Below are 72,089 nucleotides of genomic sequence, written 5' to 3' on the forward strand. Positions count from 1 at the left end.
AATAGTCACTGATTACATGCAAGGATTAGCTTTCAAACAGTATCTTTTTCAAAGTTAATAGGAAATAAAAGTGTCCACTGGTTTCAGAATGAGGATGAGATAATGGTAAGCATGTGCTTATGAAGACAAGCCTGGAAAGAGGACATTACATTTTCAAGGCAATGACAAAAATTCAATTCAAGTCTATAGAGACTGTATTACAGTGTCAAGACGATGGCAAAATTATGCCAATGTAAGTCTATGGAGACCACTTTACTATGTCAAGACAATGGTAAAACAATGTTATATAAAATGATTGAGACCACACTGCAATTCTAAATTATGATGCCAAAATCTTGTCATTTCCTGGAGTAACGACAGAGGATTCTGCATATGCTCCTCACAGAATTGCTGCTGGACCCGTGCACCAGCTCAAAATACTTTCGTAGTTCCAACCCTGGGTCTTTCTTGAGTAGGAACCAACTTTTCTCAGACTTGAGGGTGAAAGCTGTCAGCATATGAGCTGTTGGAGCTAACTGTCCGTGCATTTGCAGATGCAAGACCGATGACAAGCATTCTACCCTTATCTCTGATTTTTTCAAATTTATTTTTAATAGCAGGACACAGCCTGACATTATTGACTTTCAGGTGTATTGCCAGCCTGTCTCATTATCTTTTTTATGTGGGGTTCATTTGAAAGTAGATTGATGCCCCTGTTTTGAGAATGTTTATTATTTTATATTACACCAGTTGTTTATAGCCTTACAGAGCTACAGTTACTGTATATGTAAGCAAACAGTCTCATAAAAGAAGAGAACTAATTCCAAGTACTTGTGCTGAAATTTCTCTCTTCAGTGTGAAAGTGCATGTATTTGATGCTTTTGCAAAATGACAGTTTGAAAGCATGCTTTTTTCACAGGACAAGAAAAGTGTTGATAATGGTAAAGCATATGTTAGTTAACTCTCCTCCCAGTATGTTTCAAGCCATATATAGAGAGAACAAACTTTCAGCAGTTCAGTTCTTGTCTATTCAGTTCTTGGTATCATTGAGAGACCAGTCTTGACATAGCTTAAAAATTTACTCTCTCTATTTAATGTACTCTAATAAGAACAGCAGTGCCAGATCATACCAAGTCCATCCATCCTTATATTCCCTATGAAACCATGTCCAAGAGTAGATGTGTAGTAAGGAGCACAAAAGCAGGATAACCATACAGTGTTTACTAGTGTAAGTACATCCCTAGAACATTTGTCTTTCAGACTTTGCTGCCTATGCGAACTATCCCTTTGCGAATATGAGTAAGGGTTCATTCCACATGAAAATAATTTGCATGATGCTATGATTGCCTGATAGCTGCAATGTCCCATATTTGAAAGAAGGGAAAAAGTGGTTAGATTAATTATAAAATTACCTGAACTGCTTAATTTTTCACTGTCACTAATATTGTCACACTATCTGATAGACGAGTTCTGCTGTAAGTTCTCTTAGACCTACAAAGTGATATATTTACTGATTAAGCCATTTAAATTTGAAATGTAATTTAAAAAGTGTGGGAAATGGTATTTGCAGTTTGAAATCTGACATGTTCTAGTTCTAATCAGAATTTAAGAAATCCAAACTACTCAGGGATAGCTATTAAGAAAAAAACTCAAACAAACAGATCTTTCAAGGTCTTCATCTTTAAAAATACCATTGACTTCTTTATGATTCAAAATGGCAGCTCTAGTAATTTCCCTGAAAAGATAATAAGCCAATAAAACGTAATATTCTAAGTGGTGTTAAAACTCTTTAGTTGTGCAGAGACATTTCTAATCTGAATCTAAGGACCAATTTATGAAGATAATATATGGATATTATTTCTCAATAGAATTTAAAAACCAGAAGACCACAAGCTAGAATGTTTATCTGTTAGTTATCACACAGTGAAATGACTCTTCCTCATGTCAGTGACAGGTGCACTGCTATTTACCTCAGCTTTCCAGGAAAAGTATGTTGAAATTCCTTAAGAGGATAAAAATCTTTGTCAGGTGAAATTTTAATTCTTTCTTGTTCTGCAGAGGTGCTAATATATAATTTCTCTGCATAATTTGGTTCTTAGAATTATGTTTGAAAAAGCTAATCACTGTGATTGAAACAAGAGTTTCTGCACTGCTCCTGTATAAATTTTCCCTCTATGCTTTGTGCCACCTCAGATATCCTTCTCATTGAACACTATCAATAAGAAAGCACTCTACTAACTGTAGGAATTGTCGTGAGCTTTTGTTTCATATGAAAAGTTCCACGATTTCATGGTAATAGCGGATTCAGATTGTCTTTTACAGGTCTATACTTCTATAATGAAATTTTCAGTTGCTTGTGAATATGATACGTTGGATGAGGCAGTCATGGTTGAAGGGATTACATGGGAATTAGGACAAAGGTTGCAAATATAGAGTGACTGGACAGTGGTCAAACTGTTTTGCAAACACTCATAAATTAAGTAATGAAAAACATGGATTGCTCAAAAAAATTATGGAGGAAACGTTGCTCAGAAAAAAGATGAACACAAAGTTTAGGAGGCACAGATTGTATTCTTATTGGCTTATTTTTTGCTATGGGGCATTAACATACCACGTTTGTACCTCAGTTTCTCCAAGTAACGTGGGAATAATTGTACTTATTTTGTTTTGTAAAGTACTTTGAGATCCTTGAATGATGGAATAAATATTACTATTAGTTTTACTATTACACATTATCAAAAACCAAAGCAGCCTTCTAAAGAATTCATTTAGAGGTTTTAAAATATCATGTTACGTAATGTATTATGGGAGATATATAAAAGCTTCCCACTCTATTTTATACATACTAAATTTTGTTTCCAACATTTCATTGTGAATGCCATGAACAGTAGCAAGTATAATATGCTATACTTGGACAACTGCCAAAATCTGATTGTATTTATTAATTCCATTCTACCTATATTCGCTGCTGGACTTCTTTGAATAAACCTTACAAATTGTTGCTATTCAGACATTGTTATGGGCAGGTATTTTCCAATAAAACATAAGAGGAATAAGTCTCAATGAGCTAGAGATTCATTTTATAGCTCAACTGAAATAAAAGGCTTCAACTCAGTGAAAGTCTTACTGTGCCTGAATATTATCTGGAATGGCAGAAAGATGTGCATGAAATTGCAGACAAATAAAACATAGAGATCTCATATATTATACAGCTAACAGGAGAAGGAACTGAATGTTCTTCTTTAAGCATCTAAGAATAGGTAAGAGAAGGAAATATGACTTAGAGTTGTTTTGTCTGCTCTTTATCAAAGAGTATAAACTGTCCAGAAAATTACTAACCTAAAAAGAGAGGTACTGGACCAGAAGTGACATGAGATTTCTCTTCATTATTCCCACATTTGACTACCACCACCATTGCTAATAGTGGCAGTATTATTTCTTGGACAAAGGTGCTGATAATTGAGAAGTTGTTCAGCTTTTCAGCTATGTTCATGACTTGATCTTTCTACATTCCAACCAAGGCATCCAATTTGAAATACTGCAGCTAATACAGTGGGTTTTCACAATAAACCTTATCTTGATTCTTAGGCATCAGCAATGTCTTCAGAAGATATGTAAGGGGTTTTGAATCCTATTTCCTTAGAGTTTATTCACTATAATTTAGTGATAGGATTTAGGCTTTTTCATGACTAGGTAATTTTTTAAAAAATGAATGATGATCAAACTACTAGGCCTTTGGGGGAAAAGTTTTGTGAGAAATCAGATCAGTGTTCCAGTTTGATGAGTCACTGAACTGCTAACTGGTTTCAACATTAGTATTAGCACCACTGTATTTGATGTTGAGAAGAGCAAATATATTCTCCTCCCCCAGCTTTTTCTTGCTGTATTACAAGTCCTGGCTCACTGGGGAGGTCCCAGATGATTGGAAGCTGGTGAATGTCACGCCCATCCACAAAAAGGGCTGGAAAGAGGACCCAGGAAACTCCAGGCCTGTCAGGTTGACCTCAGTGCCCGGCAAGGTTATGGAGCAGATCATCATCAGTGCAATCACACAGCACCTACAGGATGGACAAGGGACCAGACCCAGCCAGCACGGGATTAGGAAGGGCAGGTCCTGTCTGACCAACCTGATCTCCTTTTATGATCAAGTGACCCGCCTGGTGGATGAGGGGAAGGCTGTGGATGTGTCTACCTGGACTTCAGCAAAGCCTTTGACACCGTCTCCCACAGCATACTCCTGAAAAAGCTGGCAGCCCACGGCTTGGGCAGGGGCACTCTGTGCTGGGTTAGGAACTGGCTGAAGGGCCGGGCCCAGAGAGTGGTGGTGAACGGTGCTGCATCCAGTTGGTGACCGGTCACTAGTGGTGTCCCCCAGGGATCAGTGTTGGGCCCAGTTCTGTTTAATATCTTTATTGATGATTTAAATGAGGGTACTGAGTGTACCATTAGCAAATTTGCAGATGACACTAAGTTGGGGGGGAGTGTCGATCAGCTGGAAGGCAGGAGGGCTCTGCAGAGGGACCTGGACAGACTGGAGAGTTGGGCTGATTCCAACGGGATGAGGTTCAACAAGGCCAAGTGCCGGGTCCTGCACTTTGGTCACAACAACCCCCTGCAGCGCTACAGGCTGGGCACAGAGGGGCTGGAGCGCAGCCAGGCACAAAGGGACCTGGGAGTTTGGATTGACAGGAAGCTGAACATGAGCCAGCAGTGTGCCCAGGTGGCCAAGAAGGCCGATGGCATCCTGGCCTGGATCAGGAACAGTGTGGCCAACAGGTCCAGGGAAGTGATTCTTCCCCTGTACTCTGCGTTGGTGAGGCCACACCTGGAGTACTGTGTCCAGTTCTGGGCCCCTCAGTTCAGGAAGGACATTGAGGTGCTGGAGCAGGTCCAGAGAAGAAGAACAAGGCTGGTGAAGACACTCGAACACAAGTCCTATGAGGAGAGGCTGAGGGAGCTGGGGTTGTTCAGCCTGGAGAAGAGGAGGCTCAGAGGAGACCTCATCACTCTCTACAACTACCTGAAAGGAGGTTGTAGCCAGGTGGGGGTTGGTCTTTTCTCTCAGGCAACTATCAGTAAGACAAGAGGGCATGGTCTTAAGCTGTACCAGGGGAGGTTTAGGTTAGATATTAGGAAGAAATCTTTACAGAGAGGGTAATCAGGCATTGGAATGGGCTGCCCAGGGAAGTGGTGGATTCTCCAACCCTGGAGGTTTTTAAGATGAAACTGGATGTGGCACTTAGTGCCATGGTCTAGTAACCACAGTGGTAGTGGGTCAGGGGTTGGACTTGATGATCTTGGAGGTCTTATCCAACCCGGCTCATTCTGTGATTCTATGATTCTATGATACATATTGCTATCCAGTCCTCTAAGTGCATGTACTGCAGCCTTCTAATGACTATTGCTTTAAACAAAAAAACAAGCATGCCATCAAAGTGGATCTAGTCCTTCAACAGTCTCTTTTGACTTATCAGAGAAATCTAGAAGTGATTGAAAACACAGCTCAGAAAATAAGCATAGCAGAGCCTGAAGTTTCGTGAATTCACAAATCATTTTACAGTGAAACATTAGAATATAAAGTACAGAGTGAGTTCTAGATAACAGCTTCCAAGGTCTTTGTGTGCTCTGAGAGCTTCAGATATCTGACATAAATTAATTTAAATACCATGAACCCCATGGATGGCAGTGACAGTGTTGCTTCTTGAAACAATTTTTTCCTCATGATTTACAAATAGCGAATAACACAGATTACATACTATTCCTGTTTATCACTGTATATATTCATGAGTTGACTGCATCTATTAGCAAACTATATAAAGTATGTAAAATATTACAATTATGTTATGAGATGGTTTCAAAAATATAAATGGGAATCTATATTTTCTCTTGCACAGTTCTACAAGGAAATGTGAAAGTAGTTAGGATAAGCAAAGGCATTTTATGAAGACTATGTAACAAAAAGGTAAATGAGGAATTAATATGCATTGAAGTCTTTCATTATTTACTTTAATAATGTGATTAAGCAGCCTACCTTGAATGAAACTTTGTGTATCCATTTATTCTAGAATCCAACCTCAAATTCCATAGCATAAATGAAGATGTTTCAGTAAAACAAAAGGTGACTGGGAAAGATCTTATTTTTGAACCTGAAATGGTAATTTAATTCTGTGTATTTTCTGTTATTTACTCATTTTCATGTATTTATACTTCCTAGATCATGCCAAAGGACAAATAGAACAAATAATAGCAAAAATGATATTTGCACTTCAGCTGAAACATGTACATTACAAAAAATCATACAAAACCTTCTGAATTTTCCAATCTCAAGAAATAACACAAATCAGAGAAATCTTTCAAGCCTACAGAGGTTTCTGTTACCTCTGTGTCAATGGGTTTCATCCTTCTACTTAGTGGTTGATCCTTATAAGACATCAGGATATTGTCACATCTGAGTTGCACAATTTCTCTGCTTAGCTGTGGTTAGATAAAAAAATGTTTTTAACCCCAGAACTAATAATCATCTGTGTTGATGAAATAGCAAAGGTGTAAAGTAGTATATATGCTTGTATCTCTTTTCTCTTGATGGAAAAACTGCAGGAAAGAAATTTTCCAGATAAAATGTATTAGTTAAAACATTTTAACTTTAAATTTAGTGGGACTAAACTGAAACCAGATGACCATATGGGAGAACATTGTAAATCTTACTGTTCTATGGAAATTTTGTTTCTTAGAGCTTAATAGTCAAAACCAAATTTTCAAGACAAATAAAATATTTTTCAAGGTTTTTTTGTTCCCCCTAAATTCCTGCTTACATTCTCAGAGTTCATCAGCTCCTCCCCAGTTTTTGTTCCTCTTCCTCAGTTTAATCAGTGTTTCCAAATCTGGGGTTTTTTTCTTTTGTTTTGCTTTGGGTTTGTTTCTTTGTGATTTGGTTGGTTGGTTGGTTGGTTTTTTGGGTTTTTTTGTTGTTGTTTTAATTCTCAGTGCAGTCCTCCCTCTCTGATTTCCTTGATTCAATTTCAGTGGATCCAGCTTTATCATATTACTCCTCTTTTTACATTCATCCTATTTCTATGCAGTCCAACCCTGTTTTCCTCTGTGACACAATGCTGAGGTCTGTAAAATGTAGGAATTTTCAGCTTACATCTCCAGGAAAGCTGTCTCTTTCACAGGTGACACAAAATGAACTGTAATTTGTGACTGGAGACCAGGGCTTATAATTTGAAAAGAAAACTCTATCTAACAGTATTTTGCTGCATATGAAGTTTTAGATGTTAGATCTTTCATTATCTAAAGGAATTTTATTTGAAATGGAGAGGTTTGTCAAGGGACTAGGTTCTGGCTTGATTCACTGTTTTTGAACTGGCTCAAGCTATTCTAATTATAAGCTACAATCTAGAACTGTTAGTATGTGCCAGATATTTCAACCTTCATGAGCAAGACCCTTTAGGCTTATTTGGAAAAGCTTACAAACAAGGAAATTCAGTGCTGCTCACCCACTGGGCTTGGGAAAAAAAAGCAAGTATGAAAGCTGCCAATATTTCTGTATTTTCATCTGAGTGGGACCAGTGCAATGACACATAAAAACACTCTCTGAGCCCAGAGCAAAAATAACACACTTGAAGTGCTTAATGGGTTTCTTCTAAGAGATTTCTCCAGCAGCTTTAATAGAGTTGGGTGAACTGCTTTGATGAAAAAAAAATTTAGCTCACGAATTTCAGTCTTTGGTTTGTTTGTTTGTTTCCCCAGTGTCTGGATTGTTCACCAATGGATTTGATTTTGTTTCTGATTTGTAATGAGTCACAAACCAGAACATGAATGGTGCATGCTCTGTGTATTTCGGATTAGTTGCTTCTACTCTGAGGCCATCCACTCCTATTGCATTGTGGTGTCCGAGTAAAGCAAAAAACAGTACCCATGCCAGAGCTGGGGAGGAGAACTGTCTTATAAGAGAAAGCTCTAAAGACTGTTTGGTCCTGTTTGGAGTTAGGTCAACGACACAGGAAACATTTTACACTACATATTAGAATACATGAGTAAAGCCTTGGAAAACGTAACATCTTAGTAAGATATCACATTTTAAATGAATGCTCCTTCATAATCAGTTCAAACTTATACAAACAATTGACCTAATGTCAGATCTTTGTCTCACATATTTTACCTTTGTGCAAAGGCTATGAGAACAGTATCCCCCTGACCCCATCAACAAAGAGTATAGTTACATTACCATGAATACTTTGCATCATAATTTACTGCATCTCACTGTAATCCAGAGCCTAATGAAGGCGGTGAAATCACTGCCTCTTCATTAGGGTCAGGTGCTTTGTGTTGGTATTCTAGCTCTAGACTTGAGGAACTATCAGTTAAAGTAGTTTTCACAGAATCACAGAATGGCTGAGGTTGGAAGGAATTCAGAACCAACTTTCATGGAAAAAACTAACAATTTTCTCCTGGAGCAGAAAACATGAAGTGAATTTTAGTTCTAGCTGCTCCTGCAGGGAAAAATAAAGTGGGCCCAGGCTTGACTCCACCGGCAGTTTTATCTATCCTTTTTACTCAATGACAGTCCTTTTCTAGTTTTTATGGAAATAGGGAGGTAAGTCAGTGAAAAACCCTTTGAAAAGTAGGCAAAATGTAATGTTCAGAGGTTAAACTGTTCTTCTTTGCATGAATGTCAACTTCTCCACACTCAAGTGTATATTAGGTAGAAACTGTGGGAGGTTCTTTTATTCTGACAGCCTTATAACTGGGATATATTTTCACCTGTCATGTAAATCAATAAAATATACAGTACTTAATACTTAAATGTTTCACTATTAGAATAATTTTCTGATCCCTCTGGATTAACACATTGTAAAATAGAACACTCATTTTTGTATGAATAAATTAAGTGTTTTTCAACTTGCAGTAATGAGCTAGTTGGTTCACATAACTTCATAAACTGGTTAAATGTTACCAGTCCAACGCAGATGTCCAGTTCAGAGGTTTGCCTTCCTTAATGAGGCAAAGCTTCTCTTTACTCTACTGAGTAAGGAAAACAAATTTGATTAGAGTTTCTAAATTTTTTTCACCTCTTATACATTTTACATCAGCTTTTATTTTTCTTTTTCTTATGAATTCTTATATTTAAATACCTTTCATAGAAAAGATGGTGTTTCTGTGTTTCTGGGTTTTGGTAGTGGGGGGGTGGTTCCAGGGTGGCTTCTGTTAGAAGCTGCTAGAAGCCTCCTGTCCCATGGAGCCAATGCCAGCCGGCTCCAGGACGGACTTCCTGCTGCTGACCAAGGCCGAGCCAATTACGAGTAATAGTAGCGCCTCTGCGTTCTTAAATGAACATATTTAAGAGCAAAAGGTTGTGGCGCAGAAAGAATTACATCCAGGGAAGAGCAGAGTGAGAACATGGGAACAAGAAGATAGACAACAAGGTCAGTGCAGAAGGAAGGGCAGGAGGTGCTTCAGGTGCCAGAGCTGAGGCCCCTGCAGCCCGTGGTGCAGACCATGGTGGAGCAGCTGTGCCCCTGCAGCCCATGGAGGACCATCCGGGTGCAGAGACCCACTTGCAGCCTGGGGAGGAGCCCAGGCTGGAGCATGCGGATGCATGAAGGAGGCTGTGACCCCGTGGGAGGCCCAAGATAGAGCAGGATCCTGCCAGAGACCTGCAGCCTGTGGAGAAGCCCACGCTGGAGCAGGTAGGACTTGTGGCCCCTGTGGGGGACCCACATCAGTACAGCTCATTCATAAAAGACTGTACTCCATGGAGGAGTGACCCACAGGACAGCAGTTTATGAACTGTTGCCCAAGGGATGGACTCATGCCAGAGAGGTCCATCAGGGACTATCTCCCATGAGAGGGACCCTACGGGAGCAGGGGGAGGACTCCTCTCCCTGAGCAGTGGCAGAAACAACAATTGACCGTAACCCCCATTCCCCATCCCCTTGCACCACTGGGGGGAGGAGGGAGAACATGGAAGGAAGAAGGGGTGGGGGGAAGGTGTTTTTAAGACTTTTATTTCTCACTCTTTGGCTCTTATCCTGTTAGTAATAAATTTAAGTACTATTCCCACTTTGAGTTTGTTTTGCCCATGAAGGTAATCAGTAACTGACCTCTCCTGGTTGTTATCTCAGTTTATGAATCCTTAGATGGTTTTTTTTTCTCTTTCCTCTGTCCAGTTGCAGAGGGAGAGTGAGAGACCAGCTTTAGTGGGTACCTGGTATCTGGCCAGGGTCAACCCACTACAGATGGTCACATTAATTGCTTTCCTTCCTGAAAAGTTATGCAGAAATGCTTCCTCTTTACAGGAGATAGTGACAGGTATCTATCACTGGGTAGCAAGAGGAAAGGTTGTGAAACCTACTGGTAAAGATTTGGAAAACTATTTATAAACAATTTATGAAAAGGCTCTTTGAACCTAATCTGAAGCATATACATTAGGAGACTGCAGGGATGTGAGTAGGGAACATTTAACTAGGGGCCCTGAGCTTAGTTAAATACTTGTAGATGAAGAATTCTGTTTCTGCTCACCTCTTAAGCAACTAGAGTTGCCCATGACAACCTAACAGACCATCCCAGTACAAGCAGTTGGATGTAGCAGAGATATGAAAATAGGAGCTTCAGTATACACAAATAAGGTGTAAACAGTTCATGTTAAGAAATCCTAATTTATCCATCTTTATCTAACTAAATTAGGATCAATCAGAACTTGATTGGACAATCTATCCATGCAGTTTATTATAATGTAAATGTAGCAGAAGTTAGGAAACATCTATAAAAGTACTGGACACAACATTTCTGTATCACACCTGTCCACTTGTGTATTGGCTAATTAATCCCAGCTCCTGTAATACACCGCTTAAGAGTGGGTTTAGAATTTGTTAGCTGTATGTTAGAAAAGTTATTTGTAAATGAAAAGCTAAAATCATTTTTATGTAGTGAAGGATTACTGTAAAGATACTCTCCTTATTCTTTTTGAGGGAACTTCATGGTAACTCTATGGGAAATTGGAGTGAGAAATTCATAAATATGGTAAAATTATGTACAGTAAAGATTTTAATTTTTATTTTCATTTATCTTTTGAATTTTAATAATTTAATAGGAGATTTCCCATCTTCTTCCTCATTTCTTCCCCTTTTGGGTCAAGGATGTCTTTCAAGGTATACCTTGTAAATTATGACTTTTGGTATGAATTTTAAATCTCAAGTGTAAACAAATTTTTGGGCAGTGACAGTGATTCAGGACCATGTCTTTTGATTGGTAGCTTACATGCATCCCACAGACATTTTTGATTCAGCGATTTGTAGCCATCTTTCCATTTTTCATGCCACTCATCCTTACACTGAACAAGATCTAGTCAAAAGCAGATTTTTTTTTTCCTTTTTGACCATGCTTTCAGAGAACAGAACACTGGCTAACAATTGTATAGTTTGGATCTGAGTTATATATGTAAGCAATTTTTTTGTCGCTTTCAGCTCTCCTCTACTGGCTACCCAACGTCAAAACAGGAGTTTGGTTTTTGGTTTGCAGTAATCATCTCTGACATGCTGTTGGCAACATTATCCTCCAGGTTATTTCTTTTGTCTTCTAGAATACGTTTTCCCAGTGGGGGAAGAAAAAAAGCATTCTGTCTTTAAACAAGGAATCAAAAAAGCAAAGCTAGAAGATACTTGTTGGAATTTATTGCCCTGACTCTTGCACACCTATTACAAATAGTAAAAAAAATAGTGTTAATAAGATTAAATAGGGTTTTCTAATAGTACTATAAACAGGAAAAATGGGGACACCATTACTCAGTGTTCAAAAGAATAAAATACGTGGTCCTTGTGATGATGTTGTCTGAAGGAATCCAGCTATAGTAGGGAGTGGACTGAATAAACTAAAAAGATCTAATTTTTCTTTTTTCTTTCTTTTTTTTTACACATCAGATAGAGACATGGGGCAGACAGTCCATAAGCACACCTTTCTGTTTCAAACAAACTTGGCAATCAAAATGCATTTCAGTACAGAGAAGGGACAAGTCATCTAGGTACAACTGTCTTTTTACATTTTAGTTCAAATGAATGAAAACAAATGCAAAGTACAGGGGTTTCTTTCATCATAGATCAAATGATTACAGTCCAACTTAGAAATCATATCTTAATGATTCCCAACTCTGTTCAGTCTAATAGACCTGCACCTTTCAAAAAGAGATGTAATTCTGAAGGCAGAATAATAATGAAGCTGGTTTGCAATGGTTTGGAGTAAGTCAGGAGTAAGTATGTTATGTTTCCCTCAGGCAAGGCACTTTACCTGGAGAAGTATTTACACAACATCTGTCACATTTGGTTAAAGTTTGGTCAAACTGAGTTAAAAATCATATATGGTTAAGAGAAACAGACACTGATACAGAGGATAATAAGATCATAATTTTTGCTTAAGGAATCAAGATTAAAACTCAAAAATTGCAAACTGCTTCCATTTACGAGATAGAAGAACATGAGAAGCATGAGATCATGGTAGATAAATTCTCTTTCCACAGAAGCTAAGGGAAATTTTACATTTTTAGTATTTTTATAACCTGGGCCTTATTCTAAATTCCCTCCAAGCAAACTATTCCTGCTAAAACCAGAAGTTTTTCCTGTGTCAAAATTATAGGGTCTGTCTCCAGGAGTCTAACATGCACATGATATTTGTGTTTGACAGAAGGAACTTAAGTTTTGTAATTGACTTGCTGTGTTTTTGTAAACTTTCTGTGAACAGTAGAGCTAACATGATTATTACTACTTGTTTGCACTTTGTGCTTTTCTACTGTAGTTGTATGTTTGTTTATGAAACGTTGATGATACAGTGAAGATTGATGTATTTATAAAAAAAGAAATCACTCAGCAATGTAAAAAAATATTGCTTTACAGAATTCGACTTATATAAATAAATTTATATAGAAATAAATATGCAGCATCCCAAATATTTATGTATTTTAATGTTCTGATGACAACACATGGTTATATTCAAAATCTAATATTTTACTCTACTAAAAGAAACCTTCAAAAAACAACTCAGCTTGAAAGTCTCTTTAATGGTATAACTACAGTTACAGACAGTGTTCTCTTCAGAAGAAAATAAAAAGGAAAAGAAACCTCAGATAGTAAAGTTGATTTGATGCTTATTACCCTGTGAATAACGTATGTGAATGCTAATTGTTCACGGCTCTGTTAAGTAAAAGGTGAGTCCATCCCTACAAAGTATGTCTTTGTGGTGGAAAAGTCATTGTAGGACAGATAGAGGGTATGGAATGATGTAATCTAAAGGGGTAAGTCGTGAGGTATCATTCACAGTCACCACTATTTTTAAAGCCTAAATTTATCGAGGAAAAAACCATTCTGTACCAGGTTTTGAAAAAGGGTCACAGATTTTGAACAAGGAACAGGTGCTATGCAAATTGGCAGAGTACAGGTGGGTGATTTCAAGGCAAGTAAAAATCTGAAGTTCTTGGGATTGTGCAGCCCGGTTCTTAAATACATATATGCATGTCTATCAGAAATGGGCAACGTATCTATCGGCTACTCCCATCTTCCTCTGAACCAACTTACTTGGATTTGCAGGCTGCTTTGGTTTTCTTGAAATACAAAGGTCTTGGAAATTGAGAGGAACGAAATAGGAGTTAGTCTTCTCTTTTCTGCTTTTACATTATTCTGTTTCCTAACTCTGTTAGGAGATTCTGGAGAGGTATTGTTACAGAGGTGTGTGTTAGGAGAGATTTGGTAGGCAAGTTACTGGACTTGTAGACCAGTTTTGGAAGAGCGCTTTGTGCCCAAGGGGAACAAGGCACAGAGATATTTCAATGAGAGGCAAATGAGGCAGCATTGCCAGCAGAGAAGAGGGGATGAAGGGTGATACCATAATAAATTTCTTAGCACAGTTGGGGACATTTCTGTCAGTGACTGGCCCTGTTCTCATTGTTTGTCAAAGTGCAACCATTAACTCTTCTGCTGAACAGCTCCTCTTTGCCTGGCTATGAAGAAATGGGAATAATGAAATGGTCACTGGGCACCTCATTTGCATCCACTGTGCTGCCCTTCTCACAGCAATACACTGGTCAGACACCATTGCTGTCATATCACAGCTATTCTAATTTTCTGCTGAATGAGACGTGGATAAGTGCAAATGTTTCACTCCTTTAAAAATTTGCCAAGCTTCATGCCCTTTTATCTACTTATATCAGAAACCTGATTATAGCCATTTTGTTTCTCTGCAGTTCTTTGTGAAGCCTGCAGGATAGAGAAAGAAGTAAAAGAATTAATCGATACTGTTTGATGAAAATGCCAGCATGTTAGCGCAATTAGCCCTATACTTAATTCTCTAGGAAACTCTGTGGATTTTGTGTATTCCCTTAAATTTTTCACCAGTGAGAAACACTTTTAAATAGCTCATATTAACAATTAAGTCCATGTAATTTTTTTCGATTGCAGATTTCATTATGAAACATCTCAACATTAAATTTATTCCAATAATCATTACAATGATGAAAAAAATTCCTTGCTTCAATAATTGATTTATGCTTCATTTAAATGTACGGAGTAGTTTCAATATAATTTCTTATTAGCTCTAATGACAAATTTTAAAATAGCAGGGCTCTGAAATAAAGATGAAAATTTGCCATACACGTTATTACGTTTAAATGGACTTAACACTTAATATTTAAAAAATCATTTGATGTAAATAGCCATCATGAATCACTGAAAATATGATTAGATGTAATTAAACTTTTTCTATACCCAGATCTAGTTTCTTCAGAATAAATTATTTTATTTCCTCTTTTTATTTTTTTTAGGATCTTTAAGAATTTGAACTGAAAAAGCATGATATATCAGCATTGCTTATTCAGGTTTTTGTTATTTTGGTCAAGAAATTAGATGTTTTGTCATATATGTTTGTGTTATGTATATGCTATTATTTTATGCATAATGTTGGTATTATCTCCTTTGTTGGAAGTTACATCCATGCTATACTATGTATTCCACTGTAGAAGAAAACAAATAGAACATAAAAATGACATTTGGCAAAAACCTGTGACACTTCTAAACCCTATTGAAGTATAATTGCAGAAATACATGACAGAAATAAAAACAAAAACAAAAATAATAAAAAAAAAAAGGCACAAAAAAACCAAACAAAAAATCCCACCACCCTGACTGACCCTATTCTGTACTTCATTTTCCCTTTATATGAGATTTAAAGGCTACTATTGTCCAATACGGGATCCTACAAGCACAACCAGAAGGTAGCTCACTGTCTTTTGGGAAGCTGATGTGGCTACTCTATACAAAACTCCCTTTCAAGTCACAGCCGCTGTAATGCATAGGATGACTGTATGCTGAATTTACACAGTATGTTTAAAATACTAAATCATAAACCATGGCATTTGGGAAGCACTTTAATAGTAGTGTCAACAATTATTCACCTGTTTAAGCTTAGGCATATGCAAAGGTTTATCAGTGATAAAAATGTTGTGGCAATACCCATCCATTGACAGAGCAGGCCAGTTGTCAGGAGGAAGCATCTTTTTAATTACATATGTGCTTGTATTAGCAATGCAATAGCTTTACTTCCAATTCTTTGAGGAAATTGTGTTAATTCCATGCAAATCCTTAAATTGAGAGTGTGACATCGTTCTAAGTCTGACAATTTCTTTTCTGTTTTGACCATATTTTTTATAAAAAGCTTCCAAAAGTAACTCAAGTAACAGGGGAATAATTCAGAGTGATACAGCTGAAATTTTTGAACAAACCATAAACAGGCTCCAGAGATTTTTGAGGAATTTGAATACATAAACTGTTGCAAATTTAATTGCTTTTAGAAAGTAAATCTGATTAATTCTAAGCAGAAATGGTTTCATTAAATGTTTTCTGCTTAAAAAAAAGACATAACAAAAAGATGAAAAAAATAAATGGGAAGTTATACTGGTGTATAACTGGGATGTGAAACCTGCTCTACTCAATATACATGATTTGGGAAAGGTGATGAATAATGTGGTGGCAATTTTCCTGATAATACTGGGTTATTAGTAGTTAATAGTAGTTCTGACTGAAGAATTGCAAAGGAATTCCTAAGACTGAGTGACTGGGTAATAAAATGGCAAAAGAAATTCAGTAGCAGTAAATGTAAAATGATGTCCTAGGGAAAAACAATCCTATCTTCACAAATAGGATTGATTATCCTTTTCTGACCATTGCCACTCAAGAGCATAAATCTCAAGAGTAAAGCAGTTATAACCAAATGATTGCAATTATCTCTGTGCTCAAGAGTTAAACAGTATTAGGAAATATTAGGAAAAAAATGCATAACAAAGCAATGAAAATCCATTTTTACATCTGAATCATGTAGGCAGCTGTCATCCCTTCCATCTTATAGCAGTGTATAAAGTGCAGCTGAAAAAGAGTAAATGAAGAGCTGGAAGAGTGACTAAGGTGGTAGAACGGCTTCCCCACGGGGGACGTCTTTGTAGACTGGGACTCTTGAGCATGGAAGAAAGAAAATCTATAGACCAATGTAAGTGAACAAAAGTTCAGCCTATAGAGCATGGAGCATTCATAGAGCAGCATGGAAGGGTAGAATAGGAGTGACTATACTCTCTCACTCCTAGAACAAGCAATAGGGGCACAAAGTGAATCTAGCGGGCGTCATGTTCAGAATGAGCGCAGAAGAAGCATTGCCGCATGCGTATTGCAGCTCTGCTCTGTAGCAGTAGACCGCATGGATGCTAGAATTTTATCTGGGGTCAGGACAAAACTGGGTATGTAAGACTGGCTTAAAAAGTCTCTGACGTAGAAATAGTTGATAGCTTGGACAGTTTTCTAGGGACATGTCCTTGTTTCTTACGTATTTTCTTTTGCTATTTCTTTGACATCTTTTAGGCCACTTTTTTAGAAGCGGAATATTAGCTGGATAGATGGACCTGTGGGTTTACACTATGTGTCTATTCTTAGCTACCATTGCTTATTTGTAAACTGTATTAGAAATGCTTTTATATGACCTGGAATTTTCCTTTTTTACAGTTTGTGAAGAATGTCTTTCCATTTTATAAGAGGTAAGTACTAACTTCTACACTTATTTTAGATTTTTCTTTGAAAATATATTAACAGTATTTTTCCTTGATCAAAAGTGAAAACAGGGTTATTTGGTTTTTCTTGTGCAACATGTCTAACTTTATTAAGAATATCAGTAGAAGTTTACATTTCATATAATTTCAATAAATGTAGTTCAATGAGGTAGAGTTTCTTTGAAAAATATGATTGATCAATAGAGATGTAGATCACTTTCTTGAAAACTGGTTTGAGAGCTATGCATGGCTACTTTTACTCAGAAACTGCCTGTTATGCTTATATGTTTTTGCATTGACTTCTACTTGCCATAACAACAGAAGTTTAACAAACAGTATTTATGTGCTGCAGGCTTAGAAGTGTACATAAACATAAAAGAAAGTAACAGAATGCAGGTTGCCAATCACATCATTCAGTTCTCCTGAAGCTTCCAGTTAGTTTTACTTTGCTAAAAGTTTCTTTGGTAGGCTTTTGAATTTTGGACAATCTGTATTTTCTGTGAGGGAAGTTATTTTTTTCCACATGCAAAACCCAACTGAAGAAAATATTTCTTCTCTTAAAAGCATGTATGTAGCTTATGCCTATATTACAAGTATCCACGTTTGTTAGTTCACTGTGGAGTTGTACTGCTTCAAGAAAAAAAAGTTAAAAGCCATTTTTAACCATTTAATGTTCAAATTCCAGGCCATTGAAGTAAATGCATTTGAGAATGGGGTGGAGAATAACACATGTGAATATGTCTGTCACTCTATTTAGTTATAAAATATTTGCACCTTTTTGATACAGGTTGTATCAGCACATGCAGTATACATATTCTGCCTTGAGCATTTGGCTCTCAGAAACACAGAAAGAGAAGCTGGAGATGTGAGGGAGTTTAGCCATAAGAAATAAGCATTTTAAAATTCCCTTTATGTAGATGAGAAGTATTTCTGGCTTGGCAGCTCTCTAACAAAAACTAACAAATGGAAGATAATCATGGGTGAAACACAAGAAAAAAAGTCAACTTAAGATAAAACGATATGAACTGACAAGAAGCACAGGGGAAGAGTAAATGTATTGGAGAAAGGTATATATGGAAGTACAGAAGAAAAACTTGAAATAGTATACATATTGTAGGGGATTATTGAAAACAAGTTATCCTGAACTATGGACTAAGTTTCTCCATGACCTAAGCTGGCCTTTATACTTCAATCTTTAAAAAATACGTTATTGTATTTATGTTGAATTTGTATATATGTTCATGATTTTGTCCATAACTTTTCTAAAATAAACATCTTAACAATTTGTCACATTTAGATATAAATTTGAAGTTAGTATTAACTATTATTCCAAAGCAAGTATGTCAGATATACTTTCCTTTTAAAACTGACAGTCTTAAAGGAATGGATGTGCTGCATTATCTATCAGAACACGGCCCCGGGCGCTCAGGAAGTCTTCCATCATCCCCATATCACCAGTGGCGAATCAGTGCTCAAATCAGTCCAGCAGTTTAATTACCTCAGTAGCCTCATCTCCTCGGATGGTAAGATTGACGGAGAGATAGACAACAGGTTAGCAAAGGCACACAGTGCCTTCGGAAAGCTTCATAAAAGAGTTTGGCGAAACAAACACTTGAAGAAAAGTACCAAGATCAGTGTTTACAGAGCCATTGTGCTGTCTACTCTCTTACATGGATCTGAATCGTGGGTCATCTACCGCCACCACCTGCATCTCCTAGAACGCTTCCATCAGTGTTGCCTTCGTACAATCCTAAACATCCACTGGTCAGATTATGTGACCAATACATCTGTTCTAGAACAAGCAGCTATCACAAGTATTGAGGCCATGTTGCTGAGAACACAGCTGTGCTGGGCAGGGCACGTCTCCAGGATGAAGGACCACCGCCTCCCTAAGATCTTGCTTTATGGTGAACTTGCCACCGGCTGCCACAAGAGAGGAGCCCCGAAGAAAAGATACAAGGACTCCCTGAAACAACATCTCAGCCTTGGCCATGTTGATCAACATAACTGGTCTACTCTGGCCTCCAATCGGGAGGTCTGGAGACACACCATCTATAACACTGCTGATGCTTTTGAGAATACACGCAGGATCACTCTCGAGGAGAAAAGACAATGCAGAAAGAATCTTGCCTTGCAGAATATACCACCTAAGGAGTCTTTCTGCTGTGCCTTTTGCAACCGGTTGTGCCTATCTCGTATTGGCCTTTTTAGCCACCAGCGCACTTGTAACAAACGTGGGTAGAGCCCTTCCCAAATCTTCATTCGTGAAGCCCAGCCATGAATGATCTATCAGAACAAACAAAAACCTTTTGTCAATTTCTACGTTTCTGATTTCTGAGTAAGATTATAGTATGTTCATCTAATTGACCTAATAAATAAACATATTTAAAAATTCTATTATTTTAACTTTTCAAAACACAGCTTTATGCAGAAATTGTGGAATTTATGGTTTCTAGCATTTCTGAGGCAAAATCAGCTAAATTGCTTTGATTCAACTCAATTTCATTTTTTTTCTTTGAAAAGAAAGCAAAATGAAATACAGTGGAATGGTTTTGTTGAGCCTGAGCTCTGATACAAGATTTAAACAATCTAGCATATGAACTTTGAGATTATCTATACAAATAATAGAATGTTAGATTAAAGTAAGGACCAAAAGATATGTAGCTTATAAATTAAGTCAATCATTTAAGGTTCACTATGCCTGAACAAAAAGAAGTTTAATAGCATATGGTAAGGTAATAATTGTATGCCATATATTTTTAAGGTGGTTTAACAATTAAATTATTTCAAATGCAATATATATTTTTGACATGATAAAATAATTTGAAAGGTGTCAACTTGAATCACACAACAGTGATTATTTACTAATGTAAGATAGAGTCACTTTGATTCTAATAAGAAAATGCCTGGCCTGAAGTCACACCTTCATATGCATCTAATGGTGCTCTCATTTTATCATATTTTAAAAATCCACACCTCATATTTTCTGTTTCCTTATATGGATGGCGTTAATGACACACATAGTAAACCTTCTATTAGCTTTGTACTTCAATAGAATTTGTTTAATTTCAGCTGTCAAACAATATGGAGGGAAAAAAAACCCACTTTTTTGATAACCCCAGGATTTAAAATGCATTATCAGTATGACAGCAGTAAATGTTTTTCAAACAATCTTATTTATGGGCCATGTTCTTTCTTGGTATAAACACAAATCTGAGCAGCATGTGAAATCCCTCATTTGTTTGCCATAAATTGTACATGTTACTGATGCAAGATTTATTATGTAAGAGTAGTTGAGTAAACCAGAATTGGCTCTGTTGATATGCAACATTTTACCTCCAGCTCCCTTACTGAGATCTGGCTGGAGCTGGTGCTATCTGAGAGACATTACCAGCTGGTGACTGTTCAGTAATCAATTCTGTAGAAATAACAATATAAATCATAGAATCATAGAATATGCTGAGTTGGAAGAGACCCATCAGGATCACTGAGTCCAACTCCCGGCCCTACACAGGATACCCCAAGAATCACACCATGTGCCTGAGAGCATTGTCCAAATGCTTCTTGAACTCAGACAGGCTTGGTGCTGTGACCACTTTCCTGGGGAGCCTGTTCCAGTGCCCAACATCCTCTGAGTGAAAAACTTTTCCTGATCTCCAACCTAAACCTCCCCAACTCAGATTCATGCTGTTCCCTTGAGTCCTGTCACTGATCACAAGAGTGAAGAGATCGATACTTGCCCCTTTGCATCCCCTCACAAGGAAGTTGGGAGACTGTGATGAGGTCTCCCGTCAGTCTCCTCGAGGCTGAACACACCAAGTGATCTCAGCTGCTCCTCATACGGCTTCCCCTCAAGGGCCTTTACCATCTTCATGTCCCTCCTTTGGACACCCTTCCTTTCTTATATTGTGGCAATTAAAACTGCACACAATATTCAAGGTGACGCCACAACAGTGCAGAGCAGGACAAGTATAAACAACATCAAAAAGTGTATGCTAGTCCGTTTTCTAATGGAGGCTTACCTTAAACATACAACATGCAAGTATGTAAAGCTAGCAATGAGAACTGACTTCACATCCCTAGAATGGATTCTACTACAGGATCCTTCCAGTAGAGGAAGGCCCTGTTGCCATTTATACCCTAACTCTGAGAAAAAGCTGCTGTTTTCACTGAATTGTTCATCGAGTACTTCATTGAGACTGCTAAGATTTTCTTCATCTTCCTATAAATTTACTTAACTTTTCCTACAAACAGAAAATTTCTGTGAAAATTAGTCACTGAAACATCCCCCTTCTCTCCCAATATGTTTTGCACATCTGCATCCCATTTATAGAGTGCATAGCCATTTTACACTGCAATTGTTCTACTCAGCTCTATTGAATTCTGAAAAAAATATTATCAATTCTTTAGATAGGCATAATGTGCAAACCAACATTTTGCTATTCTTGATTTGCCTTTTTAACACGATATTTTATTTCTTCTTATGGTATTTATAAAATCCTCACTATGATGGCACCTGAGAATCTGATATTACATTAATCACATTAAATATATATATATATGTATATATATGTACATATATATATACAAAATCAGAAAAACTATTTCACATTAATATATTACCCAAATCGGAAAGTCAGATATAATTTTACCAGAGCAATATGCTAATATTGGAGGATTGTGAATTTTTTTCTAAAGAGTAAAGTCCATCTATCCTTATTCTACAAAGACCTTCAATAGTGAGAAAATGTGATTTTTTCCAGTTGTGTATGCCTGGTTCATATGAGGCTGTAAAGACATTTTTAACGCATCCTCTGCTCTATTAGAGTAGCTGAGTATTTGAGCATGAAGAAATTCAGATATCTGTCAGTAATTTTGCAGCTTTGTAAAGGATTGATAGAGTTTCTGATGCAGAATCTGGCCCTAAAGGCAGCTTTCAAGTACAAATCCCCAACTACACTACAGAGCCTTTTTGCTTAAAAGAACGTACATCGTTACTCCTAGAATGACTACACTCAGGTTCGCTTTAAGCTATAGAAAAGCCCATCAGCGACCGAGGTCCCAGAGTGGCAATATGAGTTGTACTTTGTTTTTATTTCATATTTATCTTTTGTACTTTTTCTGCTCATTTCATATTCAACTTTAAATATACATATAAATTCCATTGAATCAAGTTTGTTTTGAATAGGCACCTAAGTTTGATATTTTCCTGAGGTGGTAGATATATGTTTTCAAACATTTTCTGAACCTTGTTACTTTTAGCTGTTTTATGTTAAGTCTAACAGAAATGCTCCTAAGGGCTAAGCAAATGCATAGTGCATCACATACAACTATTTGAAATTCCTGTATGGAAGAAGCAGTGGCTGCTCTGGTATGCCAGTGGGAAGTGCCAAGGTTGCTCTTCTGGGATGATTGCACTGTCCAGAATGGACAGTGCAAGAAAGAATGCTGCATTCCTTAGGCTCTTGGGCTTTGTGTCCACTCAGCTGTATTCAAAAATCATACCTCCAGCCTTCACCATGTTGGTAGAAAGTATTTCTAATATCATAGGCTTCAGATGGACTACAACCAAAGAGAAACAAACAGGGTAGCTCTCACTCATCCTAAAATTCAAACTCATAATGTGTATTTTACAAAGAGATTGCAGACATTGTGAGGTTATATCCCACACAACCTTTCTCTTGTTTTTGTTTGCTTTTTTTCCATCTGACTGAAAAGAAAATTAGCCTTTTCTAGCAAAAAATGTGGAAAATGTATTTATTTTTTTCCTTCCTTGCATTTGAAAAATCTGTTCTAAAGGTTGCTTTCATCATGTAGATTTAATAATTCTGGATAGAAGAGCATGCTCGTGACAGGTCTGTATTTTCTTGGACATATTGCATTTGATTCTGAGTGCAGTTTTCATATTTTTTAAATGGAATTCTGTGGGGTTTGAGCATTTGTTTTTCATTATGTTAAACATAGAGCATCCATATGTTGCTTTCCTTTGGGATCTTGAAGAAAACATAGTCATTTAAATCTGGGCTATTTTATCCCTGCAGTTCTAAATTCCTGTAGAAGATGACTTCTGCCTTATATGATATATTTTTCTCTCTCAGTTGTTCCAAATGTGTATTCTAATTCCTTTTCTTCATTATACTTTGTATGACAAAGTTGCTGCAGGTAAGTTAATGTGCATAGGATACGAAACAGGCTCTTAACTCCTATGGTGCACTGTATAACTCAAACCCTTGACCAGGGTGCTCAGGACATATCCCTGGTTCATGACCTTCAGGTTGGTAGACCACAATAGCAAGTATAATAGCTGGCTTCTATGGTGTAATCTTTATTGTAGGAATAATACATGAGATCTTACACTCTTCTATCAGTTGCAAATGTTCTTGTAGCTCATTGTACAATATGTCAAATGAAATGGATTTCATGATCTTTTGTATAATGCATATGTTCCAATAGTAATTTCAAACCTAATTTATTTCCTTGGAAATTCATTCATCTTTTGGGTGCCATTTTTAACCATCTTAATTTTCTATTATACAAGCACAGGGGGTAAATTCTTTACTCTGATATACACGTTCCGCTCCCACTGGATTTTGTGCAAGATTTACACTATCTAAGGGGAAAATTCAGCTTAGGAGTATTTTTACTTTATCACTACCATACAGGCCTTTTTTCTGTTCAAAACCTAGTAGTTATTTGGCAGTTGTGTTTCTTTTCAGTCTTGCTGCTATAAGTAGAAACGCTTTTAAAGATGTAATTTTTTTCAGACAGTATATCTCTGTAAATGACAAAGTTGACTTTGTGTCTTTCAAAATACCTGTATAAGTTATTGGGAATTTTAACATTAGTTGCAAGTGTGTCACTGAGAGTAGTTATTGCATTTTTCCTTCTTTTTTTAACTGTAGTGGTTGTTGGTGGATGATGAGTGTGTAAAGCAAAGAAAAAGAAACCTGACACATTTCATTGTCTGCAAACTCCAAAGAACTCCTAAAATCATGGGCACAATTGTTCTAACACTTTTGCCTTTAATAGGAAAAGTAAGAGAATAAGGGATTAAGGTAGTCAAAAGAGCTTTTAAAAAGTATATTTTGTTGGGAAGAGTGGCATGCTGGCAAGAACAAGCACATTAAGCTGCAGGGCATTGTTAAATAGAATAAATCTTTGGGCCAAGGGCAATGTAGAAATGACTGTGCTGGAAATTCCTTTTTTCCCTTAGAAAAGTGGTTTTTCAGAGAGCAATATAATTGGCAAGTTTAAATACCTCTGACATACAGCAGGATCAGTTTATTCATTTATTCTGGAAACTACACAGTAATATTTCAATCTCAGCCCTCTTTCTTGTTAAGGAAGTATGAGCTGAGTATGTCTCTAAGGTGTAAGAGTTACAGCGCAGTCGCCTTCCCTTAGACTGTGAAGTAATGTCTCTAATACGTATTTACAGTTCTATGCTCCACATTTTCCTCTGCAATATTCTAGTACTTTTAATCATCGATATGGTAAATGAAAGTCCATCTAAGGCATGGCATTATTACCTACAGTTACCTGTCTCAGTAATAACATGGAATGAAATTATTCAAAGTATCAATTAAATAACTAAAGAGGCTTTGGGTTTCTTTTTCATCCTAAGGTGTAAAGCAACCAATACCTTGGATACCACACAATAATTTTCTGTATCTTTCTGGAAATTACAGTAAAGAAAAAAAGGCCAGAAAGTTTTTCAGAAATAATTCCTAATTCAGGTATTTAGAAAACTGCATAGGTTAAAACACCCCACATAACTAAACAGACCTAAAAAAATCTAGTAAAAAATAATCTTTGCCCATATCTCAAGTGGGAAAAAATACATAAAATTATGGAAATAAAAGTCTGAAACACAACCTAAAGAAAAGTATAGCCCATAACAAAAGCCCATACCCACAAGCACCAGTTTATGAAAGCTGATGTCTCCACAGGTGTCTCCTTAAAAGTAAACAAATAATTTTTTAAATCTTAGATTTTAAATATTTTGTACTTTTAAATATTGATTCACATTAATTCCATCTGAGAGGATGATGACACTTCTTAGCAAGTGTCAGTACTCATGCCTGAATTGCAGATATCTATCAGAAGGTTTACTGGCTGAAGGTGGCAAGTAATAAATGCCAGACACAGGAATTTATGTAGTAGTCTCTCTGGAGGAGGTACTGACTGGTACAGCCCTACAAATTTCTATACCTGTTGGAGACATATGAGGGAATAAGTTTTGAAATACCCCATGACAGGGTACCCTGATGGTCAGGAACATGGCTGAAAGAATTAGACATACAGAAGTAGATTTGTTCCCAGTGCAGTGCTTTAGTGTTATGTCAATTTTAGTATTCCTGCCTCAATATTATAATAAGGAGCTACACTTCTTTGGATAAACTGCATTAGCATCTCTTCCCACAGATTCCTGGTAAAGAAATCAACGTAATTTTAAAAGGCTCAGAATTTATTTTTGTTTTCCTTGTTTTAGCACTTAGGTATATAATTGTTAATAATATCTAGAGTCCTAGACAACATAAGCAGTATCATATACTTCTGTTTTTTTTCAGCTTGTAAACTGAATATGTTCTGGTCTATCCCTGTCTTTTCAATGCCAGAAGATGTGAAGGAAAGTATGATAGTACCATTCATTTGTTCGTATTTTTCACAGTTTAGGTAAATTGAAACTATACTGAGTCATAGTATAGTCAATCAGAGGGTGAAATGCAACAAGTGTTCTTTTCCAACTGGGCACTTTGTGCACCTCTACAGTCTTCTACTTTGCATTAGCACAGTCTGAACAGGTTATTTGGATGTATCTACTCTGTGATCACTGATCTGTATAATTGTGAGTGGACAACTCTGCTACACGGATTCTTCTTAGGTTTGACAAGTACACAGCTAAACTCACCTGTTGCACATCTTGCTGACAGGAAACTCTCTTTGTCTCTAACAGTTACCAATGTCTCTTGAATCTTTGTAGCTCTTGGACTCGAAAGATACGGGAAAGAATCCTGTTAAGTTTGTGTGAATTCTGCTCACACATGCACATTTATAAGGAGTGAAAAAGGAGGGACAACTTCCGTTATATATGTACATGAAGAGTTTCAGTTTGCCAATATGTTTTGGAATATTTCCCAAACTGGAAATCGCAGTGTTCACCATGATCCTTAAATAAATGAAGGAATTATTTGGATGATTTCACTGCTGCATAGTATAAGTGCCTATCATGGGTGTTACTATTACAGATCACAGATTAAGGTGTTCTCTGGGTATACCTAAATAAGAATAACAAACAGTGGTAAAGTAAAAGTATGCTGTTCCTTTACATGATACCCAAGGAAAAATATGATACCCCAAAAAACACCACCATTCCCACCCACCCCAGGCACATATTTAAAACTCAGAATCTGATTTAGTCAGATAATTAAAAAAAAAAAAGCAGTATATAATCTTAAACATTACATTTCTGGAGTTATGTTTTTGAAAGCAACCTGTGTAATTCAGTGATACATGTACATTGTTACCTATATGGATAAGGTGTTAGAATATCATGGGGTTGAATTAATGGGGTTTTGTCAAATTTACCTTTTTTTAGCAAAGCTGTCCTGCTGGCTGTGCCTGCCCATGTGAAAATACTGCTACTGTAAAGCCATGTCATGGAATTATATTCAATTTTTGTTATACCTTTCAGGGCATCTGCATGGCATAATTAGGCAGCACTCTTCTATGATTCCTCACATTCCTCTTCCTGATGGCAATGGTTCATCACCAGCTGCTGCACAGCTACAATTGCCTTCCTCTCAGCACTGTTTACTTTTGATTCTTCCTGGATGTGATACATTTTGTTTTATGTCGTGTCACTTGTTATACTTACATAATGTACTTAAGTATTGTTTAGATTGACACAGTGTTAGTTCTAAAATTGAAAATAAAATGTCATTATCGGCAAGAACAGCTGTTTTCATGCACATCGTTTTCTGAGCTTCAGTTTATTAATCAGGATAAGTGAGAGTTTTGTACAAATTGTAGTATTTTTTCTTGAAGTATTCTATGGGCTTTAGATTTCCATCATAACAGAATTGAATAGTATAATATAGAAGAAATGTTTGATGTGATTAAAAACTGTTTATTCTGGGTTTGTAATTGATTTAATTGTAACATCTAGAGGGCTGCAATTTTGAAAAGTTTCAGCCCTGATTGCCTATTATTCACATGACAATGCTGAAATAAAATGACACTATAGTAAATGAAAACATAACAAATAACCCTAGTGGTTCAATAACATTTTGAAAGAAAATCAGTAGATGTTCTGCAGAAATCACCTACAGAAATAGCAGAAAAAAAGCCCTTGTTTTAAATCAGCTTTTGTAAAAACCTCCTAAAAATTTACTCTCCCTGAAACTGTCATAATGTTACTCATCTAGTGAAGCTGTTTTGACTGTCTGCTATAATATTAAATGATACCTGCTTGTGAAGTGCAAACAAACATTAAGAAAAAAGTCTTATAATCTATGCTGACCCTAGATCCCACCCCAAATTCTATGTCTTTCCATATAAAAGTCACACGTAAAAGTCATCAAATTCACTTGGAATCTAGGAATGCTTAGATTCAAATCTCGAAAATTTTTATTTGGTTATTGATCCCACACAAAGCCTGGGTGGTTTTAACTGGCTTTCCACAATATTTGGAAGCTCTTCTTGCAGACTGAATTTATAGAGTAGGAAAGCCCTGGATACAGTGTGTTTCAACACTTGCTCACTAACTGCATCATGCACAGTATGTCCCTATTAATTCTTATAAAGAGGAAATATTCAATTTCTTTACAGTGATGATTATATACAATGGTGCTATATACAAATGATGATTATTTACCAGTCTTATTCCTCTATGAACAAAAAATTAATTCTAGGGGTTTTACATAATACTATGAATATTAGTGTCGTGTTTTGAGTTAGTGAACATTAGCGTATACTCTACATTCGGTGATGAAATAGTATGAAAGAGTTATAATGGCTCATCTTTTAGTGTTACATATTACATACATTTCAATTGACACATGAAGGACCTAAATTTAAATTCTAAAATTAAAACTGTCCACTTTCAGTTATTAGGTAATATGCATTTCTTTCTGTGTTGTTACACTGATGTGATTGTAATAAGTTCTGTGTATGTAATTGGGCTTTATGTAATTGTGCCATAATGTTTATAAAGGCCAGTGAATTCCATTGACACATTACTTTGGGGTAGGCCTTGAACTTGCATATTTATGAATTTTACATAGTTCCTTTTTAATTGTTAGGATCACACAAAAGCTTTATATACTTTGCTCATAATAATGCTTTCTTTCATTTCCCTCCCCTAATTTTCATAGAATCATAGAAAGGCTTGGGTTGGGAGAGACCTTAAAGACCACCTAGTTCCAAAAGTCCCACCATGGGCAGGGATGCCACCCACTAGATCAGGTTGCTCAAGGCCCCATCCAACCTAGCCTTGAGCACTTCCAGGGATGGGGCATCCACAACTTTATTGACTTAAAAGCGATTATAATTTTCAGCAACGGTTAGAATCAGTTAACATTTTTCAGAGTTGTTTAGATGACTGATGTCTCAGAGACATGACAATGTATTTGTTTCTTGAACATTGCTACATGTAGCCAACCTAATCTTCAAAGAGAAAATAATTTTGTAAACTGCTTCTAATTGACATTAGGAGGTGGTATGTTACATTTATTTTTACTTGTCTAATTCAGTGAAATATTTCCTGGAAAAATTCAAAAAATGCTTTACAGATGACACTGGATTAAACATTTGCTGCTGTTTCATCAGAGTTAAATGATTTGTGTAGCTGTTTTATGGAGCAGGTCTAATTCTTTCACTCTTTGGAACAAGCACTTAAAAATTTAAAACAACACTGTTCTTTCATTGAAAGTTATTGCATAGTCTTTAACAGCAAAAATGAGCTATTAGATTTCCATATCACCCAAAAAGGAGGGAAAATGTATCTCTAAACAGACTTCTGTACATAAGCAACATAACTTAAAAATTTAATATTTATTTTTTAATGTTTACTGATGTGGTTTAAAGTATTCAGTAGTTAAAAGGGAAGGCAGAGAACTGTCAAGGAAATTGAGACTAAATGTACTCTGCTTTATTTCTGTACTGATTATTCTGAAAAGGGAATCTTTGCTGGAATAGCAATACTACCAAGGGAAGGGCAATTGGTCAAAAAAGGGAAACAAAAAATTCTCATTGAAATGAAAGTTACATATTGCTACATATACTCTGCAGTCTCAAATCATACATGAAGTTTACAATATAAAGAAATAAATATAACGGAATATAAGATTAAACAAATTCCTTTGGAAATGTCATCTTTAGTACTATAAAACATGTATAACTAATTTTGAACTCAGCTAGGTTTTTTTTGAGAATCTCTGAATCGTTTAAAACGTATCCTGTTATGTCACTATCACTACGCATTTTGCTATGCTTTGCTAAGAACATAAAACATAATTAATTTAGCATTTCTGAGCAAAGTTGAAGTAGGTCTTATAGAGTTTTTGGACACTTGAAAATGTTCAGAAATAGCCAAGAGAGCTGGGGTTACTCAGCCTGGACAAGACCTTACAGCAGCTTTCCAGTACTTAAAGGGAGCCTAGAAGAGAGCTGGAGAAGGACTTTTGGCAAGGCCATGTACTGATAGGACAAGGGGAAATGGCTGTAAGCTGAAAGAGGGTAGATTTAGATTAGTAGGAAGAAATTCTGCACTTTAAGGGTGGTGGAGCCCTGGAAGAGGTTGTCCCGACAAGCTGTGAATTTGCCATCCCTGAATCCATTGTCATAAAGTAGAAGAGAACAAGGTGGAACAACAAATGGTCTATTCAAATACGATCCTATCCTACAAACATAGACTTTCCTTTGCACACAAATGTACTACAGATGACGTGTTACAGTTTTCTGATTATCATCTTCCTCTTTTTTTCCCCCATATCCTAGAGTAAGATCATCCGCTCATTTTGGCTGGTTATTAATTTATGTAATGAAAGACTCACACTATGAAGAAGAAAATATCCTCCCTTCCTTTAGAGAATGACAGACTAACAGAATGCCTTGTTTTAAAAAAATATCACCTACCACGTGGTATTTTTAACTTCACTTTGAGCAATTCTCAGCTGGTCATTGCCTTCAACAGAATTTGACAATGAAGTTAATATCTGGACTGGTGGTTACAGCAGAGAAACTATAAGGAACCGGACTAGGAGGTGTTTCTTCTGCAAGAAAACCTGCTTGTTATGGCCCGCAGAGGCAATTTTTAACGCCCAAGCTGTTTCTTGAAGACCTGAGACTTCTGTCTCTCTGTGCAAAGTTTTCTGTGTCTTCTGACTATGACAATTGATTTTGAGTCCTTCAGATGTGACTGAATTTTTTTTTTTTTGTTTGTTAGAAAAAAAATATTTGCAGCAGAAACAGAAGACATTAAAATGGCTTAGAAGGATGAGCATCCTTTTCCTTCACACAGTATACTAAACTGTGCCTACTGCTGTACAGAAAGTGAATTATTACAGTGAGGATTAACTAAGCTACCTAATCTCAGATGGGATCTAGTGTAGCCTTTGGGAGGTCATTTACATTCTTCTAGGAAGTTCTACAATAATCTAAATAGGTCATAATAAGTCTTACTAAATAACATTTAGAGAGTCTTATTTAAGAATAACATATTGTTAAGCTGGCCCTGTAGGTCTAAAAGTTTACTTATGAGTCTCTCTGCAGGATCAGAAAGTGGACTGGTGCTCTTTAAAAAGGGGGAGAGAAGATAGCTCTTTTTGGGAGGCTATCTCAAGTAGACGCAGTTGTACTTTCTCATTATGACAGCGTTTTATCATATCAAGAGTCACTGTCTTTTTGAACTATATTGGACACAAATCCCATGGGGGCTATTTAAAAAAAACATCTTGAGATGTTCCTAGATGATGGAGGAGAAGACATGGGGCTAGAGGAAATATGGAGCTAATGGGACATTAAAAAGTGTCAGATGTTACCTTTTATTTAAGATATATCATAGCAGGGAGAAATATTTTAGGACTTAGTTCTGCCTGAAAAAAACATGGAAGAGAAACATACCTTTTTGTATTCTCTGTTCACTGCTTCAAAGAAATATTTGAATTCATCTCTAATTTATTTTTTCCAGAGTGATTTGGCTGAGATTAAAAAGAGTAACAATGAAGGAGTTATTTGATCATTTAAAATTAGCACATATACCATTCCGATGTCATTTTGCTAAAAAGTTTACTTGTGTAACTAGAAATGTAGTACAATTGGAAAAGAGGACAGTAACTGCTTCTTATCAGTGAAATAAGGTATTTTAATCTTTACCAGTTAGTTGTGTGTTCATTTGACTTGTAACAGTATGGGAATTACACTGGTACTGCTAATACTGAAATTTAGAATTGCAGAATTTCTTTACTATGGTTTATTGTCCACTTACACACCGAAGCTCAGACACTTACTATTAAGTGGATTGTTTTACCTAAAAGATTAATTTTATGCTCTGCTAATGAGATGGCCCTGAGGAACGATGGGGAACCTGAGCCTTGTAAACATACAATAAAATATATTTCTGCAAGAGCTAACGAAGCCTGAGAAATTAATAAACATGATTAAGTTTGACGTTATTAGACATTATTTTAAAATAGTAGCATTTTGGACATCAGATAGCTTATTTACTTGCTAGAAGTTATCCACTACCTATTGCATCAGAAATTAGAAAGCATCTTCAAAATTGTTCTTTCTGCCACCATCTAAATGACAAGGATTTACAGTGGAAGTATAGTTCAGTGATTTGGGTATAGATTTGTTTCACTATCTCCTTTATAGAGGTGCTCTCTTCCTTCCCTGGAGAGCTGGTATGTAATATTTCTCTTTTCCAGATGAAATATACTCTTTTGATATTTTGGAATGTTATGGCAATGACTGATATAAATACCTATGCTCATGCACATTAGAAATGCTATACTCAGGGCAACTCATTTCCTAGTTTTTCAGAGCAGGATTCTCAAGCTGGAGGTTGAGTGAACTGAACATTTCAGTGTATAAACACTAAAGGGAACTGGGAGAAATTCTAGGGTCATTGATTAGGGACAAAATAGGAGAACACTTGGACAGGTGCAGACTGGTCAAAGACAACCAGGACATTTATAAAAGGGAAACCATGCTTGTCAAATGCTATTAACTTGTTTGAGGAGGTGACAATGAGAGCTGACAGGGGTGAAGCAACAAACATAATCTGCTTGGACATCAAGATGGCTTTTGATACTGGCACACTGAAGACCAGATACAGAGTTAGTAAGAATTTGATGATAAAGTGACTGATAGAATGTCTCTAAAATCTTAAACTCAATATTGTTGACATATCACAGCAAAACACGAGAGATGTACAAAAGTGAATTTGGCAGGGATTTTTCACACTAAAAAAAGAGGATGAATGAATTAGAAAGTTTGTGAAGGAGGGAGGCAGAAAAAGCACAGGGGTGGGAGAGGAAAAGAACTGACCTGTTCATATATTTTTGAAAGAGAAAAGGCTATGAAGATTAGTTTATGGAAGATCACTGTAAGGTAAGAGATGAGCACAGACACCTGACATATCCCTCTATATGTGTACATATCTGCCCTTTTGTGTACATATCCCCTTTGTTACAGACAGGAAGTGGTTGCTGGAGGGAACAGATGATTTTAAGTACATGCTGGATATCTGCTGGGAACAAGACTCAGAAGATCTTCTTGCTGAAAAGAGAAAATCTGAAGTTTTATTCCTATATATTAAGCAGCCCTGTGCTCAATATCTTGTTTTTCCTTTTAATGTAGAAATAAACGTGTAAATGATTCTTGACTGCATCTTCCCGTGCAGTCATTTCTCTGGACATGTTCACATTCTGTTTTGCATGGTAGTATTTGTCTTTCATCACTTTCCATTTGCTAAGAGAAGTAGATAGAGTATTTCACTAATAGGTGAAATACACTACATCTAGGTGAAAATCACTACAAAAAAGTTAGTGAAGCTATTTTTGTGACAAAACTTGTGGCTAGAGTGGATAACTATATGGAAAAACTGAAGTAATAATCAAACAATATACATTACAAGAACTTTCCATTCAATCATATGTTCTTCATTTCTAGAATGTTGCATGAAGTTACAATATGTTTTTTAGTTTTCAGATAATTAGCTCAGTGCAGGCATAGAAAAAAAATATTCCGTTGTGAATAGTCAAAACATAAATTAGTGGTGTGGAATAGCCATGGGCAAAACCAAAAACCATCCAAGCCTAAATCTTAACTGGCAAGTTGGTTTGGGTTTTTTTTTTGCTAGACAATTTGAAATAGTTTGCAAAATTTTGACAAATTTGTTTCACGCCCTGTTTTAAATTTTAAAAACAAGACGAAAAGGTTTTGCAACATATCCTTTAAATTAATTCATTCATTTTATTGTTTTTACATTTAAAAGCTTATATTCTAGCTCAAAATGGTAATCTGTTATAATTTAATATAGTAAACAGAGGCAGAGAAAGCTGGTCCTTAAGTAAGAAACAGGAAAAGTCCTTTGCAATTGAAGAATAGGTACAACGGGTTTTACTCCTGTTTTGAAGATAAATGCACTGGATCACGAATGTAGAAACAATGTGAAGCCTGATGGTATATCAACTCTCTAAGAGACATCTGAGATAATTTTTTATCTACTTATTCAGAAGCATAATTTGGACATCTGATTACAAGAAGATCTGCGAATGCTCCCCATCTTGGCTGAAAAGTCCTTATTTCCATTTTACTTCCATAAGTAGAATTATAAACAAGTCTAAGTTTATGGAGAAGTGTGCTTTTGTTGTGTGCTTTTGTTGGTTTTCCATTAGTTAAGAGAGAAAGTTGAGCCATGATGATGGTTTCAGAGGCCAAATGTGTCAGAAAAAACCCAACACCACAGCTAGAGAATAGATTTGATTTGCTCAGAATAAGACTGTTTGAAGCAGATCCATTACAAAATTTGAAAAAGGGAAGGGTCATAGTAGGAAACAGGTTAACATTTGGGGACAACAGGAAAATGTAACCCAAATTTTATTAATTTATTATTTTTCACTTTGTTTAGTCCTTTCATCATCGCATCTTTCATGTGTTTTTTTAAATGTCATTTGAAGCAGTTGAAGTATGATTACCACACTGTATCAAATAGAAAATAGGTATATTTTTGAATAAGGAAACTAATGCCTACTGTAATAGAACAGGAAAGCAAAAAGAAAAACTTGTGAAATAGGGAATATTGTGCATTTATGTATTTCTATGCATTTTATTAACAAACTGAATATTTTAAAGCTATTTTGGATGCTGAAAAATGACAAGCAAATTAATATTTTTGTAATATAGATGTCACCTTATATTTAGTGCCTGATTCATTTGAAAATGTAGATTAATTTGAAAACAGTTTAGAGAGGTGAACTATTGAATTGAGTCCTATAAGATTTAGGATTTGTCATCTTTAAAGTTGACACTCACTGAGAGCTTGTCAATTACAAAGAAGTGAAATGAAGTGAAAATAAGCCTCTTCTTCATCTTCTTGTTATATGCTTGGTTGGTTATAGAGAGACACCATTTACAAGCTGAGAATAATTACTTGCAAAGTATTTTTCCCTTTAAACCAAAATTATTTATTATTTTTTCTTACTCCATTATGATATAGCAGTTACTGTAATTTCCTAAACTCATAACCAAAATAGTCTTTCAGTACACATGTGGACACCTGAAATGTAAGCATGTTTGAGCTAAAAATGAAAAACAGTGTTTGGAGTATGATTTTTTTGTCAAACATTACTAATCTTTTGTGATGGGTGAGGCAGAATTTCTTCACTTTATAGATTGACAGCAGGGTGTAATTTAACAAATATATATATGATACACAGAGAATGGTAACAGCATAAACCTTTTCTATTTACATGCAAACACATCAACATTCTCTTCCACCTTAAATGTGTGTTTTGTTTTCAGTTTCTTGCTTCTAGATTTAATTTTTGCACTGTTGATTCTTTTACGCCTTTCCTTAGGCTGTAGTACAGTCTTTCTGATGTGGTTTTCTCAGAATGAAGTGAGTTAGCACATTTTTTTCCCCCATCAGTTTTATTCAGCACAACAAATGCTTAGAGCAGTTCTGTAATCAAATAACTTGTGTCATCCTGCTTTCTTTGTACCCAACATGCCTGCACTTCACAAATTTCTGTATTAAATGCTATTTTATCAAAATCATCTGGCTGTTTCAGAAGAAAGTACTCTTTAATTAAATTATTTTATTTTAAATTAAAAAAAAATGACATATCCAGTAACTCTGCTCAAGTGTTACCTTTGATTTTTAACCAGAGCTCTGAGTTGTGATTTCTTTCTTCCTTTTCCCAATTTTCCATCCTGACCAACCGAAAAACAAATAAACCATATGATTTGTCCTTGGTGCTTAGCAAAGCAGCAACTCAGTCCAAACTAAAAGTCATGTCCCACCTCAGAGTCTTGTGCCCAGATCACAGAACCCCCTGATATGAAACACTGCAGAAGGAGTACTCAGGAAAACATAGCAGCCTATTTCTGAATGGAAACTGGTATTTGATACTAGTCATTTTATTTGTAAATGTACACAGAACTTAGTGACCACATATGCAAAATATTAGAGGTCCCAATTTTTACTGAAAGTTTTTTGAAGATATTTACCTATTTTTTTGCCATGCAGTTAATTTTCTTTATTAGTGGATCTGCATAATCATATTTGTGCATCATTCTTGCAATAGTTGACACACAATGCAAATCTTACAACACCTATTGTATTATTTCAATTTTATCTTATAGGACTCATTCTATTCCCTAGTAGAATTCAGTTATGCTATTTAAATGTACAGAAGAATATTTCTTTTTTATTGAAGAAAATACTTTGATCTGTCAAAAAGTTTAATTGCATTTCATGCTATAGTTCCTATTCATAATTAGGTGTATGCGTAGAAATTGCTAAGTGTTTCTTTCATGTCCTTTCATTCATTTCTAAAGCAAATTTTCTGTTACATCACATATTGTACAGTAGGTTCTTTGCTCAGATTCTGGAACTGCACGTATACATCTGATTCCCCAGTCATCCTTGAAGTGTTTTGGCGGCTTGGCCTTTGCTTATTTTAATTATTCCCTTACTGGTTTTGACAGACAAATGCATGGATTTGTTTAACATTGACTCCGAATAGGGAAACAAAGACCAATGAGGAATATAGTGCCGGCTGCATCATCCCTTTCATGTGTATTTTCTTTTTTCTTATTTGAATAATACCTGAAAAAAGGAAGTTGTGTTAACAAACAAGAATTATTTTACAATGCAAAACAAACAATAGATAATTTGGAATTAACCCTTAGGCTGATTTTGTAAAATTCCTACCCTACTGAGTAGCATGACACTTCACATAGGGTCCTATAGAAGTAGAACTGGAAGGAAATAAAAAATTGAAAAACATTTTGGCAGTCTAGGGAATAATGACATATAAGGCATGACTAAGAATTTAGAAATACTTTCTGCAAAGCATAAAAACTACTGAATTTCTAATGGGCACTGAGATGCATTTGGTTGAATTGAGATTTCATTCTGTAATATCACACTCCTGACCATACTTATCATCCTTTCTCCCCTGCTGGAAAATTCTATTGATTTCTCTTTTGCAGGTTGCAACAAGTGTGGCAAATTCAAGTGCATTTGAATGCCTAGATAAATGGCATTTATTTAAATATCATTTAAATTACAAAATCAAATTAAAACTAATGATTGGTCTCACAATTATTACTTCCTTTTTTTATTTACTCTTTTGATATCTGGGATGTAATATTCTTTTTTTTTTTTACTAGCTTTTTACTCATCTTTTCTGGTAGTGCATTCTTATTCTCGCTTCTCTTCTTCTGTTCATTTATGTTGATATTTTCCTTTACCCAATATATTTTCTCACTCCTATGTTTCAACTATTATGTCCAAAATTTGCTTTCTAAATCTAAGTCTTTTCTCAATGTTCTCTCATCTACAGCCTTCATGCCTCTTTGTGGCTTCTCAGTCATTATTTCAAACAAAGCTGTTAGTTGAATAAGGTGTGAAAGAAAAGTGGAATGGAAAAAAGTGGGAGCACACTCAACTGAATCCATGAATCAAGAAAAAACACTGGCATAGCTGGCACACTAGGGCGGGGAATCCTAGGGCTTAACAAACACAGTTAACCATGTGTCTTTGGTACATGGAGGTATGTGGAATTTTATAGCATCTGGTCTATCCTAGTATTTTTTTAGAATATAAAGTCTGCAGTTATAAAGCATTATAACTATGCTAACCTCTCTTGTCTGCTGTACTGCGGCTACTGTAAAGGAAGGAAGGAAGTTGTTATCAAAGTGCAGCTTCATTGATAAAAAATAGTTTGCCAATGCCATTGATCTCCCCTTTCAGTTAAAGTATTTAGATTAAGTTTAGATCCAAATGAGAGAATAATCTGGATGGGGGCAGCTGAATATACAGTCAGCTTTGGACAGAAGCCAGAGAAACTGGCTTCTCAACAAGGGTCTGAGAAGCATGGATCAGGTTGAACTGTGGTGGTCTGTAGTTGACCAACTGATCAGACAGTTGACTTATTTGTGAGCATGCTAACATGCTCAGAACTGCCTCTTGATAGAACAAAGAGGTGGGATGGAATATCAGCAAAAGTTACACTGTACATATGGTGACTAAATAAGCAGCCCATTACAGATCTCACTGTTTTAGTGGCTTTTGTGTTGGACAAGAGACAGAGTAGAAAATCTTCAGTTTTATTTTGAACAGAATGTTTTGTTCAAAGTGTTGATGCTTAAAAAGAATATTTTGCACGTTCCTGAACAAAATTTGTGTCAGACTCAAGGACTCCAGGGAAAGTGATTACAGATTTCTTAACCAAAAGGGCTTGTGAAAAAGGGGGTAAACCTTTTGTTGCAAAGTAAATAGGAAAATTTCTGTTCTGCTTATAGAAAACAAAGTTGTCTCCAGTATTATTACACTTCTGTATCACATTTTTAATTTCAAAAAATGCTTCATGTCTTTTCTATATTTTTTCTTTTGTAACACAGTTAATAATTTCTGAGCAGTTCAATATTTTGCTAGAGGAACTCAAACTAATTTTTTTTTTGCAACACGTTAGATGATGTTGATGAACTAGAGGCACTAACACTCATCCCTCCAATCCCAAATCCTGCTTAAATATATAAAAAAAGCAGCTGCAGCAGTCAAGAGTAGCATGAGCTTTCTGAGGAGAAATGGAAGCAATTCCAAAAGCAATATGTATTTTTTTTGCAGCCAACCGAATGTTTCTCATCAAATTTTGTTGAACAAGGCATCTTAGTATTTTATGTAGAAAATTAAGCCAAATAATATAGGTGAAGCACGAAAGAAATGAGAAAGTTCTGTGTGTTGTGAGTATACAATATAGTTCCTGTGCAACAGTGGTGATGATAAAAAGGACGGAGGTTGTTTACTGTTTCTTTTTGTTTTTTTTTAAATGAGTGAGCTAAATACTATGTGAAATGGTTTAGCCATTTTGCAAGAATTTTGTTTCAACCTGTTAAAATGTGTTTCATATCTAAGCATGTACTTAGAAGTTGTTTTTCAGCCCCCTTCAATTTTCCTTTCCAAAATCTCAGATTAGGCTACTCAAATACCTATATATTCATTCAAGTATTATTTACTTCTTGATTGAAAAACACAAAGTCATTTCTATTTATGAAGATTTTCTTGTAATGTGACCTGGCATTTCTCATCACTACCGCTTGCAGTCTAGTCTTATAAAATTTAATGGATGTCAAAAATGAGCACAGTATGAAAAATAAATAGACAAAAGAGAAATCCTTTACGTGTTAACAAATGTCACAGAAAGATCTCTTGAAGTTAAAATCCCCGTGGAGAAAAAATCATTTGGTCTTGACTAAAAGAAGTACCTTTAAGATATATGGCTGAGGGAAATCATGGAATTTTCTGTCTTTTGAAAAGAGTAGACTTAATTTGTATGTCCTCTCAGACTATGATTCATCTTTATTAGAGAAATCCTTCCTTTCCAATGGTTTTAGGCAGATTAACTGGCCTAATTGGACCTAAGCTGCTCTGAAGAGAGAGGGAAAAAAGGTGGAGGCACAGGCTCTCCAAGTCCTCAAGTCACATCCTCCTGGTTGACTGGTCTGCTTAGCCAAGCTGAAACTGGTCTTATTGTCATGTTGGGTGCATTAATTGGAGTGCAGACTAATTTGCAAGAATGCTTTAGTGCCCTTTAAAAGGTGATTTAAAATTCAAAGTGATGGAAATTGTATAAAAGCATGCTGATCTGATCATTACCCAGAATTCAGTTTGACATTTCCTCTATTTATCTGTTTTTATTGTTTAGACTTAAAGTTTACTGTGAAAGACTTAGGGAGACTGCAACAATTCACGATATTCTCTGGATTGGTTGTTAACCCCTCCTTTTTTTGAACCTAGAGAATACACTTAAAGTAAACTGGTTGAGCACAAAAATGTCTTGTTTGGGGATGATAAATTAAAGTATATATTTAGATCATACAGTGTAATGATAAATACAGCAATGGATTTTTCCTGTTTCCATCAAATACATGGAAATACACTCTTTGGAACATTCTTACAAATTAGAGACATTACCACCTCATTAGCACAGACTTGAATAATAATGAGGATAATAAATTTATATTTTCCAAACAAAGGGGCACAAACACAAAACTATGCACTGTCTTTGTAAACTCTGTAGGTATAGAGATATTCATTGCCGAAGTGCAATGAAGTTCATGGGCAAAGAATGGTTTTTGCCAGCAGTACAAAACAGCTCTCCAGAACACTTAACAGGATAAAAAGAGTATTAGTCATATGAAATTATGCAAGAAGCCTTAAATGGTTCTTAGTTAAAGCATTCCAATTAGACTCTCATGTAAGCAATTTAATAAACATGAAAAAATCACAGAGATTTTTGAGCGATGGACTGCAGGAAGGTGCAACTGGAACCTTTGTTTTGCATTTTACTCAAAGTCATGAAATAGATTTTAGTCCTAACACAAAGCAAGTGATGCTTTACTGAAGCAAAAGCAATTGATGCTATCCCTGAAGCATACTATACTTGTCTGTACCAGAAACTGGTAATACTGGTGCAAAATCCTTAGTAGTCAGTGCTATTTCCTGAAACATTCAGGTGCAATGCCCTGAAAACATACTTTTATTTGGAAGTTGCCCTCTGTTACTCTTCTGATCAAGAGAAATTATTTTGGCAGGAAATTTGTACAGTAATCAGCATATTTAGATTGCAGGCTATCCTCTACCCAGGTAATATCTCCAAGGCCATTGTCTTCAGTGAAATTGTGAGGATTTTGTATTTCCATTATACATGTAATGGTTTCTTTTTGCATGTAGCTAGGCTCCTTGCTTCAACAAATGAGGTAGGCAATATTTCTTGCTTTTTCTGCACAGAACAGAGAGAAGAGATTCCACTTTCTAGCACTCTGGTCAATCTTTTCAAACTTTGGGTTGAGAAACAAGTCCACATCAAGTAGGCTGAAAAAATGTAACTCTTCTTTAAAGAAAAATTTTAGTGTTGCTTTCACCTTTTTTCTGGAGCTGTACTTTGTTCAGGCTTAACTGCAAGATTAATATCCAGCTCTCTGAGACTGTACTTGTGTCAAGTTTGTGGCACTACCTTTGGCATACTAGGGCAGATTAATTCTTGCCAGTAACAATACATCTGTTAAAAGAAGAACATTCATATCTTAAGTTGGGTTTCTAGCCTACCCACAAATGTCAGTTTTAAGAGTGGTAAGTGTGAATATTGAAAGGAAAACATGGAACCTCGTAGTTCCATAGTATGGAAACAGGTAACTTTCTTTTTAAAGAGTGAATGCTGAACTTTCGGCTGTGTTAGCTGAATCAAGCTATTACTTGCATGATATATTATATACCTTCTACTATGCTTCTAGTATATCTGTCTTTTGGCCATTTCAACTATATTCCATTTGAGGAATTTGTAAGTTCAAAGTTTTTGTTTTTAATGGAATGAAGTATTGGGGTTTATTTACTTAAACTTTGAAACACTGCCACACTCAGAGCTTAAGATAGTGTTGCTTAGCACAGTGTTGGTTTCCTTAAAACAATTTTACATGTATCTGTTTCTGTATTTAATTTTATTCTCTGTTAAAGAATAAAATATTTACCATGGTAACCTGGACTACATAAAATATGCATAATTTGTTTTAAGAGTCATGACAATTGTAATGAAGTCTGTGCCTGAGATATTAATAATGTTTTCATATCATGCAAGATGGTCCCATTGCTAGTTGCTCAAGATTATCTGTGGACAAAAAGCAAAGCATTAGAAAAATCTAAACAATTGATTAGTTGTAATATCATACACGGAAGATGGACAGTCTGTATGACAGGTTGTCTTGTATGAGAATTGTCTGCTTAACACACTCCACTCCTATTATCATGTTGAATAACAAAAAAAAAAAATAGAATGCATCTCAATGAATGCTTCAGCTTCTGTTATGCAAAGCACACAATTATTGTCTTCTCAACACTAAAAGAGTTTAGGAGAGGAGGGACCAAGGACAGATAAATTACTGTAATACAGCTTAAGAACAGGGCATGTTCCACTAGTAAGAAATTAATGGTAAGAAAATGTGATAAATAGATGCACTTACAAGCACAGATACAGTCCTCTGAAAAAATGGCTTAAGTAATCCATTCAGATATCCACTGAATTCTTTACATGAAAAGTATATATTAGCTATGCATGCAATCTGGAATATGAAATCAACTTCATGTTCTAAAGCAGGTAAGCACATCTCAAGCGCCTAATGTCTAACAACAATGAGCAACTCTGGCACCTTAGATTTGCTGTGAATGCTGACTTGGAAAAATGCCCTCCTTCTTGATCTGCTGCTAGTCAACAGAGTGGATCTCATGAGTGAAGTGGAAATAGGTGGCTGTCATGGCCACAGCAACCACAAAGTGATCAAGTTTAAAATCTCTGTTGACAGGATTAAAAGTGCCAGCAAAACCTCAACTCTGGACATGAGGAGGGCAGACTTCAGGCTGCTCAGGGAATTATAAAGTCCCCCAGAAAAATGTTTTTGCAGGTGCTGGGATCCATCAGAGCTGGTCACTTTTTAAACATCACCTCCTAAGGGCACGGGAGCAGGGAATTCCCAAATGTTGGAAGTCGAGCAGGCAAGGTTAGGAAATAAAGCAAAAAAGGAAAGTGTAAGCCCAGTGGAAGCAAGGTCAAGTGACATGGGAAGAATACAGAGATGCTGCTTGCCACTGCAGGGGGAAAATTTGTGCTGCCTAAGCTCAACTGGAGTTGCGTCTGGCCAGAAATAGGGGGGGAAATAGCAAAGAGTTTTTTCAAATACATTAATGGCAGCAGGCAGTATAGAAATATCATCAGCCCATTCCAGGATGAGGACGGTCATCTCCCAAACAGGGAGAGAGACAAGGCAGAGGTATCTAACACTTCTTTGCCTGTCTTCAACACTGATGATGGAAAGGGGATCTCAGTGCCTTAAGTTGGAGGATCATGACTGTGAGAATAATCGACCCTGAAATTGTGCAGCACCTGCTGCTCCAGCTGGATCCCCACAAATCCATGAGGCCTGATGGGATTCATCCCAGAATCCTCAAAGAGACAGATGATGTTATTGCACAACCTCTCTCATGATTTTTGAACAGACTTGGGAATCCAGAGAGGTCCCAGCTGACTGGAACCTGGCAAAAGTTGTCTGGATTTTGAAGAAGGGCAAGAAGGAGGACCCCAGAAACTACAGGTCTGGTAGTCTGCAGGGCATCAGGCAAAGCATCACCAGCCAGTCGAGGGAGGGGTTTGTCCCACTCTGCTCTGCACTGGGGCAGCCTCACCTTGAATATTGTGTCCAGTTTTGGGCACCACAATATAAGAAAGATGTTAAGCTATTAGGGAGTGTCCAAAGGAGGGCAATGAGGATGGTGAAGGGCCTTGAGAGGAAGTCATATGAGGAGTGGTTGCAGTCACTCAGTCTGTTTGGCCTGGAGAAGAGAAGGCTGAGGAGAGACCTCATTGCAGTTACAACTTCCTCAAGAGAGGAAGAGGAGGGGTAGACATTTATCTCTTCTTTGTGGTAACTGGTGACAGACCTGAGGGAATGGCCTGAAGTTGTGTCAGAGGAGGTTTAGGTTGGATATTAGACAAAGGTTCTTCACCCAGAGAGTGTTTGGATGCTGGAACAAGCTCCTCAGGGAAGTGGTCAGAGCATGAAGCCTGACAGAGTTCAAGAAGTGTTTGCATGATACTCTTGGGCACATGGTGTGACTCTTGGGGATGGTCCTGTGCAGTACTAAGAGTTGGACTCAATGATCCCTGAGGGTGCCTTCCGACTCAGCATTCTCTGTGATTTTGTGAATTTGCCCAGTATGTCGTCCATTTGTAAGAAGGGTTAACATAAGGTTTTAACTCACACAGTATTAAACTCTGGAATTTTTTACAGCTGTTTGACCTCGTGGTAAATATTGCTACCTCTACATTTTCATCTGAACAGATTGAAAACTGTACATTATGCAGATATTCTCCATGCAAGCATGCCCATGTTCACTTTTTTGCATAATTTGGAAGACCCAACTTCTCAAGATGCTAGTCTGGTATTTACGCTTGTACCCTTTGGACTACCCCTGAGATTGCACCCTTTGTGAGCCAAACCCTAGGACACACCGCTGACACAGCCAGGCTACATAGGGGATCACTATATGAGAAACTGTGATAGAGAAAGACTCCCCCTGTGCCATGCAGCTCAAAGTCAGCACCACCACACTGATGCTACAACCACTTGCTCAGACTAATGCTTTGCACGGTGGTGTGGGGAAGTGGCAGATGAGTTGATTTAGTCACAGGCCAGCTAGACATGCCAGCTCCACTTCCCAAGACACAACCCCAAACCACAGAACTGAGATTTCAGAGTACCTCCTTAGGTCTCCACATTTTTAGGACTTTTTCTTTACTTTGCCAACCTCTCTTCCAGCAGTTCACCTGCATTCAAGGCCAACTGATAAGAGCTCTTGGCCTGTTTAAAATATGTGTCTACTCAGCACTACTATGGCATCAGAATATTAAGAATGGCATTTTCTCTGCTGGAGAAAATCTAGAGAACGAATACAGTAATGCCTGGGGAACGTGACCATGATTGAACAAATGGGCTTTCATCACGCAGGAAGGAAAGCAGCTTCATGTACCTAGAAGGTTGCTGCAGGAGTAGAAAAACTATCTGTCCACAATATCCTTTATAGAAAGCATAGGAAATAAAGGGATTAAATTTATGAAAAAAATTATTCAGAATAGGCTTTGGGAAAAACTTTCTAATAGTAGAGATAATGAAGGTCTGGCCAAGAGTGCCTGAGGAGGTTTCAAGAATATCCACCTTTAATAGTTTTTAAGCATTGATTCAACAAACAATTGTCAGGAATAATAAAGGTATCTATGATCTTGTTTTAGACAGTAGGGGAACTAGAGCTTCTTGAAGTCCCCTCCAGCCCTTATCTTCCATTGCTCTGTGATTTTTAAAAGATGGTCTGAAGACAAAAAGAAATAAATATAACAATGCACAAAAAGAATCTATCTACCGAACAGTGCGTAATGTGATATTTCAGAATAGATGAACCAAATTGGTTTGTTAGCAACAAAGACCAGTTGGTGATGAAGGACAATTCACATAAGTCACCTGGAAATTAAATAAAATATTCAGTATATCCACAGTTTGAAATGCTTTCTATTTTATGAAGAAAGCATTATAGAAAAAGAAGAGAGTATTCAATACTCAGGAACTAGAGGTTGCCTTCTACAAAACCTGTCAGACAGCCTGTGTTTCCTGAGAACAGCTTTTCCTGTGAAATTGCATGGGGTTTGAGTTGATATTTAAAGTAAATTGTTATGAAGCTACTACAATATTGATCACTCATGAGAAAAAGAATTAATAGGATTAAAAGAATAAGTTATTTCACACTATGTATTTCTGCACATTGTACAGATTAAAATACCTAAGAAAATAGGAACCATAATTTAAAAATATGAAATGCATTAAAATCAGTTTACTGACAAAACCACAGAGATAGTATAAGACCATAAAATCAGAAATAGCTTTCTGAAATTCATTCTCTATTTCTCTTACTGCAGTGCTTATCTCCAAGCATGGACAGGACTTCACAGTGTAGTAAGAAAGATAGATGGTAAGCATATCAGTTGCAACACTGAATAAAATAAAAAATTAGAGACAAGCATTAGGATGCAATGTCAGTAGCTAATATAACGTGACTATATATGAAACAAAGTCATGTTAAGCATTTTGTTTCTTATAGTAATGGAAATCTAATAACTAGTTCTCTGAGAAAAAAAGAAGAGAGGACATCACTTTTCAGCAATAATAGTGCTTTATGAGACTAAAATCAGAAGAAACTTTAAAAAGTAATATGAAAATTTACCGAAAGTCCATAAAAAAAAATTACATACCATGACAGATTTTCAATAGCTGCTACATTTTGGAAAGTCTATCTGGGTAGAATTTTTCAAGATATATGCTGTTACTACATGAATGATGCTACATCATTCATTCTAAAAACACTCAGAAAATGAAGTTTTGTAAATGTTTGACATATTATGTCGGTTCTGGCCATGGCAGATCTCAAGGACTGACAAGTGACATAATGCTAGGAGATGAATGTTGTGTGCCAAAAATTAACAAGTGCTGTGTTCATCTTGAAGGAACATAATACCTCCCCCACTAGCACATTTTTAACTAAAAAAAGAAATTCTTAAATATCTCTTTACCCACATGGGTGCATAAAAATCAGGTGTAGCAACCAAACTAACAATACTGGCAAGTACTCTTAAAATGTACCTCCGTGTCCTCACTAAAATATTTAACCCATCACAATAGACTAGAATCAAAATTAAGCATGTTTTAGTATTAGTATTATAAAGCTTATAGTTCGTAACACTGTAAAACTGTAATACTGCTTCTTAAATTATTTGAACAGAACATAATCCAAAACCCATAGTAAAAAATTGGAAGGGTAAAATGTAGCTTGTGTAGCACGTGTCTATTCCTGTTAGCTGAATTGCAAATGAATATATATATATATATGGATATATTTAAAATACTATGATATCTGAAGGGAATCTGGAAAGATGGTTACAGCATCAAGACAGTGTTTGGTAAAGTAAGGGGGAACAGCTTATCATGGAAAATATTTTGACAGTGAGGTTTTTCACCTTTTATTTTAAACTGAAAAATTAATTGAAAGCTCAAAAAAGAAACTCCAGAGGACACAGCTGAAATATCCAGAAAACTATACAGGGTATATTAATAATTTTACATTCTTTATTAGAATAACATGATCTTTGCGTATGGGTTTTGCTGTTAGGGCAATTACTGAAGTTTTTGAGGTTTTACCACTGCATGTAATAGTGATTGTAATTAAAGGAAAACCTGTAGAAAGAGAATAGAAATAAATTCACAATTTGAATTGCTCTTATGAATTCAGAAGCTTTTCAATTTTATATTTTAATAGAGAAAAGACAAAAAAAAAAAAGCAGACCTAAAGATTGTGGGGAAAGTAATTTTTCAATTAAATAAAATATTGCAGGAATTTTTAAATTAGTTCACTTTTAGGACAAACATTTAGAGGAAGAGGGTCTTCCCCTGCAGAGGAACTACTAGTTTAAGATTAATCAGCTTTGGCACAGAATAGCACAGTCTGTTGGTTATATTGTTCCATTAGAAGGGGCTGAATTTCAAAATCTGGCAGGACAGAAACATGAATGTCTGTTTATGCATCACCACTAAATGTTCTAAGGATGGAGAAACTGGCTGTACTACAGAGGCAGGTACAGCTGAATGTACAGGCAGTCAAGGGGATTGCACGCTATAGAAACTGTTCTCATGAGCATGTCAGTAAATCTGGGCAAACAAGAGGTTGCATGTATCATCCAGAACATGTCCAAAACCCGAAACATCAGAAGTAGATTTTAACCCTGTTCACGTGAGCTAAAATTAAACTGTTGTATTTGCTCCAGTCATTTGTTTAGGTGCATTGGGTTCGCATGGCCAGGTTTTGGTAGCAGGTGGACTACAGAGGCGGTTTCTCTGAGAAAGTACTGGAAGCTTCCCCCGTGTCCAACAGAGCCAATATCAGGTGGCCTCTGACATATTTAAGAAGGAAAAAAAAAGTTATTACACAGAAGGTAATTCCATCCAGAGAAGAGCACTGTGAGAATATGTGAGAGGAACAGCTCCACAGACACCAACGTCAGTGGAGAAGGACGGACAGGAGGTACTCCAGGTGCTGGAGCTGAGATTTCCCTGCAGCCCATGGTGCAGACCATAGTGAGGAAGCTGTGCCTCTGCAGCCCATGGGGGCCAATGGGGCAGCAGAGATCCACCGGCAGCCTGTGGAGGAGGCCCACATCGGAGCAGGTGGATGCCTGAAAAGAAGACTGTGAATCCATGGGAAACCTGTGCTTGAGCAGACTCCAGGCAGGGACCTGCAAACCTGTGGAGAGAGGAACTTATGCTGGAGCAGGTTTCCTGGTAGGACTTGTGACCCTGTGGGGGACCCACGCTGGAGTAGGCAGTTTCTTGAAGGACTGCATCTCGTGGAAAAGTGACCCACACTGGAGCAGTTTGTGAAGAACTGTTGACTGTGGGATTGATTCACGTTGGAGAAGTTCATGGATGGCCATCTAGCATGGGAGGGGCCCCACGCTAGAGCAGGGGAAGAACTATTCTCCTGGAGCAGCAGCAGGAACAGCTTGTGATGAACTGACCATAACTCTCATTCCCCAACTTCTTTGCACTTCTGGGTGGGAGGAGGTAGAATCTGGGAAGGGGGGAGGGGTGGGGGAAAGGTGTTTTTAAGGTTTATTTTATTTTTCATTATTGTGCTAAGATTTTGACTAGTATTGATCACCATAACTGGTCTACTCTGGTCTCAAATCGGGAGGCCTGGAGACACACCATCTATAATGCAGCTATCTCCTTTGAGAACACACGCAGGATCCCTCTTGAGGAAAAAAGGCAACGCAGAAAGAACCGTGTATTGCAGAATACACCATCTAAGGAGTCTTTCTGCTGTGCCTTTTGCAATCGGATATGTCTGTCACGTATTGGCCTCATAAGCTACCAGTGTGCCTGTAGCAAATGTGGATAGAGCCTTCCCAAATCTTCGTTTGCGAAGCCTGGCCATGAGATGAGATGAGATTGTGCTAAGATTTTGACTAGTAATAAATTCAGTTAATTTCCCCAATTTGAGTCTGTTTTGCAGGTGATGGTAATTGATGAAGGATTTCTCCCAGTCCTTATCTCAACTCATGAACTGTTCACTATACTTTCTCTCCCCTGTCCAGCTGAAGAGGGGAGTGACAGAGTGACTTTGATAAGCACCTGGCATCCAGCCAGGGTCAAATCACCACATTAGGTGGTGATCAAATGCTCACTTTGAGCTACTTCTCTCACCAAGTTGTCTGTCTCCTAAAAATTTCAAACAAGCCCACAGAATTTGGAGGTGTTAATAAATAAAGGGATTTGTCCTTGTAATCCCTGTAATTCCCTGTAATTGGTGGCCTTTCTTGAGATCTGATTCTACCTTTAGTTTTGATTAGAACATTCATCTTTCTGCAAAGACACCTACCAAAAGCCTCAGTTTCTGACAAAATCTGGTAAGATTTTCTTGTTAGAAAATGTCCAACTTGCACTTATGTTCATTTCTTAGGCTACATTGAAGGGAAACTGCTGGTGTTGAATATTCCCATTATATTCCTCTGTGTCAGGTGCTTAAAATTTGCCAGACTTGTGATTTGAAATTTCATATGCTCCACAGGCAAAAATGTATCTGAAGGAATTTTCTGCTAAAACATTAGATATATCCAAACAATTTTTTTATTAACAATTTTAACTGATTTCTTATGTAAAAAAATTATAGCCGATAAAACTAATGGTGATGTTTAATTTCAGTGTCACAGATCCATCTCTGAAATGATTCCTTGAAGCTGATTATCTTTTTACGGTAAAGAACCTGAATACTTACTACATTCTAAGATGTGATAGGAAACCATAAACACAGGAGGTTGAAAAGAGCTGTGAATGAGCCAGGCATCCTCATCCAAGCAAGAGTTATTCATTGGTCTTGGCATAGACTTCAGCAGCCTACGCACTGATTTAATTTATGCTAAATGGCTGTTGACCCACAGTGTCATTTGGCAACTAGCATTGTGCATTCTGTCACAATCTTTTCTGTCTCCAACAACTACTTTTTCTAGGGTGAGTTGAGTAGTAGAGAGAGTTGACTAGTTTGACCCATTGCCCAAAAGAGGGACAGAAGGCCAAAGAATCCATTTTTAGGAGTTTAAAGCATTAGTTTAAATAATAATTTGAAATACTAAAACATATATTTTTATGCAAGAAGAAAAGATGCTTAACGTGAATAATATTTAGGATAGGAAATGATTAATTGAAATAAATTATCCTTTTCAGCTCCATAAGTTCAGTTTCTTAGCCTGCAGTAAAAATAAGCTCTGAGTTGATTTGTAACATAGGGAAGAAATTAAGTGGATTTCTTCATGTAAAGATTTCTTCATTGTGATAAAGAATCCACTTGATTTGATTCTTCAAGTGGATTTCTTCATTGAGAGAAGATTTTTCTTTTGTGCATGTAAATATATGTGTCAGAACTGGCAGATATTACCAAAAGTTTGCACAAAAGTATAAGTTGCAGATGCGCTATGGAAGAGTATGAGCAGAAGTAGGATATCCTATACAGTCCAGTTACAGAAGCACCTTGAAAGAAAGTTCTTATGGCCCACACATTGGTCTTTGCCTACCTGATTGAAAAAGTAATCAGTTTCTCTCTTCAGAGACATAAAATAAACCTGATATTTTTTATGTCTTGGTCACAGATCTGGTCTAGGTAAACTTCTTATGATTGGCAATAATAAGGGATAAGATTATTTTACTTTCACTTGTTCTTTCATTTTTTTCCAAGTCTTCTGTTTTTCTCCCAAAGTCCTGTCATAATTAAGATTTTTAAATCCAAAAAGGTTTTTAAATCCAAAAACTATTATAAATTAATCACCAACAGTGGATCTCTGACTTCTACTTGTTAATATTAGCTAGGAAGACAATGGCAGTATTCTAAATTGAAAGAGGTTATAAATGCTTTATTTATATTTAGTAAGTGATTGCAAAATATTGCTGTATACTTTGAAAGCACATCATAAAAGACACTAGAAACTTTACTATCAAAGCGTTTTCAAGGAATTCTCTTTTTAAGGCCTTCTTAAGAAAAGTGAGTTACAACAAGTAAGATAAACTATGCATCGTTCTGTAGGCACTAGCATGTGACTACTCAAATGAACAGTCAGCAGGTAAAAGTATGGACGTGCATAAGAATTTATACAGAAAAGAAGCCAAGCATACTATATGGTTCCATCATGGCAGATTAAATTGTTTGGGAATTATTGCATGGCATCTGTACAACTTTCTAGAAAAGAAACATTGTAAATATAATCTGAATATCAAACATAATTAGAAGACTATATTTGTAATTCTTTAGCACATGAATTTTGCCCTTAAGGACAGGGAAATGTAACAGAATACATAGCTACCAACACAGGATAATAATGACCTTGTGGCATCTAGGTACAACCTTTAACCTTGAATCCCAGAGGTAAATGAGCCCATGATAATCACTCTGCCTGAACTGCTTTGCTGCTCTTATAGCAATATTACTCCAGGGGAGAAATGTCTTTTCTAGTGGAAAGATGAACTTGGAAAACTGAAATGTTAAATGATAATGTCAGCACTTTCATCATAGTTGTGTGGTTTGTGTCAATAATTGTGTTTACCAGCCAGTCTGAATTCTGCCTCTAGTCTAAATGATTCAGTAATTTTATTCTCTCAACAGAATTCTGCACTAATTTTAAAACTAGATTCAAAAGATGCTCTTTGATTTTTGTGAAAGACAGTTTTAGTCAAGTGGACCTATTTTTTCATTTAAAAGCCACTCAGATTTAGTCATCAATAAGATGCAGAAAAACCAAGGACATTAATAACCTGGAATTACCAAAAATAACAATGCTAACAACCTAGTCATTAATGAGAATTACTAGTCTTGTTACTATAGAAACAAGACTGAAGCAAATAGAAATTATGTGTAATTTCTCATTCCCAAAAGTGACACATATTATGTCATTACCATAGTAATGATATTATTACCCCAAATGTAATAAAAGCTACTTACCATGAGAGGACACCTCCATACCTGAAAAAGCTGACATGATCATTCTGCTGTTGATCTTCATTGAAGCTCCACAAATAAATAACTGAAAGTTAACTGACAAATTTATGAAGCAGTGGAGATAGTGGAGTCATCTCAGGACACATGCCAATGGTTTGCTCTTTTATGGCAAACTCAAATTTAGCTGTCAACCATTATAGATGATAATAGAACAAAGGTAAAATTCAGTTTAGTCTGCAGTCCTTTTTAGGTATGATCAGTAGTAACTGTTGACTCAGACTGGAAAACAAGACAAAACTTCACTCACAAAAGGGTTGGCCGTTGCCACTGCAGACAGGACTAGAAGAAAGGAATGTCTGTTTGCTTGTTTACTTTTCCTCTGGCTATATTGGAAAGCCAAACTGAGTGTTTCTGTAGGAATGACAATATATGTGTGTTAGATGTGATGTGTTAGATAAACATAGGAAATCTTTTCGATACTGGGAATAAAAAAAGATTGTCTTGGCAAAAGAAACCACTGGAAACTTCTCTAGCAACCACAACCAGACTTATCATTCCCTATCAGGTTCGTTTTTCTGGGTGAGATGAAGCACCTTGGAGGTTAAATATTTTGAGGATGGTATCTTCTACTATAATTGTTATTTGTTGCTTTCTCTGTAATCATTTTTTTAGTGTCAAGCATAGGATAAATCCCCTTACATTAGGAAGCAGTAGTTACTGTAGCTAAGATTTGACAGTGAAGTTGCCTCACACATTTAGCACAGGAACAAAGATTAACCATGCATGTGTTGCCATGAAGTCATTCATCAAGTGACTCAGGCAATGGGTTTGATGTTATTCTATTATTAATTTTATTAAGACTTTTTCATTGCTCTAGGACTTGACACACACCTATAGCCATAAAAATGAAAACTAAACTCCATAGTGTCTGACTGTGGAAATTGTGAAGAAGCTATCTCACAGGACTTGAGAGTTATCACTCCTAGTTTCCACTTCTCCTCATCATCACTTGTTAATCAATACCATTTTTCTTAAAGAAAAGCTATTTTTTACTGTGGAAGTGACTGAGCACTGTCACAGATAATGGATTGTGTAGTCTCCGTTCTTGCAAATATTCAAAAGACATCTGGACAAAGTCCTGGGAAACCTGCTCTAGGTGACCGTGCTTAAACAAGAAGGGGTTGGACGCAATGACTTCCAGAGATCTCCTCCGGTCTCAACCATTATCATGAAGTAAGTTTTGAGATTTCTAGAAAACCTGGGACAGTAGTTGATTGACTACCTAAATTTGCCTTTTGGAGTGTCTCAAAATGTGGTAACTCATGTCTCTTATTGATTCAAGTTGGAAGATATTATTATTAGTTTGGTAGATCAGGCTGATCATGAATTTATGTACCCATTTTTTGGCACAGAGAACTGAAGAGGCCCTTGCCCACAAACTGAGTTGTCTGAGGCTAAGGGTAAGAAGGCAAGCAAGCCTCCAGAGCTACTTGAAAGCAAAGGTATCTAAGCATTTTATGACCTCTTAAAAAGTTGTGCAAAAGGACATTTGCAAAGGCCAATAACAAAGAATAAATAAAATAGAATGTCATAACTGATGAACTCCTGAAGATATTTTAGCAGTAACCAAATGAGTTTACAGTGTCATTGCTTCTAATAACATGGTAGAACTGTTACACGGACGGATAGAAACCCAGGTCTCATTCCAGGTCTCATTTCCATTACAAATTTGCTTGTTGTATCCATACAATTTAAGAAAATCTGTGTTAAAAAGCTTCAATATGCTTAGACAAATGATATGCAATGCGGTTCCAAATGAACATTCTGTTTATGATGATAGAGAACAATTACACAAAACATCCAGGTGTTTTCTGTTAAAATTTTGTCTTAAAATGTCAGAAGATTTAAATGCAACTACAAATAACTCTTTTTCTATATGCCTCTGTTTGAACTGAAGAATGTGTACCTTCTACTTTTACCAAATACAATGAATTTAGCAAATGTATAACCTTTTACCTTCAGTATAAAATACTGTTCAGTTTCTAAGGCAATGCAGATGATTACCTGTAGACTTTACATACATACACAAAGTGTGGTTGTTTTCCTCAAGCTGTATGCTTAAAATTCATGCAAGACAGCTTTTTTTGAAGAGCTGTGTTGATCTATCTTATGGTTTGATGTGCTACCAAAACTGCAAATCATCTTCAGTGATAGCTCTGCCCCTGAAAAGCAAAGGAGTAGAATGAATGAGAAAAATGTCATTTTTGCTCAGAGCGCTGTAAAGGAAGGAGCCAACAATCCAAGCCTTGAACAAGCAAATGGTATTTAGAACTCACTATACATCACTGAGTTACAAAAACAAGAAGAGACATGATGAGTATATAAGCATGAACAGAACTTGGAAAAAAGCCCTAGTGACTGACAACAAGCGTTATTTTGATGATAATACTCCAGCTCTGATGTAAGTTGCATGAAGATATGTGCACACAATATCTTCTGTCACCATTCTTAGACACAGTGGCTAGCTAATAATTAATGAAGCAGCAATTCATGTCTAATGGCATAAACAGTTGGTTATTCCTTTGAAAAAACCTTAGTTTAAATGACTCAGATTCACTGTTTCCAACCTCATAGAACTGCAGTCATGAGCAATAATTGATTTATTCACTTCTCCAGTTGGCATTACTGTATACTGAGAAACACTGAAGTCCTTAAGTGTGTCTTATACACAGCTTACAGACTGGATTAAGGTCATTAAATCATAGGATAATGTTATGTTATTTAATAATACATTTTTCAGTGGAAGAAATCTTGAGGAAAGACCACTGAAACCACAAAAAGCAACCAGAATAATTAAGTTTTCTTCTAAGCTGGGTATTTCACTAACCAGCTACATCTTTTGGGACACATCTGAACTTTTTCATTTTGCTAGTCATGTTGCAGGGTCTGGTTAAAACCACGTTCTAATAATTTACTCTTGTTGAGACTTTTCTAAAAGACCCATATATGTATGAAAGTCTGCTGATTTCTTGTCTGATGTTTGAGATAATTTACTACTTTCTGAAGCTTTTAAAGACGAATGTAGGTAGCAACTTCTGCTTTCATCAAATAAATGGGTTTAAGTATCTTACTGATGCCAAGAGACTGTAGTTAGTGAACCGGGGGACTCACCTCTATGCAAGATACAGACGAAGGTTTGTAAGTACCTGCTTTTGACTGATAAACCAATCATCCACTATCTGATTCTCTAGCTCAGAGAGAGCCAGTTTAGTCTTCTTTTATGAGTATGTGCATTTTTGCTCTACAAAGGTATTTAATGCAGACTGTGAACATATTTTCTCCTTAGGGCAGAATTTACAGTAGACAAAATAAAGTAAGCAGTTGCGGGCCAGGAGAAACAAGAAGAGTATGTGTTTAAAAGGTGGAGGTATATTAGTCTTATCTACACATGTCAGTCTTGCAAAATTATTACAAAATTCTAACAATGCAAGGCACAAAATCGACTTACCACACTTTTGAATGAAGGGGAGAGACATAATGTCTTTGGACTTATCAAAGAAAAAACAAACCAACAACATTTTCTAGGGAGAATGTCTTTTAGATCTTCTGTATCTTCTAGATTTTCACATCAGTGCTACAATTACAGAGATTGCAGAGTCTATTATTCTAGTGTTAGGAAATACCAGTTGCACAGCTGCACACTGAATGTGAATTATATTCCATGGTGTAATGCATTATTACGCAGGCTTTAATTATAGGATAATTGACTGGTCTTTTCCACAAAATTCTGACCTCATTTACTTTGATTCTAAATATTTGCAAAACTGGCTTTGACACAATCAAGAAATATCTATGTTACTTTGAAGTGTATGACTTCAAGAAAGACTTGCCTGACCCAAAAAGTTTACATTCTCTGGCCATCTTCTTTGGGTTAATTCATTATTACACTTTTTTTTACAAATCTGCTCCTGCCTATATGCTTAGAAGATGGTGATAACAAAGAAAACCCCTTTTGCTGGAACAATTGTCTTATCTTTGTCATATGAAGAATCTCGTATGTTTACTAAGTGTTTCATGTTAATCCCAATGCCCCAGTTTATGACTGAGGCATAAAGGCACTGTCTTAAGGGAATGTTACTTTTAAATTTCAGTCTTATATTTATGTTATATATAACATCAGCCAGTTCATTACATGGCTTTTAAACAGATGTTTTTGTCCTAATACAGTACAGTTTTGAAAAATTATTTTTTATTTTTTTAGTTTCTCTTTTCAAATTGCAGAACTGATTCCTTTCCCTGTTTAAACATGCAAATCAGAATTATGAGCTCCAGGAGTCTAAGTCATGAGAACTGTCATTAAAAGAAAACATAACTAAGAATCAAGTACTGGATGTGACAATATCTAGCACTTCTGCTGTGCTATTAACTAGCAAAAGCTGTTGAACAAAGAATTAGTCTCATCTGTATCTGTACAGATTTTCGAAGTGAAAGTTTTTTGTTTGGGTATTGGTTTCAGACTATAAGGCAAATGCCTATATACTTTTAAGAGTTGTTCTTTAATGATTTGTTCCTAGGTTTTTGAGTTCTTGAATTTTCTTCTCTTTGTTGTTTTTGGTTGGGTTAAATATTTCTTTGCTGCAAATATAATATTTTCACATTGCTGAGTAGATCAAAATACATTTTATGAGTAATAATAGTCCTTAAGTCAGCAATATTAAAAGTTTTCTTCATATTGATACTCAGCATTACTCTCAAAATATCCTCCTTTTATTAAAGACACAAACCTAATCTAGAAGAAGCCAAATACTATGAGACAACTAGCCAGATTAAGAATTTTTTTTTGAAGTTGGAGCTCATAATGACAAGTATGCTTGGAGAGAAAGGAGATTAAACAAATCCTATTCCTTACACGGAGTCAGGAAAGCAAGTAATCACAGTGACATTAATATAAAGTCATATTTGAAATATAGTTGAAAAAGCATATAGCTTAGGCTGGCTATTTTTTTAAGAAGACAAATATGAAGAAAAGTAAAGCATTTATTTGAAAACTAGGTAGCATCTCAACAGTTACTTTCCACTTTAGGTGTATTGAAATTTCTTTCCAGGTTTATTGGAAACATAGCATTTATCTAAGTAGTATCTGTTCACACAATATTGTAGGAATGTCAAAACTGTAGCTGAATTTTTTGGACACAGCTGGAAAGACATTGTCTCCAGAAACTTGTATCATTTTCCCATATTCCTATGACCATGTGCTTCATCTCATTGTCACATTCTTTGCTTTTATTTTTTCACTTTCAGAAAAACTTTGGAAACTTCACTTTTTCTTATTTAGAGCAGGCTTATGCTTCCTCAGCAGAAGAGACTGTGGAAATTCACTTTTTCTGAAGATGAAGATAAGGCAGTTTGCATCATTCTCATCCTTGGAAGTAGAAAATTTAGAATTGCTGTATCAAAACAGACATTCCTAGGAGTGAGGACCAAGAATCAGCAAAGGTGTTTGAGGGGAAAGTAAAGTGAGAAAAGAATGGATAAAAAGCCTTTTCCTTGGAAAGCCAGGAATATTTTGGAGGGCTGATGGGAGAGGTTGAAAGACCATATGCTTCATGCATCAGTCTGTGTCTACCGTCCTTCCGCTCCAAATAGTCCTCCACTGTGCAAAGTCCTGTGTGCCCCAACTAGAGGAAGAGAGTGACACAGAAGGAAATGGAAGTAAGGAGACCTGGGCAAGGGAGAATGTCTGCATAAGCTTGCCACAAGGTGAGGTTCAGGAGCAAGCTGGTCCCTGACAATGCTACAAGATGTTTCCACCACCACGCTTCCTTTAGCAAGACCTATCATCTTATCCAGCTCTGCTGTTCCCTTGCAGGGCTGTCTAAGTCCAGTTATTGAGAAATAAAGTGAGTATAAACTGTTTGGTGGTGCACAGTACTTGAGCACTGGCAAAGTGGTCATCAAAGCTATGTATGCTTTTTAGAAGTATTGGTTTGCTATCCCAAGAGGCCAGGACACTGCTTATTTTGCATGGAACTAAAATTAGCCCTAATCCTAGAATAGAAAAAAAAGAAAGAAAATCTTGAAAAACATTTCTTAGGTTCAGAAGAGAGTTTCCTGACTGGCTCTTTTAAACTGTGATGTGATGACCTAGCCTAAGTTTTAAAGCAAATCCTAAGCTTTAAAAACACTTTAACCACTAAATAACAACTAATTCATGATTTAAACAGTAGCCAATGATTTAAAATGCTTAAATGGTTAGGGTCATAGCCTATGTCTACATATGTATTACTCCATGGAAAGCTATGTACATAGAAACACTCTGCCTAACCATTTTCATAAGAAGTATTTTTTTTAATCTATTAAGGAACACATGCACGCAGATTAATAGAACTTGAGGACAGAGCTGATGAATGACCATTTTTCTGCAAAATAAAGTGTATACAAATATGATCGTATTTCTCTGGTGGGGGGTGAATTTCAATTGAGTGTAAAAATTTGAGAAGGTATATTTTAAAATAGATAGTTTTAAATAGAATTCTCTTTGTTCACTAAAACCATGAAATAGTGTTAAGGATACTTTTTTTTAATGCTGTGATCTTCTCCCAGACAACTATGTTGTCCTCCCACTTGTATCTGTTATGACCTACAGGAAACTCAGCAGTGGCATACATGGAAAACATTCATCGCTGACTCACAAGAAAAATCATACTCATTCATTTTCTTCCTTCCAAAAGAAAAGTCACCACAAAATACTATTGCCATTTAGCGTTCTCCTTCCTAGTTGCTGAGTGCTGTTATCAATACCATTGCCACATGTCAATGGGAAAATATTCTGTCCATATTTTTCAAGTGTCATTCCACTATAGACTTGGAGATCCAGTTGACTTTTCCCAGCAGTTTTTATTTATTTGTTTAAAATATTGCTACTGTGGATTTCATAATCACTCTTTCCTCCTGGCAATCAGACATTCTTTTGTAATCTCCATCAAAAAACAAAGCTAAGTGGAGAGGAAAAGCAGGCAGTGTGTGAAAGAAATATTTGGGAGCTTTGGGTAAAAAAACCTTGATAGATATTAAGTAACAAATTGCATACAATTAAAATTCAGATAAATAAAAATAGAATGAAAGCACAACATTCCCCAGGTCTTCTGAGACCCTGAGTTATAACTTAGATTAATGAATACGGGAGCTTGGCTATAAATGCACACATTGCATAGCGGTGGGCCCAAAGTCCTGGTCATGACAGACAGTTCAGTCCTGCCTTTCTTTCCTAATCTGTATTTATTTAAGGATTTCATATATCTCTGCAGACCTTCAGGTAGACACAGTTGTGTTTTTTTCAGGTGCTAGAGAACTGCCCTTACTGAGCCCAAAGCTGGACTGAACCAGAAAATTCTGTATGCCTGACATATGCACTCACATTTTCCGATATAAAACTGCTTTCAAAGTAAAAGAAAACTATCTAAATGTCTTATTTACTTTTGTGTTTGGGACTAAAGATACGTGACTTTGTCATCAAAGGAACTTGTGATGTTGAAGTGAAATTAAATTTGTGCCTAAAATGCCTAGACAGTATACAAGATTTTCAAAAACAACCTGAAAAGTTTTCATTTCTTTCTTCTTTACTTGTGCTAAGGACAAGTGACTTCACTATCAATGAAGCTTATTAGAATCCTGTAATATAATGAAAATGAAATGCATTGTGCCCAATATGCCTTAGTTTTCATAATAATGACAACACATATGCTGTATTTCTTTCTTTGTCTTCTTTGTGTCACAGATATAAAATGTCTTTCTGCCATCACAAACTGTGAATAATGTATGAAATAAATAAAAAAAAAAAGATGTGAAATATGAATAGAAATAAGCTGTGCAAGAGACCCATATGTTCTACTTGGGGATGGGCTTGATTCACAGCCTATCAAAGTCAATGCCAAGACTACTATGGAAATTAACAGGCTTTGATCAGGCTCTATAATCATATATTTTGGGCCCTGGATTCTTAAGTAGTAAGAAAAGAAACAACTTGTCAATGAACAGTTTTCCTTTGTGTTGCTCTTCAGGTGCCAAGAGCTCTCTTGACACCCGAAGTTTGACTTTGTTGCAACTTCTCACTCTTGGCTCTGCTACCTCTGAAAGGTCTAAGCATATTTAGATACAATATTTAGATATGAGGTAGGGTAATTTAGCAGCCACTATCAGAATGGCTGCTGAGCTTAAAGGATGATTCGTAGTTAAATGAGATCCATTATCAACAAACTTTATGTTTATTAGAGAGACGAGTGCCACACTCAAAGCCTTGAGCTTTGATTTGTAGGACGCTTGAGTCATTACTTAATACATAGCTGACATTTAAAAATAATACTTCTTGCACAAGGGGCCAGCTTGTGAACACCAGGCTGGGAGAGCAATGCGTCTGCTTGGAGCTCCCACCCACAGTTGTAGCAACGGTAATGAGTAACACATAGTAATGCCAGCTCCCATGAGTTAGGGATGAATAATGGACTTCTGGCTAAGCTTGCAAGATGACACAGGAACCTCCAGGCCTCTGAAAAATTTTGGCTCTATCACAAGGAAAGCCTTTCACATTACCTGCCTCCTGAGCTCACTCACTTCCTGAGGAAAGGAGCCATGCAACCTTCTGTGGGAGGGCTTTCTCTTCTCCTTTTAGCAACCTGATGCTGCTCTGGAGAAAGAAGAGAGCTGGAAAAAGCATAGTGTGATTAGGACTGTCTGCTTCATTCTCCACCTTCCACATGAAGTGGGACAGGTAGTTTGCTTCTTGCTATGTCCACTTGCTGAAAAAGGGGAAAAAAAGGATCATTTAATAATGCTCATGCCTAGTCCACAAGAACTGATAAAAGAAACAGAAAAAAAAGAGCCCACAAGGAGCAAAATAATGCTGGGAAGATTTGACAGAAGGTTGGGAACAAGAGATTGAGAGAAAATTTGAGATAAATGAGAGTTGAGGGCAGAGCTTGAGATGTGAACTTGTGGTCTGTCTGTCTGTCTGAGTGCTGGGCACATGGGAATTCAAGTGGGACCAGCCTGATGGAGGAGACCATGCCTGTGCAAAGCTCAGGAGCTGAAAAAGGAATTATTTACTGAGGAGCTCAGCAGATCATTCTGTGTTTCTGTGTAGTTCCAAATGCTTAAAATCACATTGCTCATTTTCCATGTTTCTGCCTTACGAGGATAGAATCCAGATAGAGGGAATTTGAAAAAAAAAAAAAACAAAACCACATAAAAATCCCTAATACTATTTTTTTTATTATTTTAAACAAGTGATAACAATACCAATGTACCATTTTCCTGTTTTCTGAGGCAGAATATCAAGACCCAGAGGAACTCGTGGAGTTGTCAGTAATACAAACTTCTTTCAGAGAAAAATACAAAACCTCACTTTTTCTTCATATGTATTTTTTGTTTATGTATATTTATTATTTCCCACGTAAAAATGTTCTGACTCAAAAATGGATTGGGTTGAGCCATTAGCAGTCCAGGACCTCTCACTCCACGTAAAGCAGCCTTCTGAGGAGCACAGTAATAGGAAGGAGCCTCATAGAACATGTTAGACAAGGCTGACCAGACCCTCTTACCAGTCTGGAAGTGCTATTTAGACCATGAGTGAATAGGTACTAAAAGCAACTTACACCTGAAGCTATTCATATCTCAGCCCCCTTTTTTTTTGTTAGATATAAGCATTTTTTTTTATGCAACAAATTAAAGCAGTACAAAACATTTAATTCAGGATACTGAACTTCATGAAGAAGAAAGCTTACCTTCAAATGGTAATAGGTGGGGAATCATCCTACACTGTCTTATTTATAGGTGAATTTTTTTTAAATTTCTAATGGGAAAGTAGAGATGAAAAATATCAGTGTGGATTTGTGGTATACACATAAGACAAACTATGATTTTTTTGTATTTTCCTAAATATGCAGAAATAACTTCTGTCCCACATTTGCAGAGTTTCTAACTAACAGTGATGAAAATAGAGGAAAATTTTTCATGGAAATTACAAAATACATAACTAACCAACTTTGTAATTTTTTGTACTTGAGTTTTTGCTTTTTAAACAGAAAGGTACCATTCAGTAACTCATAAAATTGCATTTTCTTTTCATATGAGCAAGGTACTGACAGTTACAACAAAATATACCTGTGTAGCCAATAGAAAAAAACCCAGACCACAAAATACAGAGCACATTCCCCAGGTATTCAACATAGAGAGAACCATTTTTGTCCATTTAAAGACTGTGTGTAAGTCTTGCAAAAAAAAAACACATCAGAGTAAATAAACCACGTCTACTGAAAATGTTAATTAAAATCTCTAGGAACTTAGAAAACCTTTTTGGACCATTCCTCCTCTCTCAAAACCAATCTCTAGTAAGATATATGCCCACTGCTGCTCTAAAATCAGTTTCTTGTTGAAGGTACTTGTAAGAGCTTTTGGACCAAATCTGTTATTTACATGATACTGATGTAAAATGGATGTGAAATAAATTATTGTCAATACCTATAAGTGAAAGCACTGGCAAAATAATGGTACTCATATTGCTGATTTGGCATTAGTTAGGTGACTGTAAATGATTTTAACAAGTGGGTAGAGAATGTGACCAGGAGAAAATACTATCAGAAAGACTTCTGATGAAATATATTTTCAACTTGAATTAAGCCATAGACTGTCTGGGTAGAATAAAGTGGACCATGTTTTCTTTCTTCTATTTTTTTTTTTTTTTTTTTTTTTTTTTTTTTTTTTTAATTTAGGAAAACCTTTATCTTTTTTTAACCATGCACAAATGATTTATTGTATACTAACACACAGTAACACATACAGATACCATTGGCAAGCAGAGCTGACAAATTTATAAAAAGAAACACTGTACAAATATTTATTGCTCAGTAAGTACCATAGAAGAGATATGCAGTAATAAACATAGACTATTTTAAACCTTTATAGTCAGTTAGACCTACTAAGGTGTTAAAATCCAGCTATGCTGATGAAATTGACAGTGATAAAAGAAGGCCATATTCAGCCTATATAAGTGTTTTAATTACGGCCCTTAGTTTAAATAGACAATTCTGTAAGCTAAACTTTCATACAGGGCAGGTATCTCAGTATCTAGGCTAAACACAGAGCATTCAGACACGGGAGGTAAAGTAGTAACTTTCCACTATGATTCTTAAACAGTGCCATATAGCAAATATCAGTTGTGTCTAATGTATTTAGATCTCTTTGGATTAACTCCGTATTGAAATGGAATATAAGCCAGCTGGTTCCTATGCACAGGTGGCATGTGTGTTGATATACAGTTGAATCCTTTTTGACGAGTTTTAGATTTTGCAGTGGGCTGCATGTTTCTAATTTGCAGTAATAAGTTTGATCTTGAAATGCATGCATTTGAAACCATTCTGCAAGACATTGAGATTCTTTAATGTTCCTTATGACAAGTGCTGAAAATATATACCTATTATAGATATTTTATATCTATATACAAATCTAAAAAGAAAGAGTCAGTAATTTATAAAAAGTGAGACTAATATACAAAAGAAGTTTTACTATTTTATTGGGAATTGCAAGCACTAGATCTGTTTTACAGAAGGTAGCTTGTAAGTCATAACAGAAGTGGTGCATTGTTAAAAATAGTCGATAACCCATCTATAACAGCATTTTGATTTTTATTTCAAAGTGAAAAACTGTAAATTGTTTCTACTTAGCAAGCAAATATATACCCCATCTCCTGGTCCCCAGGTCACAAAAGAGGGTTATCCTGTCACCACCACTGATTTCTTAAAAGTGTGACATGTATTTAGTTGTCAGTTCCGATCAGCAGCATTCACGAATCAACATTACATCAGCAGCAAAGCACACCATTTTATGCTCTTTTTGAAGATAATTAGAGTTCCCTTTTGTTGCAAATAAGATGTAAAACAGCTATAACTGCTGGTGAACGTGATTAAAGTAACCTCTATAGAACCCCATTATTCTAGACAGATTCCTTCAGATGCATAATTTCCCCATTTTAAGAAAACATAATGCATGCATATAAAATTCAAATTGTCGAGACACCTCTAACAAAAATTAGTTGTCTATTAAGGCATTCTTAGTAGCTGGTTAACATGTAAAACTCTTTAAGTGTATTTTAAAATAATCATGAAATAATAGTACATGTCATTAAAGGTAAACATTTTACAGTGAGAGGTTTGTTCAGACAAGAGCTGTGTATTAAACTTTTTCTTACAAAACTCCCATTAGAAGTATATGAAGAATATACCACATTCTCGTCTCTCTATCAGGTATGCATTAGAACATCCTCCTTACCCGCAGTTTCATAATCATGCATCACTGTACACAGACAAATTAGAGAATGTTGTCTTTTCTCAGCACATAAATTATAGCTAAAATGCCTTCATTATATTTTATCTAATATTGTAAAAATTTTGTTCACCTATTGTTGAACTACATACATAACTTCTTTATTTGGCACATCTAGTCTGATCTTCTACAGAAATAGCTGAATAGGGGAAAGGTTGCCCATTAATAATCTTTTTCAACAGGGGATAGAAAAAAATTCATCAAATAAACTAGTCAGTATTAATCCAGATGTTCTCACTATAATCTTATTTACCAGTTTCAGAAGGCATTTTAAAAAAACCTAAATATCTGGCTTTCAAATATTTAATTGTGCTTTTATAGCCAAGAAAGGGAAATGCCAACAAATTGTTTTAAAATACATGGATGATGTTGCTAAAAATCTAATATATCATTGTTCATTAGCAGAAAATTTCAAATTTCTTCTGAGTGTAGCTTTGTGCTACTATGCTCTGTGCTATGAAGAGCTGGGTATAGACACTGGTTCCCAAATGGTGCAGAACATCTCAGGGCAGCTGTTGAGCAAGCTGATTTCAGAATTGGATGGGTAGAGTTTGACTGTAACCATAGAAGGGCAATATTCATTGTAGTTCCCAGAATTAGGTCATTCATGATAGTTTACCTCTAAATTATGTAACAGATAATAGTTTATTTGAAATTTTCAGAAGAACATAAACTATGATGAACAAATTAGGAAAAGAGTGACCATTACTTTTTCTGAATCATTATAATTATAAAATCAAATCCTGGTTTGCTCTGTTGGGTACCTCAACATCTAAAGGAAATATTATTAAAGAAGCATACAAATGAATAATCATTTCCAACAACTCACAGCAGCACTCACAGCATGAAAGTATAAGAAATAGGGAAAGTTTTCAAGGAGGGATCTGATTAGGGTGAGGATGATTCTCTGTCAGAAGAATGTATTGTGCAAGTGTTCTCTAGAGAAAAAATTTTTACCTGAAAAGAAACAGCATTATGAACACTACAGAACTGCAGATTGCAGGACAGTGATCTTATTAAGAGCCAATGCTAATTTGCACACTGTCTCCCGCTGAACTAGAAGCAAGTTTACCACTGGGTTTGTTAATTTACGCAGGACACCATTATCTTTGGTTGGACTTAATGTATCAGAGTAGAGGTCATTATCTGCTAGGTTCATGATTATCTAGCATGAATTACAGACAGTATCACAAAAATACATTTGCTCTGAAGCTTCATCTCTCCTGGTGGTTTTTTTGCTTATTGGTGTTTAATTCCATTTGCAAAACCCTAGATATTGTGTATTACACATACACATACACACTCTGCTGGTCTTTTTGTTTTATTTTGTTTTTTCTTCATTAACCACTCAGAAAAGTAATGCAATTTTAAATAAAAATAAAGTGCAATAGTATGTACTTTGCATTTAATAGAAGTAATAAACAGTCAGCTTGACTGTTTAAGTTTGCAGTAGTAGACATAATTGCAATGGAAGTTGTAAGATCCCCATTATAAATAAATCAATGATTTAGGGAGCTCAATATTGGGGAAATAAATGGATAACTCTCTCCCCTAGATGCTGTACTATGAATTTATCTCAACTGTCCATTGGACTTCTGAAGCTTCTCCTGCACCCTAAAATGTTGTTGGAGAAAGAGGTTATAGTTTGTCATTGGAACACTATTTTTAAGTATAGTTCCATAAAATCTTACATTCACAAGAAATCAGGAATTTTGAGTTAAACTTGAAAGCCTATTTAATAGAAATATTTGTGTTTTCTGGTTAAGTAAACACATTTTCATAAAGACCTATGCTCAGTCTATTTTGCTTAAATGGAACCAATCATCTACAAATTCATTTACAATTTTTAGATCTGTACAAGCACATTCCTAATAGCAGGGAACACTTATGTCTCAGTGTGATATCTTTAGAAAGAGGTGAATTTTCGTTTATTTAATGCAAATACTCATACAAGTAAACTGCTTAGGCATCTACAGAATGTATTTTCATGGAAGCTTTGCAGCAACAGGAAAATAATAGAGCATAATTGTACAATAAATGGAATGTTGCAGTTTCAAAATTACTCATGCTATGGTGCAATGACTAAAAAAGAATATAGGAAGATTGAGATACTGTTTTCTGGGTTTTGAGCTGCTTTGCTTACAAATTATTTCATTCTAGTTTTACGTGTATTTTAGGAATATATCTTCTTTTTTGCTAGACAAATATCAATGGGGAAGACATACCTGATCTCTGAATACCATTAAGGCTCTAGATACTGAAGGTTGTTTGCACTGTTATAAGAGCTTGATGACCTATCTAAACTACTTGCAGCAGCTCTTTTTTTTAATATATTTAGAACCTTTCCAGTTCACAGATTTTTATATAAATAGGGATTTTGTATTTTGAAAGTGATTTTCATTACAAGTTGTTTCCCTTCTTTATGCAAACAATTTAAGTCTTATGGTTTGTCATGAATTGCCTGCTATATCTCCAGTTTTGATTGTTTCTGCCTATTGTTATTCACTTAATCTTACTGGTTACTTCAATAACATGATATTTTTTCCTTCTGTCTGAATGGTTGAAATATTCATGAGGAAGAGAAAGAAAAACTAGGTGGGGTAAGCACGTGTGCAGTGTTCATTCACCCATACACATTCTGAGAAAGAGAGTATCTTGCAAAAGCAGTTGTGTAAAGTAAATATAGAGCTTATTTACTCATCAAATTGAATTTGTGGCTCAATTTATTGCACCCTTAGACTTCTGTGTTCACCTGGTTTAACTTTGATGTACACAGTACTTCAGTACCATTCTGTCAGGTTACGGGCGGTATAAGAACTGCTCTTCAGTTAGGGTATAGCCACAACAAGCAATGGCATTTAGTAAGAGATTATTCCCACTGCTTTCAGAGCCAACAGAAGTACCACAGACATGGTATTTGTTCTCAGACAACTGCAAGAGAAGTGTAGGGAACAGAACAAAGGTCTCTATGTAACCTTTGTTGATCTCACCAAGGCTTTTTTTTTTTTGATACTGTGAGCACAAAAGGTCTATGGCAGACTTTGGAATGTTTAGGATGTCCCCACAAGTTCCTTAAAACGATCACCTTACTTCACGAGGATCAGCGCTGCCAAGTCAGTTATGGCAACGCACTTTCTGAGCCCTTTCTAATAACCAATGGTGTGAAACAAGGTTGCATTCTTGCACCAACCCTATTCACAATCTTTTTCAACATGATGCTCCAAAGGGCCACGACAGACCTCAATGATGAAGAAGATGGTATTTACATTCGATATCGTACCGATGGAAGCCTATTCAACCTAAGGCGACTGAAGACCCACACTAAGACTTTAAATCATCTTGTCCAGGAGCTGCTTTATGCTGATGACGCCGCCCTTGTCACCCACACAGAAGCAGCTCTGCAGTGTTTAACATCCTACTTTGCAGACAGTGCTGAGCTCTTTGGGCTGGAAGTCAGCTTAAAGAAGACAGAAGTTCTCTATCAACCTGCACCTCAGGAAGTCTTCCATCATCCTCATATCACCACTGGTGATTCGGAACTCAAATCAGTCCAGCAGTTTAATTACCTACGTAGCCTCATCTCAGACGGTAAAAATGACGGCGAGATAGACAAGGTTAGCAAAGGCATATAGCGCCTTTGGAAAACTCCATAAAAGATCTTGGCAAAATAAACACCTGAAGAAAAGTAAAAAGATCAGTGTTTACAGAGCCACTGTACTGTCTACTCTTTTATACGGATCCAAATCATGGGATCCGAATCTACCACCACCACCTGCGACTCTTAGAACACTTCCATCAACGCTGCCTCCGTACAATCCTAAACATCCACTGGTCAGATTATGTGACTAACACATCTGTTCTAGAACAAGTAGCAGTCACAAGTATTGAGGCCATGTTGCTGAGAACACAGCTGTGTTGGGCAGGACACATGTCAAGGATGGAGGACTATCGCCTCCCTAAGATCGTGCTTTATGGTGAACTTGCCACCAGCTGCCGCAAGAGAGGAGCCCCAAAGAGGAGATATAAGGACTCCTTGAAACAACATCTCAGTCTTGGTTATATTGATCAACATAACTGGTCTACTCTGGCCTCCAATCGGGAGACCTGGAGACACGCTATCTTTAACGCTGCTGATGCTTTTGAGAACGCACGCAGGATCACTCGAGGAGAAAAGGCAATGCAGAAAGAATCGTGCCTTGCAGAATATACCATCTAAGGAGTTTTTCTGCTGTGCCTTTTGCAACCGGACTTGTCTATCTCATATTGACCTTTCTAGCCACCAGCACACTTGTAGCAAAGGTGGGTAGAGTCCTTCCCAAATCTTCATTCACAAAGCCTAGCCACGATGATGATGATTCCCACTGCTATATGCTCTCTATACCATTGTGATCATGCATAGCAGCTGTAAAGTTCTCTAAATAGAGAAGTAGATAAGGAGGAATTCTGCTTCCCAAGACCACTCATTCTTTGTTTTTTAAGCATAGGGATGTGTTAGGTTAGAGCAGATGTATAAACTCCTATAGCCTATAAACTCTACTGAACTCAAGAAGAAATTTGCTGATGTCCTAGATAATTCTCCAGATAATAGATTCTCCAATAGAAATTAATGACTACAAAGCTAGTTAACTGCTAACAGGAACAATGTCCTGTCCTGTTATTGACATGAAAACTCTGCTTTCTTTCTTGAAGATGTTATGGCAATAAGGGTGGGAAAAAAAAAATAAAAGGAGTCATTGTATACTTTATTTGACAACAAGATCTTTTGAATATCTATGCTAATATACTATTTTTATGTACCATTTCAAGACCAGTATTGGCTATATAAGATAAAGATAAAATCCAGTCAGTTATGTGGTTACAGCATTTTCAGTGTTACAGCATGTCATATGCCATTTTGAATAACTCCTTAATTCAAACTTATACTTCAAATAATGAGTCAGATTTAAGAATCATCACCATCAGCTTTCAAAATGAAATCTTATTGGAGATAAAGATATTTTTCTTGCACATGGTGCTTAGTTAGTATTTAATTTGCCCTAATTCCTCTGGAACATGTCGTCCCCACATTTTGGTTCTTTGCTAAACCTTACAAGGAGGTTCTCCCTGCTGTTAACCTTAATAGCCAACACCTTATTCCCCTTACAGATTCTCCCTATCGCCTTTGCCTTTTATACTGAGTCATATCTATTCCCCTATGGATCTCTTGGCTCAAGGTCTTTACGTCAAATATCTTTATATGAGAAACACTGGGGAAAACAAGGCAGCTTACTGTTATCTGTATGGTCGGCTTATTAAAGATTGTGGAGTACTAGATATCTACAAGGCTGCCAACAAGAGAAAAGCCATGAATGGAGGTAGCAGTGCACCAAACATAATACCACATGGATAAAGATGGGGCTGAACACTAAAAATTCAAGCTTGAGCTCCTTTGTTTGTATAGAATATTGTTATTTGTACTACTTCCAACTTTTAAAACAGTTCAGGTAGAGAAAGAAGACATGAAAAAAAAAAAAAAAAGAAGGGCTTTTCATAGCCACAGATCTCAGTCTGATGCTTAGTATTCACACATACTTATTGTCTTAGGCAGTCTCTGTCCTTTTTATACTGACAACAAATCTACTATTGGAAAAAAAATTCAGAAGCCCCAGATATGTCTTTTTCTACAGAAAAAAGGAATTTTTAGGCCATATTATGTTGAACTGTCACTAAATACTCTAGTGACCACAACTACCAGGATACAGATTTACTCAAATCATCTAGCTCAGGAGAAATAATATAAGAGCTTCTCTGGCAAAACAATAGGAAACTCACAGAAGAGACATACTGTGTGACATATCACCTAAAATAGCTTTGCCAAAATTGACCTCATAAAAACAGATTCCAATGTATTTCTGGTTATTTGGTATCATGAAGCATTAAATAGAGTGCTGACTTTTTTTCCATTTAAGAACACACTGTATTTGTTTTGATGTAGATATCCAACCCAATAAAAATGCTTACTGCATTGCAATCCAAAAATAATTGCCAGGAGTGATTTATCTACCCTGTCTTTGCAGATTTAAATAAGAGTTGAAGGTTTTCAAAAACCGCAGAGAATAAATTTGAGGAAGTGCTTATAAACATCACACAGTTTACAGACAAGTTTTGTACTATTGTACAAAGACAAAAAAAAGAAGTCTTCTGGCATAAGAACTGACAGATTATGTTACTGCCCACAACTGCAAAAAGGACAGAGGCCAAATAGTACAGAACATGTAGGTGACGTCATTCTTCACATCCAAGAGGAGGTCACTCTACCTGTGGAGGAAGTCCTGACAGGATGTTTATTTGGGATTGAAGTCAGATATAATTCGGCCAAATGAGGGCAGGAAGTGGGTGTGTAAATAGGAAGTCCCCTAATTTTGTTAAATTTCCTTAATTCTCTTTTTATTGTAACTTCTTTTATACCTGAAAAGTTAACTGCTTTCCATGCAAGAATGATAAAAACATAAACCAAATGAATTGTCTTCATACACTTCAGCCATTTGTATAAACAGTTACTTTAGTTTTACCTTCTTTATTTACATTATTAGGGAAATGTAAGCATAAATGTCCCTTGATTGTATTTATTTATTAATTTGTTCCAAGTGCTGGTGTAAGTTCACCAAATCTTAAATTGTGAGTCAATTTTTTAAAAGAAAAAAAGATGACACTTTATATAACATTATTAACACTGCTGTTAAAAGATTCAAAGGAAGACTTATTGAGAATTATTTTAACTCTAGTCACTTAGAAACTGATGCTTACTGACATATTGCCCTCCAGTAGTTACGGTATAAAACATGCAAATGTAATGATAGCTTTGTTATAGATGATGAGTTAGAGGGAAAAAACAGTCGTGTAATAATTGCAATACCTCTAGTGAAACTATAATGTTAGTTTATTCCCCATTTCTCCCTCTACTTCATTAATTTATTGAAATATGCCAAAGAAAAAACACCTAAACCAAGATGAGAATTTTAATGTTTTCTCCTTCTTCCACATAAGTATACAGAATGACGATGTGCATAATTTGCTGAGTTACATTATGATAGAGCACAACACAAGGAATAATAGTTATTGTGTAAATGTACATATTTGTAGGTACTCACAAGCAAATAATAAGTTTCAGACAGCTTTCATAGGTTGTCCACATCAAAACACATGTATATATTTCATTGACTAAGACATTTGTAACAAAAAATATAATATACATATATTTTTATAATATAATATTAGACGGTAAATAGTCAATTGCCACGGTCCTAGTGGGAAGGGGTATGGGACCGCGACACTGCACAAACACCTCCCAGCGAGGTTTGAGGGTGCAATGGCTGTTTAATGACATGTGCGGGGGTTCATATAAGCTCTGGCGTGGAATGCACCAGAAAATGGGGTGGAGCATGAGACAGACAACCAGGGAACAAATAGGGGTAGGGAGTCAGGAGAAGGGGGAGGAACTGGGAGCGGAAAGGTCTAATGGTAGCTCTCCCCACACTGCAGCTTTCTTAGCCAGTCAGAGGGAGGAGCGGGGAAGCAGGAGCGGACAACTCGTGGCGTGCCTGGACGTGCCTGGGCAGTTACAACTGTAGGGGAATCATACAATGCGCGTATTTAAAACCACGTAAAAACTGTAAAGTCCATATAATAAAGTCCTTTCAATTGCTGTATATCTTTTTCCGCGCCTGGAACCGTTCCCATTCTGATTCCTGCTCCTCCACAGTCAATAGCAAATATGTTTGCTATTGTGAAACTTTGGTGCATGGTCTCTGCATATCTTCCTATAAAAAAAATCAGTACATACATAAAAAGAAGATATAAAGAAGTAATGCAGAGGGGGACTGTGAAGGTAAGTTCACAAAGAGAAATCTGGTCTAGCTTTGCTTTTTTTTTTTTCTTCCCTGTTCTGCCCTTCTCACCTTTTCTTGTTTTCCCTTTTTTCATTTTCCTTTCCTTAAATTAGTCGGTAGTTATGTTACATTGTAATCTAGCATAGGCTGTTATTTTTTCTCCTGTAAATATATACAATGTAATGGTACTGTGCAGTTTCCATAAGAGAGAGGGCACTCCCTTTGTTTCATGACAGGTTTCAGTAGACAGGGATACTTACATAAATGTCCTTAGTGACTTACATAAATGTTCTTAATAATTTAATATCTTAAAACTGGATCGTTGTCCTGCAGTCAGACAGTATTTTTCTGGATCCTGACTTATTTGAGCTGGTAAAAGACTGGCAACTTACATAGTCTCATTGCAGGAGAATAGCTTGCAATGTTAGAG

The sequence above is a fragment of the Pipra filicauda genome, unplaced genomic scaffold (assembly GCF_003945595.2).
Source record: "Pipra filicauda isolate LSUMZ 115617 unplaced genomic scaffold, ASM394559v2 scaffold134_size1991817_pilon, whole genome shotgun sequence".
NCBI lineage: Eukaryota > Metazoa > Chordata > Aves > Passeriformes > Pipridae > Pipra > Pipra filicauda.